At 42.0% G+C, this 72,089-nt stretch overlaps 1 protein-coding gene across 4 annotated transcripts; it reads left to right on the top strand.

Moving 5' to 3' along the window:
- The first annotated feature begins 33,948 nt into the window (after positions 1–33,948).
- KCNJ15 (potassium inwardly rectifying channel subfamily J member 15) lies at positions 33,949–71,024 on the top strand. 4 transcript variants are annotated; one of them, XM_055803072.1, is made up of 2 exons: positions 33,949–34,423; positions 68,924–71,024. In XM_055803072.1, exon 2 carries the CDS (start codon positions 68,940–68,942, stop codon positions 70,068–70,070), a length of 1,131 nt encoding a protein of 376 aa, XP_055659047.1. In that variant the 5' UTR covers positions 33,949–34,423; positions 68,924–68,939; the 3' UTR covers positions 70,071–71,024. The 4 variants fall into 4 exon arrangements, with proteins under 4 accessions (XP_055659047.1, XP_055659044.1, XP_055659046.1 ...); XM_055803069.1 differs by lacking the exon at positions 33,949–34,423 and adding an exon at positions 46,865–47,241; XM_055803071.1 differs by lacking the exon at positions 33,949–34,423 and adding an exon at positions 67,440–68,155.
- Positions 71,025–72,089: the final 1,065 nt, after the last annotated feature.

Genomic DNA, 72,089 nt, shown 5'->3' with positions numbered 1-72,089 from the left:
CCATCAGTGATGCTGGTGGTGCCTCTGTGAAAACAAATTTAATAAAGGGTAAAAAACATGATGTAGTGGTTGTGTGAGAGAGGAGTGAGTTAGAAAAGGTGTGAGAAGCAATCCTGCAGCACAAAGGCAGAGGGAGGGGGGTGGAAGAGCAGCTGGGTGGGCGGCTGGCAGGCGGACAAGGTCAGCCACCACAACAGGTGATGTTCTGCCTGTGAAATACCTTTCCAATGTTCTTGTGTAACTGATAAAATTGGACTCATCTTCTCTCCCAATTGTTACGATTTCCCCTCTTTCATCCCTAGAAGCTATGCAAAGTCTTTAAGACTCCTCCTGCCAAACCTATTTCAGACTGCCAAACAATGAAGAAACTTAATCCCTTAAAACTCCCCTTCTCAGAGTCTGTATATGGTTACACCCCTCTGGAGCTGTGTATGTAAAGATGTTTTTTACTACATTAATCTAGGGATGAAGTCTGATTTTTAACAGAGAAAATCCTTTGTGCTCATAACAAAGTCATGTGTGTGAGAGACAAGAATTCCCTTCTGTAAACTCCTCTTGATTTTATCTTTTTTTCATTCCATACTTAATTGCTGTCAGTCCTTTTTTGGAAATAAAATAATGTAGAAATAATCTCAAGGTCTAGTGAGCCAACTTCAAAGATAGCCTTGCTAATTTATCTTTATTTTTGTTTATTAGTTGCTGAGGTGAGATTTTAAGGCAGGAACCTGAACTGTGAAAGTCTCTGCATGACAGTGAAAAGACAATGGCAAAGTCTGTGTTGTTCCCACCATGTATCTGGATGGACAGTTCTGTTTACCGTTGGCAACCTGAGGCTCAGCGTTGCTTACGGTTTAGCTATGGGTCACCTTTCAGAGCAGCTATGATTTTAGATCAACATGAAAGTGGAGGGAAACAGCAGACTTGTCTGCAGGATTCATAGGTCTGTCCTGAGTAACATTAAACCCATTGCAGAGGAGAGATGGAGTTTCTCAAAGGACTGATGAGGAAAGAAGACAGGAGAGACAGTTTTGGGAGCTGAGGAACAAATGAGAATGATGTTATGAGTAGTGAAGGCTTTCAGTAATCTGCCTGGGATAGCTTTCTTTGCACCTCCCCTGTTGAAATTTGAAGGAAAACCTGCTGGCATTCTAATATGAACATTCCTGCTTCAACTGTACCTTAAACGGCCCCCATGCAGGCACTGCAGTAAGGTGAAAAACTGGAAGAAACACTAATTACCCCCAGTGCAGCGCGCAGTCCCAGTTCTGCAGGCCGCGTTTCAGAGGCAAATTGTGATGTGATGCAGCCTGGACAGAAGCCAGCACGACTCTCCTGATTCAGACTGGGTTCAGATATGCTCTGGGAGCTTCTGCCCCTCCCTTGCTTGCTAGCAGAGATCTGTTGCAGTTGTAGACAGCTTGAACTGGCTTTGAATCCAAAGCTTATGATCCTTTGCTTTTCTCAACTTCCAAAATTTCTGCCCAAGAAAATGACAGGAGTGCATCTTCTCTTCCTCTGCTGCTTCCTTCTGTGCTGTGCAGTCCTGCTCTCTCCTCCATCCCTGCTCCCTTATTCTCTTAAGAAACTTCCAAGAAAAAAGACATATAGTCCCAGTTCTGCTTCTAAAGTGCCTGACTACTGTGATTGTAGGTGATTGCTCTAGGGCAGGACAAGCCCGGAGTGCTCTGGGAGGGTATCCATAGTCTCTGTTATACATCTGATTAAAGCAATTCAGCATCTTGGCAGCAAAGCAGCAAGCTAAGAGAGTGCAAGGGAAGCAGCTGGTCATAAAGGCACAGTTCTCTCCTGTGACGGGACTTAGCTTCAAATCTGAGCAGAGGCAAAGACCTGCTTCCTGCAGATTTAGACAGACTACTGCAACAAAAATGCTCATAGGCCTGATCATCTCTTACTTGGTACTGCTTATTCTTTGCCACATAGGCCAGACCATCAGGCCCCCACTGACGCTTTGGGGTCATCCGATGGGATGTGGTCCGTGCAGACCAGAGGTGGCTGCAGTAACCTTGTCATCCAAACAACCCTTCTCACCTGCTGGCTGGGACGCCTCTCAGCCTCCTTGCTTCTAGGAAGGCTCTAAAGACCTGATTTATGAATTGTGAATTATATAATCTGTGGCAAAATTCCTGATGGATGACAGATGTACACTGATACAAAACTTGATAGAAATCAGAAACAGAGCTGTGAAGAAATCAACACAAAGCATGAAGCACTAGAGAGTTATGAGTGTCTGAAGATTGTTGTCAGAATGGAAATGTTCATGTAGTGATAACCTATAATAACCACCCTGAATCATCCTCAGGCTCTGAAGGCGGTTGGAGCTCAATGGGAGCTTTGTGGAAGAGCAACACATTGCCAGAGCAACCGAGTTGGTGGGAAATGCCACAGGGTGTGTGTGTCCTAGTCTCAGTCCTGCTGTTTACTTGCTGTGTGTTCTAGGGTGAGTTATTTCTCTTCTGTACTGTCTTCATGTATAAAACACTGAGGATTGAATTTGCCTCCTTTGTAAAGCTCAGTGAGATTTTATGAATAGTAAGTGCCATACATGAGTGCTAGCGTTCTTGAGACTCCCAGTGTTGTCTCTGTTTCAGTGTGGGATTTGTGGGTGGGCAGGAATTTGCGTAAGAAATTATTAATCTCTGTTTTATTTTTCTTCTTTTTATTTCCTTTCTGTGTATGTATTTTGGTCTAAATTCAGAATGTGGAAGTAAACAGGGAAGAAATTCAAGCAGAGCTGCTGTGGAATCAATACATTCCTGAAGTTATTTCCTTATTGTCTATAGCTTCGGTAGAGCTGACAGAATCAGAGGAGTGGTCACAACATGCAGTGGTGACATGTGGCTATATTGGGATTGCACGGCAGGGTTTTGGTAGTGTGGGGGCTACAGGGGTGGCTTCTCTGAGAAACTGTTAGAAGCTTCCCCTATGTCCGATGGACCCAATGCCAGCTGTCTCCAAGACAGACAAAGCCAGTCAGCGACAGTGGTAACACCTCTGGAATAATGTATTTAAGAACAGGGAAAGAAGCTGTGCAACAACAATTGCAGCTGGAGAGAGGAGTGAGAATATGTGAGAGAAACAACTCTGCAGACACCGAGGTCAGTGTAGAAGGAGGGGAGGAGGTGCTCCAGGAACCGGAGTAGAGATTCCCTGGCAGCCTGTGGTGAAGCCCATGGTGAGGTGGGCTGTGCCCCTCAGCCCATTGAAGTTAACAGTGGAGCAGATAGCCACCATACCCACACCAGAGCGTGTGGATGCCCAAAGGAAGCTGTGACCCTGTGGGAAGCCCAGGCTGGAGCAGGCTTGCAGGCAGGACTTGTGACCCCCATGGGGGATCCACACTGGAGCAGTCTGTTCCTGAAGTACTGTACCCCATGGAAGGGACCCACGCTGGAGCAATTTGTGAAGAACTGTAGCCCATTGGCAGGACTCACGTTGGATAAGTTCATGGAGGACTGTATTCTGTGGGAGGGACCTCACACTGGAGCAGGGGAAGAGTTTGAGGAGCCCTTTCCCTGAGAAGGAAGGAGCAGCAGAGACAATGTGTGATGAACTGAGAGCAAAATCAGGAGTACAGTTAAGCCCAAGAAGAAAGAAGGGGTGGGGGGGAAGGTGTTTTAAGATTTAGTTTTTATTTCTCATTATCATAATCTGATTTGACTGGCAATAAATTAAATTAATTCTCCCCAAGTCAAGTCTGTTTTGCCCATGATGGTAATCAGTGAATGATCTCTCCCTGTCTTTATCTTGACTCACAAGCCTTTGGTTATTTTTTCTCTCCCTTGTCCAACTGAAGAGGGGAGTGACAGAGCAACTTTGGTGGGCACCTGGCATCCAGCCAGGGTCAACCCACCACCATGGCAAAGCTGAGCATGACTTCTTGTGGTGCAATTATTCCCATGTGTCTTACACTAGGAATGGTGACTGTTCTTCCTAATGAAGCCTCATCTTGAAATGAAATGGTTTTCTAAGTCATTATCCTTAGAAATGGCCTCTGACATCAGAGATATGGTGTTCTGGCATGTTGAAGAAATCAAGAGTGATCCTAAGAATTAACAGGAAGATGTCCATAGGCTTCACTGAATCCAAAATTTCCCACATAATATTTTATAACTTTCGCAGCATGTTGTGTCACTAGGGACAGGACATAAAAAGCCTACCAATGCTTTCCCACACAGAGGTTTATTATTTCAGCTAGGCTGTAATCAAAAGAAGAGGAAAAAAGGGAAAGCACAAAGCCTACTGCACTGAAAAGGAACGACAAGGCAGCAGTTATGAAGAGCTCTGACTTCTTATTTGATCAGAACTTGTTTGTCTCTGCAACTATAGCCATGATTTCGTTGCAAAAGTTCCACCTCAGTTTTACAGCTTCCCTGGGCATAGCAGGCCACACAAATCATCCCACAGCAGGCTGCATACAGACCTTACTGGTATGGGGAAGTGTTCCAGGGGAAGTGTCAGTGTCATGCTAAGAGCTGGGAGTTTCAGACTCCCCATGTTCTGTTTTGCTTTTCCCGATTTATCTGTTTCTTGCTCCACCTGCAGTGCTTTCCTGCTGGCACTGACATCAGCCAGCAGGTGCTGGCAAATGTCTAGAAAAAAGCAAAACGTTTCAAAGCCTTTGACACAGATTTTGTGACTAGTATAATACCAGTTTCATAGTAATTTTTCTTTGTCTTTGGGTCAAAATGAGAAAATACTTTTGGGAATAATATGCATTTTTTAAACATTTCACTCTGTATGCCAGTTTCAGACAGATGGTGACATTTTAATTCATTATACTTCTAATTTTTCTAAGGAATTGACTACCCAAGTAAAAACGTCAAACCAATTACACTGGGCTTGGGGCACATTTTTTCTTCAGAAAAGAACATACCTGAAATCTCCTGACATATTGTTTAGAAGAAGTATACATATGAACGAAGAAGTGCTTATGCTTTTATCTGTATCAAATCGGTATTACCATCACAGTAGAGATAATAGAAACATAGAATCATTTAGTTTGGAAAAGACCTTTAAGATCAAAAAGTCCAACCATTAACCTAGCACTGCCAAATCCACCACTAAACCACATCCCTGAGCGCCATGTCTATGATGACTCAACCACTTCCCTGGGCAGCCTGTTCCAATGCTTGACCACACTTGCAGTGAAGCCATTTGTCCTAACAGACAACATAAACCTCCCCTGGTGCAACTTGAGGCCATTTCCTTCTGTCCTTATCAGTTGTTATCTGGGAGAAGAGACAGACACCCACCTTGCTACAACCTCCTCTCAGGTAGTTGTAGAGAGCAATAAGGTCTCCTTGGAGCCTCCTTTTCTCCAGGCTAAACAATCCCAGTTCCTTCATAAGCCTTGTGCTCCAGACCCTTCACCAGCTCCATTGCCCACCTCTGGACACCCTCAAGCACCTCTACATCCCTCTTGCAGTGAGGCAGTGAGGGGCCCAAACCTGCACACAGTATTAGAGGTACAGTCTCACCAGTGCCCAGTACAGGGGGATGAGGTTCCCTTGTCCTGCTGGCCACACTGTTTCTGATACAAGCCAGGATGCTGTTGGCCTTCTTGGCCACCTGGGCACACTGCTGGCTCGTGTTCAGCTGGCTGTCAGACAGCACCCCCAGGTCCTTTCCCACCAGGCAGATTCCCAGCCACTCTTCCCTACAGAAGAAAGCAATTCTTTAAAGCAAACATTCTTTGAGCAAAGATGTTACCGATACACTAGCACAGAGTTGATTTGCCAGGATTTCTAACTTAGATAGCCCCTCAAGGTTGTAAGCTCAATGGATGTATTTTTCTCTTCATAACAAATCCATTGGATCCCTGTTGGAGGCAGCAGAAGTAATGAAAAATTTTAGCGCTAAGCTGTCAGAATGTTCCTCCTCCCCTCCCAGGGATGTGAGCCTGTGCAAAGGAATGCTAACATTCTCCATACCTGTTGAGGCCTTCAGACTGCAACTGGAAAATTACTTGCTGCTGTGTGAGCTTTGTCCCCTCTGCACTTGATAATGTGGGTGCTTCATGTTCGAGGAAAGTACAGCAGGACATCCTCACTTGTGGGAGAGGTGCCCATCAGGCTAGAGTCACACTTAGGGCACAGGATGTGCTGGACATTCCAGGTGCTCCTGGAAAACCACAGCATGGAGGTATAGGAAGAGATAAGAGATGCCTGAGGGGACAGGATCTGCCAGAGGCACAGGAGAAACAAACATAGGCCCTGAGGCTCCCTGCCTGATGTTTCAGCAGCTCGAGGATGGCATTTCACTAGGCTGTCACCCAGCATCTAGGGTTTGAACAGCATTTGTTCCTTATCACAATGTTTTTGTTGTCACTCTCATTAGGATCTGCCAGAGCAAGGAAGCTGGGGCTACCAGGGCTCTTGCATAGTACACAATCCTTAAATCAATAGACATACCATGATACCAAATGACATTTATCCACTATTTCTGTTCAATAGTTTATAATCTGTGCCCACCCCACCATGACCACAATGTTGTATTTTTGCATCTATATTGTTTCCTTGCCCTTCTAGTCATGCAATAGTCACGAGAACTGTTACAGTTTAAACTCTTTTTTTATTGACGTTAATATGGCTTCTGCACTATTCCTTGTTTTCAGTTTATTAAGGGCAATTGGTCTATGTGAGTCTAACTTAAATACTGTAAAAATAATGTGAATCTCAGTGGGTATGACATATCAACTTGCTATCACCATATCCACCTTAGTGGTATCTTCCATTGGATACCAAACTAATCTAGTCTCTGACACATTTTCCCAATTACAGCAGCTGCCAGTGATTCCAGAAAAGTGCTGCAGAAACAGCTGAATTCCCTAAGCACAAATCTGTCTTTCTTTCGCCAGCTATTGGGTTGGTACCTGGTGTTCCTTCTGGTGCATTTGCCTCAAAAAAAATCAGAAATTTTGTTTGGAAGATTCCACTTAGGAAGTGTCCAAGGAAGGAATCAGGGTGCATAACTTAGGACCTGAAACAAAAGCCATTGAATAGGATGGGATATGTGTGTGTGTGTGTATGTGTCTCACTTTAACATCTGAACCCCTTGACTCTCCCAAGAAGGACTGTTATTGAAGAGTAGTTTTGTGTGGCAGTGCTGGGGTTTTGTTTCTGTATGTGTTATACTACCTTGACAGGTAATTTTAATGAATCTGTTTCAAGTTTCTTTGGATCAGCTTCTCTTCTGTTAGTCTAGCTGTACTTCACTGATACCCAGATTATATAAACAATGTGGTAGAGAAAGGCAGGTACATGGTGCGTTGGATTCCCTTAAAGTGTTCACCAAAACTTTGCCTCCAGGATAGTGCTGTCTATCAGCCACAGCAGAGCTGCAGGTGCTTTGACAAAGCCAGTGAACTAAAGGAAGGCTCCCTAGTCCTCCTGATGCACCAAACAGACTAGCTGTTGCAGAGCCAGTTTCAACGAGCTGCCCTTGTTGCTCTACATGCATCAGTTTGGGCATTTAAGTTTCAGACAGCACACGTTCTGAAAAGGCTGTAGCACAGGAGTCTTCGAGAGGTCTGTTGCAGCTGATATTTTGTTCATGACACTAGTCACAGCCCAGACTAGATAACTTGCAGATGTTATAATACAATTCACAGCCGGATTTTTTCAGTGTCAATAAATACCTTGTTCTGCTGTCATTTTATATGATGGATTAGCCCACAAGTATGACAAATTTCAAAAATTTGCTATCAGCATTGAAAAGATTGCCCTAATCAGGAAGCACACCTGGAAATAAATGTGCTGAAGCACCGAGAGAACAAACTTTGGCACCAGGAGATCGTTTACAGCAGTAACAGTGTTTTGGAAGTGATGTTTGAAAGGAAGATGCTCCAATGCCGCTAGTCTGTGGGACTTTGTTGTGATACCTGGGAGCAGAAATTGATGTAGACTAATGAAATATTTGCCCATCTTTAATTGCTAAATGGTAGAACGACGTTCTATGAGCCGTGTAAATCCAGGAGTTAGGTAACACTACCGGAGCCGGAGATGTTTGCGGGAGGGAGATGCCATCTAGTGGAAACAGCTGCAGGATCGTTGCGGGAGATGGCCCTGGCACCTCGCACAGCGCTGCGGACGGTCACCGTCCCCTTCCCACCACAGTCGGGAGATGCCGACAGCTGCGCCGCAGTGCCACACGCATCCCTGCGATGGGGACATACAGGACTAGGTCCCCGAGTGCCAAAGCCCTCAATAACATGGGAAAAAAGCAATTTGTGTTTTCCCTGGTTCCTGAACTGCTGACAGTTGTACTGGAAACCAGAGGTACTCAGGGGCTGAGAGGGGAATCCTGTTGTGGAAAGTCCTGGGGAATTCCAACCTCAGAGAATCATTCTCTTCCTCCCTTTCCTACATTGTCCCTCTGGGCTGATGACAAGCAAAACAAGTTCAACCAAAGCAAATGAAAGGGTGTCCATCTCACAGTACCCACCTTCTCAGGAAAGGTGATAGGCAATGGACATCTATATCATGAAATGGATTGAAGTATGGAGATGCTAAAGCTGGCTGTGAAGGAGCCACCTAAAGGGTAGGGAGGCATGGGGCTGTTTTCAGCCTTATGTTAGTATCTCAGTGTGGCACCTTTTCTTTATTTTTTCTTTTTTTTTTTTTTATTTTGGCAAAGCATGTTAACAGCTGATGGTGTGATGCCTGCAAGATCCAATTGATCCCCTTATAATACAGTAAGTGCTGAAGATATAGCTCCTTATTGGGCCATGCTGTTCAGGGTACAGGAGGGAATATACCACAGGTACCCCAATGGGTAGCAGAGATATGAGACAGGTGAGGTGAGGTAGCAGGAGGTACTGGATGGGTTTAGAGCTGGGAAAAAGTGCCCTAAAGTTCAGCTCTTACCTCACCATTCCCCTCTCCAGATCAGTCTCTGGGAGGCTGCTTCATCAACTTCAGTTTAAAGCAACACAGGCTTTGCTCTGAATTACTCATAGGGACCTTGCTAGAGCCTGGAGACCCAAGGTGTGAGAGTTGGTCTTGAGGACAGGATCGTTTCCATGTGATTCTTGACCATTGAACAGGATCAATGTTTGCTTCCTACATGAAAATACTATAGCAAGGGTCACTGCACCAGCAGTCACTGAGGGCTTTGAAGATCCAGGAGATCCATGTGCATATATTATGTGTATATTTAGTCTTTATTCTTAACCCACACCTGTGAATGAAGGGAGTATAAAGTCCTTAAAACTTCTTGAAGAAATCAGATGTTTGGAGAACAGAATGTGATTTGCTAGCTCCTGAGATCACTTTGCAGATGTATAATTTAAAAATGAAAAATGTTGCTCACACATTCAGCCACTTTCATTTTTTCCTTCCTTTTCCCTGTTGCTGCTCTTCTTTCATCTATAAATAGCTACTTGAGTGCCTGGTCCCAAAGCAGTACTAGAGCAGCTCTTATTATCAGCAAAGCCTAATCATTTTGTCTGCCAAGAGTTTAAATGTGCTGACTTCAGTTGCAGAAAGACCTGGATGCAGGGGAATGGGGCTGGCTCTGCTGTTCTACACAAGAGACAGATCTTCAGGCTCCTTGTGCTGGGATTGGGGGTCCTGTGTGATTTCTTCTGTGAAGTCATTACACTGGAAAATGTCCATTTCAGCAGGACTCTGACACTCTATGCTCTGTAGGGAGGGCACTGATACCAAAAACGGGGTTATAGATCTCACCTGTGGGAGTCAGACACTAAAAACATTAAATGCATTTTGTGCCTTCAGGATGGCAAAATTTCTTGTAGAATTGGCCTTTATGTTCTCAGGTTGATCAAATCCCTAATTATCTCTGCAGTCAAATAACTTTGAAGATGGAAGAAGTCCCCAACTCAGTGCCACCCATACTAAAGATATTTTGCAAAAGTCATCCATGGCTGCTTACATCAGAACATCTCCAGCACAGCTCCTAAGACAAGTGAACTGCTGCCCCCACGGTTGCAGTAGAGTGTTGGTGTTTCACATGATGCTCCAAACTTCTGCTGAGCATGAATAAGATACCCTGTTGCATGAGATGGTGGTGTCAGCCAAAGGTCAGTTTATTTTATCATCTCCCATAGCTGAGCCTATGTTACCAATGGTACAAGCAAAACTCCAGAAACCAGCTGCACCACAGAGTGACATGTGGCTGACATGGGTTGTCAGCAACTGGCTTCCCCACAGTTGGCATAGAAGAAACGTTTAACTGTTAAGATGAAGGAGACTGAAAAGTATAAAGGGTACTAAGTACTGTTCTGCTAGATGAGTCTTTTGCAATAGTGATGAAAATTATTTCCATCCAATTGACTCAAGCAACCACGTCACTGTCAACACCAGTTGAAAAGAAAATGGTTGGGAGATGTTCAAAGTGGGGAGACTGGAGGGATTTTTGAGGCTGATATCCTTGTCAGTAGCAGGTTGTTTTCCAAGAGCAGATAGACCTAGACCTAGATGATTTTTTTCCAGTTCTGTTAAAAGCTTTGTTTCGCTCAGTGGCTGCTGCAGTTCATTCAGCAGCAGACTCCTGTGTGAAAGGTATTATTTATACTTTGCTGTTTGCCTGGACAGTGGAGACTGCTTCTTTCAGTCTGCTCTGTTTGCTTTTGCAATAGTACAGCTCTTCTTTATTCCTTCTGTGGCTATTTCTTTTGGTCTTTCTTCTTCCTTCTCTGCTGAAAGTGGATCAATCCTTTGCCTGACCATAAACTTGCAAAGGTGTTTTCCAGGTCATTTATTTAAGAACTGATCAATAGCACTTCATGTACAGAGGGGGAAAAAACAGCGAGGCAAAAGAGATGGATGTTGGCTTTTTTTTCTCATTTCTGGAAACTTTGTACTATAAATATAAGGGAGGAATTTTCAGTATTATTATTATTATTGTTGTTGTTGTCGCTCAAGATATATAGCAGTCAAGCCTGAGCTGATGCTGATGGGAAAAAAAAACAACAAACACCTCAGTTTGCAAAATAACTGCAAAGCCAAAATGCTCTGCAGCGTAAGTCATGTGTATGAGTCTGCCCAGTATGTCCAGCTGGGTCAATAACTAGGTAGAAAAGCTGCTATTGAGTCTTAGCTTTGAATCATTAGCAAAAGACCCCAAGAGCAAAGTAGTGGTAATAGTAATAATAACAATACCTGTAAGACACTGGCAAATGCTCTGTCAAAACAGGCTACTTTGAACCAGAAGCTGCACATGGATACTGAAATTTTCATGAATCCAGAGGTTTTCAACAACAGCTGCTTTGCTGTTATTGCAGTGCACTCTATGATAATGCTGACACAGAATAATGCTCTTCACCAACTGGTGCCCCATCCATTTTTACACCCACTGCTGATTAGCTAAAGCTTTGTTTTCCAGTCACTGCAGCTTATATAAACTTCAAAAACTACCAAATTCTTTTTTTGTCTCACAGCTTCCTCTCATAACTTGCCTTTGAAGCTTCCTCCTAGAAGTGAACAGTGCTGTCTAAGCACTCTGCGTAGATTGTCTTACCTTATGGATTTTGCTTTGCTATAAGTAACCTTTCCTCTCTGACAAAAGCTCTGTCAGCGGTTACAACAGCAGTTCAGATGCTGCCAGCCCTGGAGTAGCAAGGAAAACAGCAGCTGGGTGACATGAATAACATTTTCGTCCTCTGTTTCATGTACTTAAATAAGCTGGGAAGAAAACATGGTAAATTGATTTTATTTATCAGATACAAAAGCAGTTTGTAAGGTGCAGGGAATTGAGGGGGAAAAGGAATGTGAGACTTTATTTCAAGCAATTGCAAATTTAGTTTTGTTTGCTTCAGCACTATCAGAGCACTATTGCCAAATGCCACTGGCTTTAAAACTGTGTTCTGTTTCCTTCAATTAAGAAACAAAAGTATTTTTTAAAACTGGACATTGTTGCCTGCATATCAGTGTGTGGCTGATGGAATCTGCTGGCATTTTTATTTCTGCCTCTAGTTAGCCCTTGCTGTCCTTGTTGAGTACAGTGCAACTGCACAGGTGTAATTCCAGGTGGAAAAAATCAGTGGTAGTCCCTTATTTGGGGTATGACAACTTTTCATACCTCTGCTGCATATAGCTGTGTACGAAGTCACTGAACTGTATTGGCGTGGGCTGGTGCTATGTAGGACCGCTTCAGGGCTGTATCCTGACCTCAGTCAATTTGCATTAAGAAATCAGTGTTCTGAGGCTTGCAAATGGTCCTGTTGGCGCTTATGTACCCTTTCTGATCACTGCAGGGTGTATTTGTGCATGAAAGATGTATATTATGTGTATGTCTATGTGTCTATGTGGTTTTTCCATAATAAATTCTTAAGAAGGGATGTAAGAAATAATCTTATCCTCCAGCTACTACTCAATGCTGAAGGAGGGAGTGTTTATGGAAATAGTGGGTTCTTTAGCCTCCTCAGATGATTTGATGAAAAAGGTAAGAAAAAAAAGTGCTCTTACTAAAATATGGATCTTTCAGCTCTCCACAAGATTCCATGGGCTTTTACGCTTGCTATAGAAAAATGGATCAGTAGCTAGCTTTTAGAATAATAGGGATACTTCATTCATCTGATTTGCTCTGATTTCTGCTGAGCCAACAGAGCTAAGGATAAGGACATTGGGATGTCCAGGTGCTGCTTTCATTTCCCTGTTCTGCATAGACTGTGTCATCTTTGGCAGTGTTTACAATGCCAAAAAATGGGCTTTAAGAGCATCTCCTCACAAGAAGTCCTCAGTAGCCTTAGCCCTGTAGCTGTTCAGTAGGAATTTCTCTGGATCTTACACAGTGGTTGAAGGTTTTGATAAAACCTGACGTCTGTGTATGTATTTGCATGCTGTATTGTAAGTATTTTATCATAAAATATGCTACCCTTTTCCTGTGACTGCCTAGGAGTCTGCCCCTGATAGGAGGAGCAGCAGACTCCTAGTTTTGTTTTGCAGGGCTTGTTCCAAATCCCTGTAAACCAATGAAAAATTAAGCTGGGAACCATACATCTAGGAGCACAGCAGACCCAGGTAGTTAATTACTCCTTCAGTGTTGGGTAATGAGGAAGGACAAATACTTTAAACACAATGTAGCTATTACAGCATGGATGTCAGCTAGCCAGGTTTGCAAGTCTCAAAGGGAAATACACTGGTTGCTGCTAAGGTGAATTGAGTATATCTCTTTTTCTTTTTATATTGAAGACTCAATGAGTTTCAGTGTGCCGCAGTATGTAAAATTAATTTCCAGTTACAACAGTCTTGTAGCCAGAATCTCATCTTTCATGTGAAGAAAAAATCATTAAAAGGAAATTACACTAGGTGTTCAAGCTAAAACAGAAGCAGAAAACAATCCCTCAAATCCAGTTTGAGTGTCACTCCTGCTATGTATTTATCTCTTCCTGCAAACCCTACTGTAACATTAAATTTGTGGGGTGTATTTTATTCATATTACTAATCATCTCTTTCTATAGAGGCTACACCTCTACCAGTAAATTAAACAGTGCCTGCAAACATTCTCAGCTACCATAAATTTGTCTCCTGTTCAGTATAACTTTTAGAGCAGTCCCTAATACGGTTTAGTATCAGACAGATAGGACTCGCAAATACCTCTTAGACCCTTCTTTGGGAGTTAGCATGTCCCAGAGGCAGTTCCCAATAAATAGTTTGCATTTAGCTGAGTTGACAGAGAGGCTGAGAGCTCATTAGCATGTGGCTGTCCCTCGCCTTTTAGCACCCATGCCAAGGAACGGTCCTCATCCTTCGAATTTATCAGCAGAAATGTTGCAGGTGTTTTGCATATATATATGTTCACCTTGTGGAAATAAGGGCAGTGTGATTGTTAGCTTAAAATCCCACATTTGCTACCAAATACCAACAATTTTTTTAACAAACTTGCTCTTTGTAGAACACATGAAAATGAAGATTTCTTTGGTAATCAGGGTGGCTTCAAGTTAACGTTGGGTCAGCTTCTCTGTCTTGTGCATTTGCTTAAGCCAGTCCATTTTGATACAAAGCAGGCATCTGACGCTACCAAACTGTATGCCTTGATAGAGACGGTTCCCTGAGGAACAAAGCAATGAGGAACTCGAGTCCAGAGCTGTCTTCCTGCACAACACCCAAACCTTTCCTTCCTGCTAATGCAAGAAACCCCTTCACACCTTTGGGTTTCTTAGAGAAACCTTGTTTGTGGTTTGTGTGTTAACCAGTGGTTGGTTAATGTGACTTTGATCTCTTTGGTTAACCAGATACAAATACAGACCTTTCTATGAGAGGAATCTCTGCTTCTCACTCATCTATATTTCACTTTTTCTCTCTCCCATAGTCCACTAGTGCTCTGGGCATTTTAAGCTAAGAGAAAGAATAAATTGGGTTAAACCTTTATGTAAGCATATATCATGCTTTATTTGGTGGCAGCGCATGTGAAGACATACCTACCTCCTCACAGGATCAAGCCCTTAGCATGGGAACTTGGGCAGGACACGTCATTTTCTGTGTTTAGTCAGCTGTGACCAAACTGATGCCTGCTGCATGGGCCTTAAAAACATGGGTATCTACTGCAGAACATAATGGAGGTAGCTGCACAGCTTTATCGTGTAGACTAAACATAAAAGGGTATTCAGGGGATTATAACACTTGTTGGCAAACCTAGAGCAGATCTATCACAGCTTTCATCCAAAAATCTGTGGGTTCATCATTAATTACTTGAGAAATAATGAATAAGCAGCAAACAAGAGACTGACCCATTACTTAGAAATAATCTGTTAGCAATACAAAGTGGATTTGGGAGCAGCACCATAAATATACTGGACCAGATCATTAGATTCGAGATGGTTCTTTACAGAACAGTACAGAGGGCTGGACATTGAATGGTCCTGTTTACAGTCCTCCTTCCAGAAGTTTATGACTCATTTTGGAATTAAATGGATTAGTCTTATACTTAGACCAACACAAATAATAACGGTGGATTGCTAACTGGGCCTGTTTCATTTTAGGTAAAGACATCACACAATTCAGAGCAGGGGGATTAATGTTCTTTTAAGAGATACAGTCAGCTGGGTTTTATCAAACTTCTGCTATGCCTGTCCCCTTCCCAATTTCTCTCTTGCAGGGCAGAAGGTGGGGGTTCTCCCTCTTCACCTGTCTTTGAGTTCTCCAGACTATTTTGTAAGTGTAATAACTTTATTGGTCTGCATTGATATTCATTCTTTTATTTTCTCAATTTTATCTTCACAAACTATTAAAATCTCTAGGTAAATTTGTACAAGATAAGTCCCATTCCATCTAACTTTTGACAATGACCTGTTAAGCTTCTAGACTAGGTTGGTAAACTCACACTGAAGTACACGTCTAAATTAGGTGGAGTGGATTGCCCCTTGGAGTTCCCTGTCTGCATTGTCTCTGAAGAGAGCAAAGATCAGCAGTTCACACTATTACTTGTACATTTTAGGTAAGATGAATCTCACCCTAGTATGGACTGTGAGGGGAAATTGCTAGCTCTCCTTCCTTGCACTTTACTAGAATGGTCGTACATCCCCAGGCTTCACCCTTCCAAAATGTCCACGAACCTATCTGATCTTCAGATATAGTCAGCAACAGTGCTCTACTTCATAAATGGAGAGCGGGTGCTCAGCCCTTTTGAAAACTACATGTGTGATGTGCTGAATTCCACTTTCCAGTCTAGGTTCCTGGCATGTGAACCCCAAGTTGAACTCTAAAAGTAATGAGACCATAAAAAGAAGCGCATGCTACAGAAATACTGGCCTTAAGCTCTGTCTGCTCTCTCCATCTACAGCATTCAGATAGCTAAATTGGAGTTTGTCAAGTGTTTTAAAATCCTGAATATGTGTGCTATGGCCAGTTTCAACTTCATTCTCACATATCTTTGAATCTGGCTTGTATCAGAAACAGTGTGGCCAGCAGGACAAGAGAAGTGATTGTCCCCTTGCCCTTAGCGCTGGTGAGGCTGCACCTCTAATACTGTTTTGGCCACTCACTGCAAGAGGGATGTAGAGGTGCTTGAGGGTGTCCAGAGGTGGGCAATGGAGCTGGTGAAGGGTCTGGAGCACAAGTCTCATGAGGGAACGGGGGTTGTTTAGCCTGGAGAAAAGGAGGCTCCAAGGAGACCTTATTGCTCTCTACAACTACCTGAGAGGAGGTTGTAGCAAGGTGGGTGTCTGTCTCTTCTCCCAAACAACAGGACCGGAGGAAACAGCCTCAAGTTGCACCAAGGGAGGTTTATGTTGTCTGTTAGGACAAACGACTTCACTGCAAGTGTGGTCAAGCACTGGAACAGGCTGCCCAGGGAAGTGGTGGAATCACGATCCCTGGAGGTGTTTAAAAGACGTGTAGATGTGGTACTTAGGGACAAGGTTTAGTGCCAGGATAACATTTGGACTTGATGATCTTAAAGGTCTTTTCCAACCTACATGATTCTATGGTTCTATGATTCTATGATGTTCCTGTCTGTTAGCTACAAACTGCTGTGGTGTGCAAGTACACTAACTAGGTTATATATGCCAGAGTTTAGCAAGATCTCTTGCTTGTGATGTACCTCACACAAAATACATTGTGCTAGTCATAATACTGTAAGACATAATAAGGAGTTTGTTTTGGATGGATTTAGCATGATTGTAGCTGTGCACATTGGGAATTGCAGCCAGAATATCTGATTTTTTTACTCGTGATTTATCTCACCCTAGCCAATCTCTGTATTAAAAAGAGTAAGTACAATGTGTAAGAGGTCAGCCTGCTGTCAGACTTCTCCTTGGAGAGAAGGTTTGGACTTTTGCTTGAGATAACAGCAAACTTGACAACAGCAGAATCATTTTGAGTGTCCTAAGGCTTGTAGTTGTCCATGCTTGCGCTTGAGATTCAGGACTTGGGCCAGGAATATTTTTATGTCTACATCTTTACCTTCATCTGTGGAGTAGTATAAGTAGGATATACAATTCTGAATCTTTGCAGGTGAACGTGAGCTGGAATATGAATCTTTCTCATTTCTGGAATTTGTTTGACAGGAAAGTGAAACTGAAACACAGGTGTTCAGGGAGAAACCAGTATGAACATGGACGCAGAAGAAGAATCAAATTAATAACCCAGGTTGTGCACATATGGCTTGCCAAGTCCACTCCAGTGGTCTGGATTTTAGTGGTCCCAGAGCTCTGCCTAGGTTCTGCCATCTTTGTGTCAGGATTTCCCTAGGAAGTCAAATGAGATCACACAGCCCTTGTGTTGGTATGTCAGGCTGGTATTTTCCACTCACCACCATTCATGAAGTCAAAAAGATTTCAAAGTTTTTTCTGGCTATGTAAGTCCCTAGCAGTTCAGGAATGTATGGCCTCTGATAAATAGCTGAAATCATTAATCTACAGAAAATTGATGGAATTGTAATGTCTTGATGCTCTCTACTCCCAATAATCTGGGAAAAAGCATAACTCTCATTGAGCAATTTCACCACTGGCCATAATGTGATTCTATGATTGAGTGAAAATGACTTTTTTTCAACTGGTAGTAAGAATCAGCAGTCTATGAAAGTACCATTCAACAGTAAGCTACTGTAATTGATTCCTGGCAATGAAAGCTTAATTTCTTGATATGTTTTCTTTAATATCCTAGATAGCCAACTTTCATAAGAAGTCTCACTTTGTAGTATTTGTGATATTAATATCTAGAAAAAATTGTTTAATGTTTGACTTTGAAATCATGGAATTATTATACAGCAGCACAGCCTCACTGATCAGCCTAGAATTGCCTGGCTAAAAGCAGCACTTAAAATAATGAAATTGCCTACTGTTTTTCTGGTTTTCCTACGAATTATTCACACTTTTTTAGACAATGGAGGAGATTAAGTGGAAAACTTAAGTAATGAGTATTATTCATCATGTCTCTGTCTAAAGCTGAAATTATCTCCCTGAGTCTTTGCTATCCAGGCTGTGATTTAGCAAGTCATTGAAGCATGTTGCTAATGTTTAAATACACAAGACAGAATTAGTTTATTGACTGAAGTCCTCACTAATTCTAAGCTCAATACAAGAGGGACTATTGAAGAATTCTAGCTAATTTTCGTCAAAGAAAACCACAGTAGTATGTTAATTTCAATCTATATATAAATAGTAGCAGGAGAATGATCAGTATCAGGATGTTCCCTCATCATCCAGGGAAATCATAAATTATACGTCATTCAGATACAATTGTTTCTATAACAGTTTAAATAAGGCTAGCTATAGGTCTTGATGAAACAGTGACATAAAACCCAGACATAAGAGGTGAGAAAATACTGGAAAGGAAATTACAACTTAAACATTTTGCAGCAAAGAAGGAAACTTTTAACAGGCATTTAGTACTTGTTTAAAAAAAACCCACAACATTTGATAAATACTTTACTGAGTGAAAGTAACTTCCCTATTAAAGAGGAATTTTTGCTAAATTCAGTAACTATTCTTAGCACAGAAGTGACAGTTCACTTGAGCAACAGAGCAATCACTCTTCCTAGTATACAGACAGTAAACAAAGGAAACACATCTGAAGCTGTGACCCTGGCCCTAAAACCTTGTCCCTCTCCCGATATCATTAATGTGTCCTTTACCAATTTCAGGAAGCTGTAACATTTGTTAAAGAGATTTACACATTAGGCAGAACATGCAACTGCCAGACATGCTCTGGGATAAATATGATTCACTGAACATCCAGAAGATGGCATAGATGTAGCAAGCCTGGTGTGAGAAAGCCTTTAAATGCCATTGGGGTGGGGGTGGGGTGGGGTGCGGGAGCCAAAGAAGAGGGGAAAATTTCACATAACTTCACTTTTACTCAGCAGAACTACCCCGGCAAATATCAATACATAGAGAAAAGGGACAGAATAACCAGTTTGTGAGGAAGTGTAAGGACCCTGACTTGCAGAGCTCTGAGCATTGCCAGGGAGGGAAAGGAGCCTCTTGCATAGGCTGGAGCCCACAAAAAGCAAGAGGCAGTGGCTGCAAGGAGCAGAAGGGTCTGAACCAAAATTTAGGTTGTCTGTAAGGAAAACACAGTGGTAGGAAAACCTGCTTGCCTGTCAATAGCTTCTGACAGAAAAGGTTTTGAAAAGGAAAGCCATTTCTTTGGATATTATTAAGATGTTATGCATGTGGACGATTGTAATTGTGGCTTTATTAGATATTAATAAAGGGAATTATTAAGTTAGTTATTTTTAAGTGTGCTGCTGTTATCTTTTTTGCATTGACAAGGAGATGGAATAGGCATATGTTTTTAGTGTTGCCAAGTCTCCGTTATTCAGAAAAAAAATATTCTATGCAATTCCTCTATTATTATCAATGCAGAACTAGCACAGAGGCAGAATGAAAAGGTAACACCTGACTAAAGGAGCTTTCAGCATAAAATATAGCTATAGACAGTATTCTACTTAGAGCTTAATACTGTAGCCTGTAACTTGTCACACTGTTTTGTCATTACCTCCAAAATGGAGGAAAACATTGCTCATACACAGAGACTGAAAGCAGTGGTGATAACAATTTGCAAAGGGTGAAAGACACTGCTGAATCCTAAGATCTCCTGAAGTCCTTTCAAAGGTGTTGCTTTCTGCCATTGCAATGTCTGTTCTCTCTTCAAAAGGAAACTCATGCTATGACTGGGGTGGGAAGGATCTGGAATTCAAAATTCAGTGAAGAAATTCTGCTTGTTGCAACAGGGTCCATTGGGTGGCTTTTGCACTTGTGAGAAGCATCCCTTTGATAGAGCCATCTTGGACACAGAGCTCTGTGAAGGCACATCAAGAAGCAAATATCTTGAAAGTCACAACAATGTTTAATATGGGTTCAACACAAACCCATGTTTTGCAAACTGTGGTAAGAATTAATCTGTGTCATTAGGGGAAAGATGCTATTTCATCAGGTCCTGCATCTTCTTTTGTATGGGGTCAGGACTGGACACCCACCTCTAGTCCTCAGGTTGGGACATGATTCAGAAAGCTTGGAAAAAAGCAAAGATGGGGTTTTCCCTCTCTAAAAAGTAGAAAATGTTTCTATCCCCCATGCTTTTTACTTATAACCACAAGTATAGCTCTTTGATTTGTGTAATGATGGGAGAAATAAGTGAACAAGAGATGGCTTAGTGGAAAGAGACTGCACTATATATCTCGAAAACTGCTCTCTGCTCTGATGGCAGCATTGTGTAGGAGCAGGGACCAGTCAGCCAGAATTGGAGTCATAAAGCATGACAAGTACCAACAGCCTAGGTTGCTCCCAAAGACTCTCTCCATTGAAGTCTGCTCTTAGAAATGCTGACATTCCTTATAAAAATGTTCCCTGTGTGTTTAAAAGTCCTGCGCAGCTTGACAGGTCTGAGCACCTATCCCATGGCTAAGCCCTGCTGGCATTCACAGGTGGGCTGCTTCCAGACACATCTCACCTGTGATCTGCTTGATCTAACAGGCCTTCCTACTACACCCCTCTTGTATTGGGCTCCAGCCAAAACCTGGCTGCCAGGAAGGTGCTTATTTTGTAGCAAATAGCTCAAGGCCAACCAAAATGAAATATTTAATTTGGGAATTTCATTTGGGATGTTCTGCTAGGAAATCAGAAAATATCAGGAAAATTAAGCTTTCCCCACAGAAATACGATGTTGGTAGAGAATTACTAATTAGCTCTCATATATGGTGTCAAAGACACTTAGACCCCAATCTTTGTTATAACCTGTAGCACTTTCTGTGGTAAATAATTAAAGCTACTGCTTGATGGAAGAGAAGCCAGCCTAGTTCAACTTGAAAACCACAATTCCTTGAGCAGAATTAAAAAAAAAAAAGAAGAAGAAACCAGACCTATTTCTTCTCCTGTCTTTTATGATTTTATTATTTCCTTTGCGATAATTGAGCATCACCTTAAAGTACAATAACATTATCTTCTAAAAAGCACAGCATCATTTTCAAGTTAGGATACCAGTGTCATACTCCCCCTCCAAAATCAAAGTGTGTGATATTCTGCTCTATCATTAATACTGAAGCTTTCAGTATGGGATCAGTCTATTTGTTAGTGATGCTACTTGCTGTTACTGAACAGATTATATAGCTTCTTAGCTAAGAATAAATAACAGCTTATAATTAGGGTTGCAAAACCTTTTTCTATATTCAGGAGGCATAAATGCAGTGTTTGTTTCATGGAAGAGGAAACAAATTTCCACTTCTTTGTCCAAATGGCATAGATCTGGCAAGTCTAGAGATAATTAACCACAAGTAATGAAAAAATCCTTCTAATTCTGACATTACATTGCACTTCTTGCTTTTTTGTTGCTTTTCCAGAATTCATGTTTAAAAGACTCTTCAGTTTACTATCTTGGAGTAAAACTACTAAACATAAAACTAAATGCCAATAAGTTAGTTTAAAGGCATAATTATAAAATAAAACTTAATGGCCATGTTCCAGCAAATCATATAGTTTCTTCCATGTAAATGTAGCTGGCCTTATAAATGTCTTGGGCTGATATATAGCATTCCCCAGCACATTCTGCCTTAAACCAATTGGTGCATGTTCTCTGTGATGTTTACAGCTCAATTGACTGAAAGAGCACGTTTCCCTTTCCTGTCTTTACAACCTTTTTCCTCTAATGTTTGTTGATTGGCTTGTTATATTAAAGTTTCATCATAATTACATGTCAGTTTAGAATTCTCCTTTATCATTCCTTCAACCAACCTATGAATAAATTTCACATGTGCAAAATACCTCCACAAAGCCATTCAAGCTTCTCTGACAGGAGCATGGTAAGACTCATACATCTCCAGGACAAGAACGATGTTTGCTCTGCTCCTCATGGACAATCGTACCACTGACTTGGGTTAGCTTGAAGCAGGCCAGTTTGAAATAACCTGATGAAAAACTACTTATAATCTGAGGCAAAGTCACAATCTCTAGCTCTGCTTGATTCTGTCTTTGAGTAAAGGAATGAGGATGTGTTGAGTAAAAAGAAAAAGAAACCACGAGGAAATATTTAAGGCTAACTTTTTCCACGGCCTCTGAAAGAAGTTACTGAAGTAAGTGCTAAATGCCAGCAAAGCGATGTCAGTACCACTGCTAATACAGTTACCATTGAACTATAAACCATGAAAGCTTTCAGTTTCTGTAATGATTAGAACACTCAGTGAAATAAATGGGAATACAAGGCAACAGGATCCATTTTGGACAGTTGGCTGCCCAGGCCCCTCATGTTCCAGTAAGGTGAAAGGTAATCCAGCCAGCCCCTTTTGCAGCCTCCTGAGAGACAGAGATTTAGCACAAGATGGGGAATCGGGAGTTCCTGAGGCCAGTCCCACTGCCCCCACTGAGACCCCAGACCCTCCACAGTGTCACCGTGTGAGGGCATGTGGCACTAACCAGGAGCTCCAGCAGGTTTGGCTGTCCAGCCATTAACTGCCTATTCCCACGCTGACTGCTGGAGCTGTGAGGGTGAACTTGTTGAAGCTTAGACAGCACTTTGTGCAGTAAATAATTATCCCCGCTATCCAGTAGCTTTGTGAAAATGAAAATAACTGTGCCAACAGATAACTGTTTTGTAACTGCATCTTTTTTTTTTGCTGAGTTCATGTGCCTCAGCGCTCAGTTAGTTAATCACAAATCACCAGTAGACTGATTTTTTTATTTACATTAACAAAGTACTTAGTTTTGGCTTTCTGCCTTTCTGTAGACTTGGCTTTTCCATCTGAAATGTTGCCTTATGAAGCTAAATTCACTTCGTAAGTCTCTTTTCTTTTGGTTTGTGTTTTAAATTCCCCATTGCTTGTAAGACTGACCAGTAAACAGTCTATACAAAATGTTTGATGCTGATTTCTCCTTAAACATAGGATGTGAATTTTAACCTGTCTGTAATTTAAACACAGCACTCTCCTCAAGCAGGCTTGAATATAAAAAAGAATATTAACTTGATGCAGAGTTTTAAAATGCGTGCACCTTTCCAACCAATTCAGAGATGGCTTGATGCATTTTAAACTTTGGCAAAACAAAATAATGTTATGTTTACTGCTTGCCAAAATGTTGCTCATACTCTCCTGATAGCAAGTGGAATGCTGCTCACCCTTTGAAACAATTTACTGTTATAAATCAAACCACTGACTGTCCGTTTCTAAACCATGAAGGAATCACCAAAATTCAACCGTTTCAAGTGGAACAGTTGGAACAGCAAAACAACTTCCCTGGGAGCTTGTGTACACAGCTGAGGAGTCAGTGGCTGGAGAAAGCATGCAGCTGAACAGTTGAGACTGCAACCTCAAAGGCTAACAAGAGGTGGAAAGCCCCAGGAGTAATTTGAAAGGGTAATTTTCTTAGGAAAATGGTCACGGTGGATAAGGACTATTAGAGGGTGCCACCACCTGTATGGGCATTTTAGATTGGCTCAGGAACATGCTGCTGAGGGTGGTGTCCCCAGAACCTACACTTAGCCTGCTTTTGTAGGGGTCAGAATGAACAAACCAGACTGGTTCTGCATGGCGCCTGCCTGGGAGGTGTGCATGGGGTATGCAGTCACTGATGGCGCTCGCTCTGCAGACCCAGGCTAAAGTGAACTCACTGACTGGATAGTCAAGGACAGTGAGGTCCCTGGCATGGACTGTTTAGTGCTATTGATCTGCTCTTGTTGGGCCAGTCTACTTGAACAGCCCACTCTGGTGCAATTTCAGCTGCATGGATGCTGAACTATAGTGAGAAAGAAGAGAATTGGATGGACTATGGCAGGGGTCCTCAAACTACGGCCCGTGGGCCGGATACAGCCCCCCAGGGTCCTCAATCCGGCCCCCGGTATTTACAGAACCCCCCCATCCCGTGTCCCCCCCCCCCCCCCCCGCTGGGGTTTGGGGGGGGAAACCAAGCAGCCGCAGATGACTGCCTGCCACTTCATCCACGCGCCGGCCCCCTGTTTAAAAAGTTTGAGGACCCCTGGACTATGGGAAGGAAAGTTTGATCAAAACAAGTCCCTGTGCATGGGCTCAGCGGAGAGAGGACCTGACCAGTGCTGGAGCTGAACCCTGCCCCATGTCCTATTTATAGCACACACTGTCGGGTCTTTAACCTAATGCTGCATTTAGACCTCTGATAGGGAAAACACTTATCCCCAAGCTTGATCTGAATATGTGTATTTTTATATATATCTGTCCATTTGGTTTACATGAAACTTGAAGTACATGTCTGAATTCATAGATCTCATTCCTCTTGACTTGAGACCTGTGCTGGGAGTAAAAGACTCAGCTGACAAAGCTTCTTTTAAAATCTTGTCTATGGCAAAGGGAAAACACACTTATGTAGCAATAAATCCATGAATTTACTGAAAACTAAAGAATCTAATCACAAGTAGTCCAGATCTAATAGTTACAGAAGAAGAAATAACAAACGTGGATTCAAATTGACTTCTATATAATTCTTAGTTTCTGCCTGTTTTCCTGGTGTTATGCTCACGTCTCCACCATTCCTCTGGGTACTAAAGTTGGCACTTTCCTTGTTGTAGTGGTGGGGTTAGAGAACTGTCAGCATGCAGAGTCCTCTGGAAGGAAAATGAAGTTTGTGCTGGTGGTTTCTTCTTCCTCACTCTAGGATCCACTTGGGATCACTTTTGTGTTTGCTAACATGTTGTTGCACCCTTGTTCTGTCTGTGTTGGTCTGCAGCACCCTGATACATCTGAATATACCATATATAGGGCCTTTTACATATGTTAGATAGTGTTTCTTTGTTTATCCTAAAATTGTGTGTGTCCAGATCCAGGTCTGGCATGTCTTTAACTGACCATTGGTGAGTTGTTTATAGCCAATGCAAAGCCTGTGCCCCATCTCTTGTCGTTTCATGCCTGTACTCCTTCATGCTGCATCCTGTGTCTCCACTTCTCAAGGCCTCTGCTGTCATATAAGGACACTATTTATTTATGGGACATCATCATTTTGGAGTCGTAAATACCTCATTCTGTATAGACAGAAGTAGCAAGCAGTTACTTCACTTAAATCTATGGTTGTACCACACGAAGATGAACAAAAGTAGAACAAATTAGCCGTAGACACCTGGTCAATTACAGTAATTATTGTCACAGTTAAACCAAATAAAAGAAAGCTGCAGGCAAGTGAAACTGCAGTTCAGCCTGAGCAAGGCTCAAAAGCCTCAGTCAAGCTTTGCAGCCTTGGTACCAAGCTTATGGCCTGTGACAAGTAATGGCAATACAGTAGTACCGGTCCACACAGTTACAGTTCAGGGACAGATGGGTTTGCTCAGGGCCTCTTAGAAGAAGTTCAAAGCTGGGAAAGAAAAAATTCCCCAAAGGTGGTAGGTACACAGTCATCTTTCTCATGCAGCAACAGGAAGAGGCAGAGTATGTTATTCACTGACATGTTGAGGTGGTGGTTTCTTTCAACACAAAGGAAATAAAGGGGGTTTGAGGCTTATTGGAGCAGTGTGCTGAAAGCAAGGAAAGAAGGGGCTTCACTAGCCTCTCTCTTGTTAAACCCTACTGGCTTTGGCTTACAAGGATCACCAAGAGCATGTAGAGGTTGTGCTGAGCAGCATCAAGCTCTTGAGACCCAGCACACAGACAAGGTCACTGATGGCACATCTTTACTACAAAGTCTGTTCTTCAATGTCATCAGCCACCTTCCAGCTGTATCTTTTATTTCCCTTTCCTACCACTAGGATCTGAATGCCACAGCTATCTGCCCACAGACTTTTCTTAAATTCCCACATGCACCTCTGAGATATTCAAATTAGTTTGTTTCCTACAGCTTGAGAAGCCTAGATATGGATAAACATGTAATTATACCATCTGTGCTGAAGTCCACACATTTAGCAAAGTACTTAGGCATATATTTCTATGGAATTAATCTCAGTGGAGAGTGTCACAAGCTTCTGTGCCTTGTTGAACAAGGTGATACATTAAGTACAAGTGAAGTACCTGCTCAACTCTGATGCTGAACCAGGATCTTAATTGGTTGAAAATCTACAGCTCAGCCTTGAGTCTTTCTTTCTAGAGGAAACCCTTTTCACTGGACTGAGATGAGTCATTGCTCCCTGAGTGCAACTGTGCTCACTGCCGTCAAATAATATAAAAATCACCAGTCATGAGGGCACAGTTTGCTTCTGGTTAAACCAGTAACAGTTGTAAATCATCATTCATATCTAGAGAGTTACACTAAAATAGAACAGAGTCTAGTTCAAATTCAGCTTCTTTAGGGAAAAATTAAAGGAGAGAGAGGGCTGGGAGCTGAACCTACAGACTACAAGGGCCAGAGGAGGATTCCGGGTAGGAAACTGGCTGCTCATGGCTTGGGCAGGTGTACTCTATGCTGGGTAAAAAGCTGGGTGGACAGCTGAGCCCAAAGAACAGCAGTAAATGGAGTTACACCCAGGTGGCAGTCAGTCACAGGTGCTGCTCCCCAGGGTCAGTATTGGGGCCAGTTCTGTTTATTATATTTATTGATGATCTGGACTAGGAAACTGAATGTACCCTCACTAAGTTTGCAGATGACACCAAGCTGGGTGGGAGTGTTGGTCTGCTTGAGGGCAGGAAGGCTCTGCAGAGGGATCTGGACAGGCCGGACGGATGGGCCAAGGCCAGTTGTATGAGGTTCAACAAGGAGAAGTGCTGGGTCCTGCACCTGGGTCACAACAACCCCATGAAATGCTGCAGGCTGGGGCAGAGTGGCTGGGAAGCTGCCTGGTGGGAAAGGACCTGGGGGTGCTGGCTGACAGCCGGCTGAACATGAGCCAGCAGTGTGCCCAGGTGGCCAAGAAGGCCAACAGCATCCTGGCTTGTATCAGAAACAGGGTGGACACCAGGACTAGGGAAGGGATCGTCCCCCTGTACTTGGCATGGGTGAGGCCGCACCTCGAATGCTGTGTTCAGTGTTGGGCCCCTCACTGCAAGAGGGATGTAGAGGTGCTGGAGCGTGTCCAGAGAAGGGCAGCAAAACTGGTGAAGGGTCTGGAGCACCAGGCTTATAAGAAGTGGTTGAGGGAACTGGGGCTGTTTAGTCTGGAGAAGGGGAGGCTGAGGGGGGATGTTGTTGCTCTCTACAGCTACTGGCAGGAGGCTGTCGGCAGGTGGATGTTGGTCTCTTCTCCCAGATAACTAGCAACAGGACAAGAGGAAAAAGCTTCAAGTTATACCAGAGGAGGTTTAGATTGGATATTAGAGAAAATTTCTTCACTGAAAGGGTGGTCAAGCATTGGAAGAGGCTGTCCAGGGAGGTGGTGGAATCACTGTCCCTCGAGATATTTAAAAATACCTTGATGCAATGCTTAGGGATATGGATTAGTGGTGGACTTGGCAGTCCTGCGTTAACAGTTGGACTTGATGACCTCAAAGGTCTTTTCTAACTTAAATGATTCTATGAAATATGGCTGAAGAGGCACTGCCAAAAGAGCAGTGAGCCTTCATGCACTTCTCCAGTGCCAGACATTAGGATACCCTTCAGAAAAAAAACTCTTGAAAATCCACTTCTTAGCTGTGAAGAAGAAATTGACAAAGACTAAAAGGGGGCTGTAGAATCAATGGCTTCTGAGAACTGAAGTACTTCTGAGTGGAATTCAGGAGCCAAGGTTATTTTACTTTTTTGATATCAAAGCATATTTTGGTACAAGTGTATTTGACAGAATCTAGATTAAGATGTAACTGATCTGAATAGTATTACAATGTTGTAGTATGGAAGATGGGTTAAGTTTTGAAAGGCAAAAGACACTATTTTGTTAGGCCCATATATACCTATATATGCAGTTATAAATACAGAAATGGCATGGATGACAGAAAAAGTAGCAGAAGTCTGTCTTCCAAAGCTTATTTTTAACCTGGCAGTGATGCTTTTCACTTCGTGAGTTATTGCACTGTGTGTGGTTTTCTTATGTTGTTAGAGCAGTGTCCTGTTTCTTCCCAGATTAAACGGTGTATCAGGACTGACTGAAAAAGTGTTGTGTACCTATATAGTATATTATCTGAAGTCTGTTAACTTCTGTGGTCAGGCATGGCATAAGGGCAGTGGGATCCTTGCAGGGCTCTTTCTTCACACTCCTGTTTGGCAATTGCACAGAGAAAAGGGAAATAACTTTCAAGCCCAAACTAAATTTCAGAAAACTTTAAAAACTCCAGTGCAATCAAGTAAAGGAAATCTTTCTGAACGTGCACCACTATTACTTAGGCAAGAAAGCTCCTGAAGCAGTATTGCAGATTGCAGGAAACTCTAAACATCTGTGTAATGTAGACTCTAAGTGGAACTGAAAAGAACACAACCTGGGAAAATGCCTAGTCAAACCACCCAGACAACCTTATCTGAGCTCCCTCTGGTGCTGCCTTAGGCAAGAAAACAGAACCCCCAGGCAACTTTATCCAGCCATCACTAAAAAGTCTTGTTTCATTAGTTACAGTCTAGTGTCATTACTACAGCCTGGGGAAAGCATACCCTGGGGAAAGGCACTGGGCTGTTTTAAGGTTTGCTGGCCTGTGCTTTCACTCTAAGTCTCCAACAACTGCTTCTGCTTCTAAATAGCCTTAGCTTCATTAAATGTAGCTGAAATGTTTATTCCGTCAGGGTCTGCACAGGGCACCTGAGGTTTCTTCATATTGCCTTGGCATACTATATATATATATATATATTTAGTAGCCATACCCTGGGATATAACAGGTTGGAAGGAGCTGAAGTGCAGCTCCTGTCCAACACTCCTTCTTTGGAGGTAGACAACTATTATTGTGAAAGAGGGAAAAGTCATCTTTGCTCCCCAGAGCCCTTACTCCCCGCTTTTCACAGTCGACAGCCTTACTGGCCCTTCCATTTTTTCAATAAGCCAAATTCACTGCTTTCCTATTTAGCTTCGAGATGGGGGTCTCAGTCGGCTGCCTCCTCTCTGTGCTTCCTGCTGCCAGCTTCTTCTCTCTCCAGTGTGCCATAGGCTTAACCTCTCTCAGTTTCTATTACTTTCCATAAAAGAAAAGGCTCGTGAGCTGCATTTGTCCCTCTCACATACTCACAGAGACCAACACTGGCATTAAGATTACAACTCTGCATTGATTGTCCGGCTAAAGAGGACCCAGCAGCCTTGAATTCTTTATGAGTTACCTCTTTGAAAATGGTCCACAATTTAAAATATCCTAAGGGGTTTCTGCATCCCAGGCTCTGAAACCCCACTGTTGATCAGAACTGGAGAACCCTAAAGGATAGGACTTGGGAGGTAAATAAAGCAGGGGAAATTTGTAATCAAAAAGCACAAAATTCTCTTTACTTTCTATATGCTAAGGAGGAAAAAAAGGCAGGGGGGAAATGTTTCCTTCTGCCTTGTTTTAAATGTCCTAGTGCGTGAATGCATCAGTTACTCCAGGCACAAGTTAAAAGAGGGGTTGAAAATATAAAGCCTATAATGGATGTCTAGACTCAGAATCACTCCCAACACCTTAATATTACTGCCCATGTATGGGAACAAGATGCGTATGTCCACATTCATTTAGCAGCACATTCCTCCACATTTTCTATTTATTTTACTCCACACAAATGAAGCTCTCTAGCCACTTTACAGACATATAATTAGACAGTTCCCTTCCCTTTAAAACATTTTATGCCGAGGTGTCTCAAAAGGCATAAGACTCAGGCATGACTTTTATAAAAAGAAAAAAATTTGCTGACCACAAGTAGCAAATTAAAGTAATAGTTAAAAAATGAACTGTTAATTCAACCACATCTTCAATGGAAAATTCATTTTACAATGAAAACACCAGCATATTTCTTTTTCCTTTGTGAGTTTAACTTGGAACATCACCACAGCTTTAAAACTGGATGAAAAGCAAAGGGTTTTGGAGTGAGAATTTCTAGCATCTGTTTTGCTATGGCAGCACTACAAGAAAAAAAGGGTCTTGTGTTAAAAGATAGCTGAGGATGTTTGACTCAGTTTTCTGACCTTGATCTTCATGTTGACACCTAGAAAATCTGATCACTATACCCTAATTTATTTTTTCTCAGTGCAAACTGTACTTTTACACTTTCTAATTATTTCTGGTATTATTTGAGAGACATTTCCAAGACCCTGGTATGACAGTCAAGTCTTGATTTTTTGCAAAAGGTTGCAGGGTGTATAGTTTGAAAGCTGTCAAATAAAATAAAAATTACACTACAGTTTAAACTGGCAATTGCATTCCCATCTCCCTTGCATGCTGCTGATTTATTCTGAGATAAAGGCCCAATTCACTACCTTCTGCCATAGCAGTGCTCACTCACGACTGAATTGAATGGCCTTTCATTCAGTCCCTATGATAACAGGCAGATCATGATGGCTTGATTCATGCAGGTCTGTCAGTGAATGAGCCACTGAACAGGATTTGTCTCCATACATTTGCAAAAAGCTGGTTAGATCCTCAGTTAAACTCTGAACCTCTAATTGCTGAAGAAGGATGTAGGAACAGTGAGGGCAATTGCTTAAGGGTAGGAATTCATCCTATGATTACTTAACAGCTGACTCTGTATATGTTTTCAGGATTTTGCTCACTAAGAATGGTTAAAAAGTAGCCAGAATACAGTTCATACGTAACAGGAATCTTACTGTTGTGTTAAACATTGTGGAAGATTATGTTCTTGAACCAAAGATTTAATACCACAGTGGTTCCTGCTGCATCACAGACAGCTTTTGTACTTGCACATTACAGGTTGTCGGATGAACAAGTGATGAATCTTGGCCCTTGAGATACCAGAAGTGATTTGTCATGTGCTTTCAGTCATAATTTTTACCATTGGCATAATATCTTCCAAAAAACCAAGCATAGATTTTGCTCTTTGGAAAACATAATGTAGTTTAATCAGTAAAAATAATACCAGATTTCAGTTGTCTGCTGCAGCCTCCTTTGGTTTCTTGAGTTTGCCTGCTAGGGTGTCACACTGGCACTGAGTTTTAGTTTTCACAAGAAGCAGAAGGAAGGGACTTTGTAACAGCCACTGCAGTTAATGGATTTGTCAAGAGTGTCTTTATGCTATAGCTATAGTCTCATTAAATGCCGTTTTAGCTGAAAAAAATTGCCCAGTGACTGAGACAAGGAGAATATAAGCAAATAAAAAGTTTTATTTGATAAAGGAGTGGTCTGAGTAATTGATTTTATAACCAAGTGATCTATGGGAAAAACAATTGCTGTTGCTCAAATCCAAACAGGAAAGAATTCATTTCTTCATGTGTAAAACTGAGCCTCACTAACCACTCTCAAGTCAGACCACCACAAAGTAGGTTCCAGGAAATCATTTGCCTGGCAATCCATTTCCCTTCCCCAGTACAGGTGCATTAACAAGTGAAGTTATTTTTGAAGTGACTGGTATGCAACTCAACTAGGCTTGTAATTAGTTTAGAGCAACTCATTAGACACACAGGTCTGCTTCTGCACATAGCCAGCATTTTCCTGCTGTAACCAGCTAAGCCCTGAGTTCCTGCCTAGGCTAACAGAGGACTAGGCAATTTCTTTACCTATACTGTCACAAGGTTAATGTTCAGGTCAGTGTTTAGGTCGGGACACTTATGACACCCTTACAGAATCAGGCCCCCTCACAAGATGTACCTGTGATGCTTCATTTTAGTATATGGCAGTTTTCAACAGCTAGTTTGTGCAGGAGGGAGGAACACACGAGTTCATTGCTCAGCCTGCTTCTGCATGGTCTGGTATTATTCCTGAGGAGAGCCTTCTGTGACTGAGGAGAGCCACTCAGGTATCCCACTTCTTGAGGGAGAATATAAGTCAGCTGACAGCTATATAAACTACAGGCGCCATCTCCAACCACTGCAAAAGCCTGGCCTCATTTGCACAAAAAAAGTGTGTGACTGTGCTCAGAAGAGGTCTGCAAAAGGGTACTTCTGACGGCCTGAGCTCCCAAGGGCTAAATTTTTGATGCCCCCATAAGCACATTCTTTCATGCTGTCCAGTAAACCAGGGGTAAAGCAGCAGGACAGAGTAGAAAGCCCTTATCTCCAACAGGGCTATAGCAATTTCTGAGGCTACTTAGGTTTGACTCCAGAAGGGTTTGGATGACACCAGACTTCCAGATTTTAGGTGATTTCCCCAAGAAGAATGCAAAAGGTCAGGGCTTCCCTTCCTGCTCTCTCCTGGAGAGCATGCAAGGGTGTTCTAATGGGTGCTTTTCCGAACTCCCTAACATCAGTAACAATCTCTGATCTCAGTTTTGGCTATACAAAGAAAACCAGATGCCTATCTGCAAATTAAAACTAGCCAATTGACCTGCTTCAAGCACGTAGCTCCCTTTTACACCTGCTTTCCAAAGAGAACGGTGCAAATCTTGCCCCATCATGTATTGTGAGAAGTGTGAGAGACTTTCCCTTTCACATCTCTGCCCATTCAGACAGTGTTCACAGAATCAGGCAAAACAGTGACTGAGCCATCTAAGTCCTATGCAGAAAACCTAACAAAAGCATCACAAGGATCCATCGTTGGAGCTGCCCTGTGGTGTGAGAATCCACCACCACTCCCTCCCCATATCCCACTGCTACTCCAGCCTGGACCCCCAGATGGACTGATTGCCAGGATATCTGTGGCATCTTGCTTGGATCTGCCTGGGGGAGACACCATGAGTGCCAAAGGAGGTGGAAGGAGATGAAAACATGTATAAACATGTAGTGCATGAAATTCTGCAGTTGCCATGCTTTGACTTTGACCTTAGCTCTTTCTTTCACTTACATGTCCCTAACCATGTCTGAAGCGAGCTTTGCTGCCAGACCATTTTTGTTGTAATTTTTTTTCCTATTACTGAGATGAAAATCAGCATACATCAATGTAGACACCAATATGCTTTCATATACATATTCTGTTTAACGTAACCTGAGGCACAAAATCTAGAAACTTTAACAAATTCCAAATTCTGCTGGCCCTAGCAGACCGCAAACTCCCTGTCTGTCTTTCCTAAGGAAAAGACTGTTTCAATAGATCTAAGAAGCTGCAAAGATCATTCCTTGGTTAACTTCGATATCTGAAAATCACAGGCATTTCTCATTTGACTTTTCAAGGTTATTGTAGCATGTACATTGTTCTATTTCCATAGAACTGTAAACACTGATCAGGTGTTTCCAACAAAAAGATCAGTTTTTATCTCAGAGTCTGTAGGGTCAGCTTTGACTATTGCACTGTAGTAAAACAAAGGTAAGTGTTTGTCCCAGTTCTGCTAACAAGATGGCAAAATGCTGTTGCTGTTTGCTGGAGAGTCAGCAAACTCTGAGAAAGAGTATGCTGGAACAGCTTTAATCCAGCCTCTCTGCATGGAGCTGTATTCCTCTGTGTGTGTATGCAGGTCTGTCTTGGGAGTGTGTGGTTTAGTTCAATGAATTAAAGTTATACATGTTGGATATAGAAAGAAATTGCATAGAAATGTAAATGACAGTGGAGAAATGTGGACTAGAAAAGCTGCATATGTTCTACAGGAGTAAAAGCAGTTCTCAGGGGTTTTTCTCCTTACTATCATCTCTGTGGTAAATTTTTAGTCCATTTAATTTACAGTACTCATAAGAAATGCCAACGGGCTATTTCCCTAATCCAGATGGATCAAAACTAAAGTGATACAATGTACTTGGAATTTTAATATCAAGGATAGAAACACTAAAACTTTACAAAGAATCAACATTGTAAACAACCCATGTTTTATGTATTCAATTTATCTGCTTAGTACAGAGGCAGCATCTGTTTTCAGTGAGATGCTGCTTTTTTTCTTTTTCCTCCTAACTCGGCAGCTGGGATAAATGAAATAGTAGTCAAAGACCAAATTAACAGTTTGAGGGCCACAATTCTGCTGGAATGAGGGGAAGGGAGGACAGTTGAGGAGGACAATGACAAGAGGAATTGTAACCTCCAGATGTCCCGATAATAACTTCCAGGCACACAATCTCATAATGTGGTATGTATTATGCTCCACACTAGACCGCTCTATCTCAGGCAAGTTTCTTGCAGTGCTGCTAATTCTCCTATTATCCCTTTCCTCCCACAGTGCTGCAGAAAACAGATGAGTGAAGGAGAGGTTCCTCTGAAGCCACCACGCATCACCAGTGCTGGCAGCTCTCAACAAGACATGGGCCACAGTGTTGCGATAGGAATAAACCTGTCTCGCTCTGCTCTGTAACTGGAGAGCCAAGCATTTTGGCCTCAAGTCACGTTCTTAAGCTTCTCCCTGGATTCCAGCTTCCAAAATACCAAAGTATAAATTCTCTTCTTTCTTCTTTGCTCTCCAGCTCTCCGGCTCACCACCTCAACCTTCTCCAGCAGCCGAGAGCAAGGAAGCTGCAGGAGCAGTCAGGAACGGGTCCAGCTAGAAGAAACGACCGAGCTTCAGTAACCAGTAGGGCAGAAGGAAGGTGGGACGAGCTTCTCAGTCCTCAGCAACTGACTGCTGACACACTCAGGAGATGCCATTGGGAAGAAGAGCCCCTGTCTGCTGAGAAAAGCAAGGAGGAGGAGTGACCAGGAATAAATGGACTGGTGTGGAAAGGTATTTATTTGTGGGTGCATGGCTGAGAGGAGAGAGTGAGGGGCTGGCATGACTGACAGTAAGGAATAGTGTAATGAGTTTAAATTACCTTCATTGTAATGAAGAAAATTAATCAGATTTTTAACCATCCCAATTGAAGTATTCAACCTTTTACCACACCAGATTTTCCTGACAAGAATTAGGGCTCTATCACAGCTTGAATAACCAAGTCTCTCTGTTTAAGTACCCTTTGTAGCCCTGCATTTTCTGTTAGAGGGTCTGAACCTTTCTTGCTCTTAGATGTCTCCATACTGCCAGAGAGGTGTAAAAAAACGTGAGTGGAATTAAGAATAAGACCTGGAATATTCTTGATTTCCTTCTCTCAATAGCTGTGCAGCACTTCAGAGCACTTGTTGCTGGTTTTCACCTTAGGAAGGGTTATTTGCTTTAAGAGTAGCACACTGAAATGAGTTAAAGTGTATAATTCCACCTGACATTGTTGGGGAATTTGCAATACTTAATACAGCACCTACAGTATGAGTCTGCCCCTGAAAAGTGCAGCCTAGTCCCCAACAGGAGGATCACCCTGCAAGGAGCTAGAACATTTTGGATGAGAAGTCCTGCACAAATGCAAGATGATAGTGCTGATAGTATTAACTACCTTGTACTCACACATTGCAGGGGTCGGAGATGACTGAATGATCTCAGAGACAGTATTGCAGTAACAGCTTTGCACAAAGAGGTCACTTAGAGATAAAGTGGCAGTTAATTCAAACCAGAATTTCAGACTTAGCTTTGCCTTTTTCCCCCTCTTTGAAGGAAATGAGAGGTGACACAATTGGACTAGATACACATTTTAGGCTTTTTCAGAAACCAGGATATTATTTACTGAAAAGATTGTAATAGTTCCAAGCTGATAAATGTAGTGTATTGTTTTTGGCATGTATATCAATTCTTAAAACAAATACTATTTACCAGAAATTTTGTAGAAGCTCCTTTGGACTCTCAACAGTCCATTAGGTAAATATAGGCTTTGTAGCACTATAGGAAAATGTACATTTTTACAGAAGCTTTTCAAAGCTTGGCAACACCATCCAGCCCAACCTTCTTTATTGTATATCAAAGCTCTTAAGATTCATTTTTCAAGACTCATTTGCCAAAGTCCACAACACTCAGCCTACTCTTAACATGACAATAGGAGAGTGAGGGAGATAGAGATGTACTTTGATGAGCAAGTGTGTCAGGAACAGATATATAAAAATGAGAAATAGTCTGTAGTGAAGTAGTTCCAGAAACCAAGTAGAAGAAAGGACTCATTCCTTCTCCGACACCATGGTATCTGGATCACAGGAGGTGAAAGTGATCTGGTCTGCCAAGGAAAGTAGGAAAAGTTCACTTCTGGAAACTACACATGCACACAAAACACATGCACACAGAACACATGGCACCTAGTACAAATGAATGTATAGAGATTCACATTTTATGTACATATAGGTACCTATCTCAATGCAGATATAGATGTAGACTACACTTATTTTAATGTAATTTGCTTTCATTTCAGAAACTTCTGGCAACAGGTACAGTAGCTCTTTTAGATGGACCACTTCTCTCAGCCCTCTCTTTCTAGCAGCCAGCTCGTTTCATCTTTGCTAGAGCTCTGTGAAACACTTTACTTGCTGTGGAACTACAAATAAGGAAGGATTCACCTGCTTCAGAGTGTGTGCCCAAAACCAGAACTGGCAGGACATCTTGTAATGTGTTGCATCCAAATACTGTCTTGCCAATGCTGGAATTAAATTGTCTCACTCAGTTCTGATAGTTCCAGATTCCTGGAGGTTCAACTTATTGGAAATCCAGAGCCCTTTCCATGGCCTAAGCCTGATGGCTAAGCTCCAGAAAAAAAGTCAGTGTGGCTCACTGCATTCTTCTGGACAGAGAGGGTGTCTTTTTGGTCAGCTTATTTTGTCCAGCAGGAAGGAGAGCCACGTCAGAGCCCACTGTGTGGCCAGGGCCAGATGTTGCACTCTTGCTGTCCAAAGCAAGCCAGACTCCATCACCCAGGTGGGAACTCAGGCTGTCCTCTGACACAAAGTCACCTGTGTAGCTCTGTGAGCTGCCTGCATGGAGTCTGTGTGTCCCCCACACCTGGCTCAATACCATCTTATCCATGTTATTCAGTGGAAACCTTATGGCTTCAGTCAAGGTACAGGGCTTCCCTGCATCTGTTCTCCTGGGGAAAGCACCTCGAACCGCCTGTGTCCAAGTACAGGACTGTGTTAAAGATTAGCTCTTGGAGGCAGTCCTCTAAGGTGGGTTTTGGTGACTTTTCAGGCCACTGAATTGCAAGGATGAGGAAATCTCACCACAGATCAGCTGTGATATATACTCAACAAAGTGACAAAAAACAAAGTGAAGGAAGTTAATGGAAAGTACGCATAGTTAACAACTGTCTAGCGGAGCAATAAAACAAGGCAATATGGGGAAAATGTAAACAAGCCAAGGCTGAAGTGAAACAAAAGAAGTAAAAGTATCCTGCAGAAAATTGAGCTCTGAGGCTAGACAAGCAGGGAGAGATCTGAGGGAAGATCAAGAAAGCAAGGCACAAGGGCAGTGTGCTAAAGGTTAATTTCTGTGGAAATGCAGTTGAGCCAATAACACCAACAATTAGAGTGGGGAAAGAGTGGTGAACCACATACCACAAAGGTGAAGTAAATATCAAGGATGTATTTTGAAGCCTGCCTTAGCCAGCCTTAGAAGCTTGCAATCCACCCTGCAATGCAAACATAGTAGACACTCCTGAATGGGCTCAGTTCCTTCATCAGAAAACTATGCTCCAAGAAAGAGTTAAAAGCAGATGTCCTCCAAGAAGAGATAAATATCACAGTTGGCCTTTTAGGGACAAACTCTGCCAAAGCAGAAAATAAAAAAATATCTGAAAAGGTATATTGGAGCAAGTGGAAGTTCAAGGTAGCTGAATAGAGAAAATAGTTGAATGAACCCCTGATGAAAAGAGTTGCTTTCATTCCAAGCAATCCAGAGGTATGAGTTGATTGTCCTGGTGAAATCAATTGTCAACATGCTGCGGTTAGCTGCAGAGTAGGGGGAAGAGACAGTGTGACTTCAAATCAGGGTATGTTGCAGTAGTCAAGGTATCAATACTCCAGCAGTACATGGAAAAGTACGGAGGGTGGAGACACTCCACTGTGACTCCAGTCACTGTTTCTGCTGGATTCATCACAGCATTCAGCTGAGATATATTGTGGGAAGCAGGAGAAATATAGGGTGCTCCGCATAAATGCACTGATAAAAGCTGTGTGTGAGCTCCTACACAACAGTGTCATAAGGCTTTATGGGCATTAAGAAATTGCTTCATATGAAACTTTAGTGAATGACAAAACAGTATGAATTCACCATCGTTCTTTTTGCTTTTAATCAGGTATTACAAATACTAGATGTATTAGAGAACAAAGCCACAGATGGTCTGATGTTAAGGTCCATGTGCAGGTGTAATTGAATATCTGACACACATTCCTAGATAGCATACAAAACTGGAGGAATTATTTAATAATAATTGTCATGTAGATTAATTGTTGCAGCTAGGAAAAGGAAGTTATAAAACAAGCAGATTATTTTGTGTTCCTTGTAAACTTCATCTTTGCTAGTCATTCTGTTGTGTTTGAGATTAAAAGTATTGCATTAAAGCATTATATTTAATGTCAAATACTACTGTATCAAGACAGCCTGTGAACAGTATGTTTTTGTGGACTGAAAAATACAGTCAAGGCAAGCAGATAATCAGGCACTCAAAGGCTGAAGTTGGAACAATAGTAGACGTAAAGTGCAATCATTTGAAGACAAATGAGGAAAGTGAAAGGAGGATAAGAGGTGAAATCAAGGCATGGGAACGACTGAATCTGAAAAGATTATGATGGTGGGAATACTGCAGAAATCAAACAGATAACAGAACACCAGAGATAGTCATGCAAATTCAGCCAAGGTCAGTTCAACAAGAAACAGACTGAAAGGGTTGGTCTGAATGGTTCCAGCTAAGCAGGCTGACGCACTATGCAGGGATGTAGCCAAACTGGACTCAGTGGAGGAACAAGTCCCCAGACAGGGACAAGCAGCAGTGCTGCTCTCTTCCCCATATCTGCTGATAGCCTGGGAGATGCAGAGAAAGAAGGAATTTAAAGAATCATTCATGATTGCCTGCAAAAGTTTTGATGCATAAATTAAGGCTTCACTGTAACTTGTTTGGTCTTCTGTACACTGGTTGTGATGTTTTACTGAAGCCATCCTATCTGTTTCCAGAAAGCCTATCCCAGATTTTCAGGCAGCTTGTACCTTAAAATCTGTGACTGAAATCCCTATAAGACTAAATCATGTGAGATGAACATAGAACTGAATATTAACCAACTGTTCAGCAGTATTAAAGGAAGATCATATGGCAACCAGATTTTCTCTACCAGCAACTTGGCACCAAATTAAGCTGTAACCTGGAGGGTGTGTATCCTCATAGAGTAGACCTACTGAAACAAATACATTTGCACTCCCAGAGACCTTTGGGCAGCTCTAGTCTTTATTGCGGCCTGTAAGGAGACTGGCTTTTCCTGTCTGTACAGTACCTTTCATACATATTTTCCATGAATGATAAAATCATGAGAATGCGGGGGGGTATATGAGGCCACCTGGGCACTATGGCTAAATAGTAGACATTCTTTTGTTTTGGGATTGGTTTTGGCTTTAAGAGCTGCCCATCATTTCTATCCTAATGCATAGTCTGTGGTCTTTAAAGCCCTGAGACTGCATTTTCGAGCATGGGTACCTGTAGTTCAGCATCTATGCCCATCTTTTAAGGCTCCTTCAAGTGTCCTACTTTTGAAAAATCTAGAGCATCTAGTGCCCTTGGCTCTGACTTACCCAGCCTTTTAGGAAACCAGCTAACATGGCAGTGCATGGGAACATGCACCCTTTTACTTCTTAATGAACTGCTTGAGAAAAGCAAGTGTCTCATCTAACAGACACCCGAAGGGACAAAATACAGTTTCCTGTCACAGGTTTGTCACGTTGCCATGTTTTGAAGACTGTATTTAACATCATTTGTCAATAGCTGTTTCTGTAACCCAAGTGTTCCTGATGTGAATATGGTAGTCAGCAATTATCTTTAGAGAAGAATTTTGCTCGGTTCAGTACCTCCCAGTTAAATCTCTCTTCTCTTTACCTGCTGCCATTTGCAAGCTTAAACAGTCCTTGCAAAAGTTGAAATCAGGAGAGCTCTGATTTGTTTTTCATGCTTTTCATTTTCTGCTTTACATGATGGATGGTAGGATTTATTATAGCTCAGAGGAACAAAGAAGTTGCTATACAATCTGCCCCAGGGAAGCCATGCTGGCAACAGCCAAAACATAACAGCCACGGTCCCTGAAAAGATTTTGCTCAGACTTTCCGAAAGAATTCACCTTTGGGGCACGGAGCAAGCATGGAAAAATGCAGCCCCAAAGGTCAGCATTTTGCAATGCTTATGGTATATGAAAACAGGAGGTTGCGATGGAAACTGTGGTGCAATCACAGTGACAATGGGTGCAGCCAGCACCCCTGTGCCATCATCTTCTCACAAAACAATCATTTTCTTCCCCTGTAATATCATGGATTATATTTTACTTCCTCTCAGAGTTGAGTTCAGTAGATTAAATGATGGCAACTCTGCTTTCTACAACATTTAATCTTAAAGTTGAGGCTTTTTAGCACTGTCTGGACAAATGTTTGCCCTTTGCTTTTGGAAGACCGCTTTCCTAACCTTTTCGTAGTAGGGATGCCATGATCTATGTTGGTGATAGTAAGCCTGGGGGTAGTCTTTGTACATACACTGTGTACTGAAAATTCTTTACCCTTCCCTTTATTACCTTCTTTTCATGCACTTTAGTAGTGTCATACGCTCTGCCAACAACCTCAGTAGTTGTTTGTAGGTTCGCTTCATAATCTTCTTTGATAAAGTATGGAAAAAGTCTATGCTTCCTTTCATTCAAGCCAGCAGTTATTTTCCATGAAGACATTTAAAATACACAGTTACTTGCTTAATTTGTTCTGCCTTTTTAGTACTGCTTCCTGAGAGGCCATCTAGTCTTGGCATCTGAAACTGGTAATAGTAATGCCACGTTTTTATCCCAAAGAATCACAGGTTTGTACAGCTCAAAGAAATTCGGTGAAGAAAGTACATAATGTGTATTTTCAAAAGGCTTTTATTGCTGCCCATTCCAAGTACTTCTCAAATCACTCCAAAGCAGAGCTCCATTAAAATATCACTGAGTTTTAAAGGTAAGGAAAAAGACTAACCTACCTGCTGTGGACTGCTATGAAATGTGTTTCAGAACTAGAGATTGAGGCCCCATGGTGGAAAATTCAGAGCGGACTCTGCAGGTTCAGTGACCCTAAGAAACTGAAATCTGACTAGGAGAGATTTCCCTTTCCCTTGCTGTCCTTCAAAGTGTGCTACTGAAGATATGTGACAGGATATAGCTAGGAGGTATTGCATATGCAGGTTTTTCTTTGACTGAGGAATGTTCTTTGTGCCGGAGAAAACACATCAATAGAAGAAGGGATGCAACAACTGAGAAGCTGGGGCTTTCCAGCATTTTCCAGAAAGATTTCTGGTCATCAGGACAACTCTAACTAGGGAAATTCACACTTGAGGAGAAGCCACAGGCACACCAGGGGGACCAACCATCATGGGTCAAGTGGAGGAAAGTGCTAGGTAAGAGAAAATTGTCTCCCTTTTTTTTGAGTCAGTGGTTCTCACAGCTGACTGCTTTCAGCCCTGTTTCTCCCAACATCCCCTGGAGCAGCTCTTCTGGACCATAACCCTGGGCCATTTCTTAGGCCAGATATACTGCTTGTAGCTAAGAGCAATTTTCAGGATTGGGTCTTGCAGAGCATAGCTCTCCATGACTGTGGATCTGATCCTATTGCAATAAAACCAATGTCATGTTAAAGCTACAACCTGAGTGACCTGGAAAGCTGTCTGATCTTGCTTTCGTAAGAATGAGCATAGAAGCGCTACAGGAAGCATCTTTGCCTGCTGGGGTGTTACCAGCAATGTGAGCAGATCATCCGTATGGATAGCTTTATGCATCCTGCTGTCTCATGATGTGGCAAACTGAGCATGCACCCACCACAGTGTTTCAGAAAGTGAAGTCATGTGGCCCAGTTCCAGGAATCTGAGCTGAATTTTGACTGCTTCGGACATTTTGGCCAGATTCATGGGGGAGGGGAAATTAAAATCCCTCTTGGATCTGAAGCCTATTGTAATTTTCACTCTAGTGTAGAAAGTCAGCTTGGATTTGAATTCCTGCTTGTGCATCTGCCCTGACTCTGGGCTAGAACCAAAACCGGAGGATGTTCATTTCCGCAGCTGGGGAGAAGGCAGCCAAACATGCCTGGGAATGAGTGTCTTTTCTCAGGGGGCTGCTTTTTCTCCAGAGCTTTCTGCTACCTGGTAATCCTTTTGACATCTTGGGCAATAACTTGTCAGTACTTTTGTCATGAAGAAGCAACACCCCTAGGCAGGAGCTTAAATTTGGAAGCTGAGGTTTGCTGTCAAAGTCCTTCCATCCCCAGCAGGACAGCAGTTTTGCTGAGGCTTTGAAACCCCAAGCCAGTTGGATGAAGAACAACCACCTTCCCTAATGTGAACAGATAAAACACATCTCAGCAACTACAGTCCTCTCAGATCCAAATTACTTGGGGTGAAGTTGAAGCTTTTGAAAGCATTAACTGCTGCAGTAACAGGGTTTCCACAAAGGTCACTGCTTGCTTCATTGAGAACAGAGCTGGGACCTCCTCAGCCAGATCCTTCCGTGTGAAGCTCATCAAGTGGAATAAAACCCCATTCCAATTATATGTTTTTCATGTGCACGAATCTTCCTTTGGAACGACAGTCTCAGCCACAACCTCTCATAATGCAAAGAACACATGTCGGAGTGCTTGTACGCAAACCACCACTTTAAACCGTAGCAGCCTAGGTAATGTGCTATGAATTCCTTGGTGCAGATGCTGTTGCAATGTCAACAAAGAGGCAACAAAAGAAAGAAGATGGAAAAATGTGTATTGACTGTCCTAAGAGCACACAATGCTGTGAGAGCATGGTTTCTGATTTTGCTGGAGTGTGAAGATTCATGTGCCCCTTAGCATTCATGTGCTTGGAGAATTGCATTTCCTACAGCACCTTCAGGTCCTATGTTTTCCTAAACTCATGGGAATTTGTGTAATGAACTTTAGCCCTTTCAATTCTTTTTTTTTTTTTATCAAGAACCTGATCAATAAGAAGCAGATGAATGGTTTGATTTACAGTTTAGATGAATAGTTCAATGCACAGGGCAAAAAACCAAAAAATAGGAGAATATCTTAAAGCAATTCAAGAAAACAGACAGTAAAGAGAGCGCAAAGTCACAGGAGAGCTTCTTTGTGTTTAACAAGAACCAGTTTTGGATTAAATACTTTGAATGTCTCTTATTCAATCTTCTGGTTTGAAAAGTATGTATTTCTATTTCCACGCAAGAAAGTCACCGAAACCTTAGCTGCAGGGTGTCTTCTAGTAAGTTCATGAACAGGAAAATAATTTTAAAGTTAGTTTCTTACTTTTAAAATCAAATTCTTTCATGTGCATAACAATGTGTGGCTTTTTTACCCTTTTTAGTGAATGTACTTTTAATCCTGGACATGTCACATACTGAATGACAAGGTGTAATTCAAGTAATTCTTGACAAAATGGTATTTGGGATTAGTTCTGCATTGTGTGTTATACTTTGTTATTGTTAATATGAAGTGGACAGTTTCTGTTGCATTGGTTTTACAGTACTTGCTTTCAAATGAAGACACATTTTGAAGTAATAAGCCCATGGACAACTTAGGCAGGACTCCTGCCAGCTTTTCACTCACCCTTCTGCTTACTGAAAGCCTTGCTATTATTGATGCAGTTTTTCAAAAGCCTACAATAAAAATAGAAAAAAATAACTTGTGTAGATGAAGGTAGAAAGCCAGCTGGTACATGCAGAAAACATTAAGTTCTATCAGTTTAGTACTGAAATATAAAAGCAGTGTTTGGGCTGCAGGACTGAAATGGCTGCAGAATGCAGAGCACCACGAATCATGGCAGAACAGTTCTGGCCTCCAGCCAGCAGAACTGAACACTTTATGAAATTGTTTTGACTTGGAGGGTGCACTAAAAATAAATGCGCTATTACAAGAGATAATTTTTTGTGCTTTTCCTTCCCATCTTTTTTGCATTTGTTCTAAGGTTTGGCTGTACTATTATCCCAGTGTTACAGAGGGAGTCTGAGTCCTGAGAGATCATGTATGCAACAGTGTCCAGTCACCAGTGTGATTCCTCTGGGAGCTGTGCTCCTCAGTACTTCTAAGAATCTGCGCAGGAGTAGACAAGGCTCAGCTTTACACAGATATGTACATAAAGTACAAATAGGTGTTCAGCGGTTCTCAGGTGACATCTCTGCTCAGGACATTTTAACCTTACTTTGTGCAAGGTCCATTTCTAGTCTTGTGTCTGGTTTTATATACCAATCCCAATTGCTTTATATCCTGTGTCTAATTTTTAAGTCATGAATTTGGGGCTCACAGAAACAAAGGAGAAGAGAGAGTGCCAGCGTCACTATTGCTGTGGCTTTTCCCCATTCTCACTGCAGACATCCTCATGAGCTCCCCACACAGGTCACACTCCACATGAAAAGCCCAAAGAACTTTTTCAGTAAAAGAACTAACTTTCTGATGGAGGTTAAGTTGGAGGTGCAGATCTGATGTGTAGGACTAACTTTACTACCAGGGATTCTAGTTTTATTGTCTCTTTTCCTAACTTAAATTTAACCAGAGCCAACATAAGAACTGAAAATGCCCTGAGCAAGCCCCTTATCATCATGGGATTTCCTGCTCAGCTTTATTGATTGAAGAATTTTGGATAAGTATTTCAACTTATCTTGGCCAAACTTTTGAACTCTTACCTGTTGTTGCTGTAAGGAGGCAGATTCTTGAGTTTCGGTACTGAGGTAAAGCTGAAGAAAGAACACATGAGTTTACATGTTTTGGAGGGCATGAACTAACAAATTAGTTTCTTCTTTTGGCCCACCTCAGCAGCAGTGTGGGAACCATCCTGGAGCATGTGGTCACCTGCCAGTAAACACTTGACTGAGATAGTTTGCTGGTAATAAAGGAGGAGTCAGAGCTGAGCAGAGACAGCTATTGGCAGGCTGCTCACTTGGGGTAACCCATGTCCTGCTTTTCCTCTGCTGGCCATGCACTCCTCTCACTCCTTTTGTAGGAGCTCCCAAACTCAGGTGGCCTCTAGATGGGGTGTCTCAGATTGTTAGACTGGCAGAAAAGTAACCCTGCAGAAAGGAACAGACACATGACACTTTCTGTCTGGTTTAGCAGCCTGACGGGATTCACTGACAGGTTTGTACAAACAACCAGAGACGGTGCAAAGTTGGGGAAGAAGCAGCACAATTAAAGCAGAGAGAAAATGGGGGGATGAGAAATTTGAAGACCGTTTTACATGTCCATAAGCAGTGTAGCCAACTCAGTCATCTTCTGGAGCCTCTTCACAGCTTCCTGGGAGACAGGTTTTGTAGTCATCATTTCGTCCTCAGAGCCCTGATCACCTGTGAGCTCTCTGCTGAATGGATGAATGGAAAATCATGTTCAAAGAAAGGTATTTACATTTTCAAGTCAAGCGTGCAAAGCTGGGAAATGCTCATACAACTTAAATTCTACCCTCTGCTCTGCTGGTCTGTCTTCTGGAATGGGATAAGAATCCACAGGGTATTAGCAAAACAGTACAAAAATTTAAAACTGAACTGTAGTGTGGTTGCACAAAATGTGAAATGCATCGTTCAGAGCATATCCTCATATTACGCTCTCCCAACCACCCTTCACACTGCAGATGATTTCACAAGCACCATGTTGCCATGGATGCTGATTTGGGGGATGTATGGGACTAGCACATGAGAATATTCATATTCAGTTATGATTTGGGCAGTTTCCCAAACTTTGTCCAAAGAAAGAAGAGGAAAGGTGTAATTGGGGGGGTTTAATAATGTATAATTCAGTTACAGCTAAACATAATTTAATCAGATAGCGAAAAAGAGTTTCTAGTATAGGTGCTTTATCCCATGACACTGCAGAGGGCTCTGCAAACAAAGGAGCTTCTCTGAAAGGAGAAGAAGACATCCACAAGCATTTTATATATATATATCTATATATATACAATGAAAACTGATAGGAGCTGTTGCCGTCTCCCTCATAGTAAATATAGAGAAAGAGATACCAGTGCAACAGGTTCATGGATCTGGGGAAGAATTCAAGTCGTGTGAAATTCTTTAGTCTCTGGCAAAGGGAAAAAAAATCACATCTAACTGTTATCCTTTTAAATATAAAACAGCTGCTGCCTGCTGGCACTGCCTGAATGCCTACACAGCTGACCACTTGACGGCAGAATTCCAGCCTCTAGTTTCCTATGGTTGCATATCATGATATTATTAATGTCTGTTAATGGCATTTAAATGTCTGTTTACCAACACTGCTGAGGAAAGGAGAGATTTTGTTTTTGATAATGCGTTCTCTGTGAATTTGAGGTGGTCAGAATTTTTTTAGTAAACAATTCATCGTGTGTTGATCTCCTCTTTCCCACAAGTGAGAAGGAATGAAGTTAACCTGGCATCGGTTGGACCATGGGATGTCCCTGCAGGTGATGCTGAGCTACAGGTGTATTGGACTAGCTTAATGAGCTATGTAATTCCTGGAAGCAGTATTCCTGGGAACATGGACACAGAAGAATGATATGCAAGGGCTATCACATTAACCTTTCTAGTACTGCAGTGACCTCTCTTTCACTGCTGCTGTTTGCATTCAGTTCAGGGAGTCCCGTCAAATACCAAGTGGTACAAACTGCAGTGTACAAGCTTTACAGATGGCAAACATCCACATGTCTTCTTCGATGTGTTCAGGGTGCTGAACCTTCCCCAATTCAAATCATCACTCTCTGTGCTTTCTGCATCTAGGAAACGAGCAGAAAGGCACTGAAGCAAACCCAGAGTAAGTCATCAAAGGAAAAGAGTGTTGTGGCGAAACAGATTGGAAACTTTGGTGGTCAGGGATTTCAGCTGCGTCCGTGGCTGTTACAGCTCAGTGTGTTACAACCATAGTATGAATTTGCTTCAGATGAGTTTCAGCCTCCCTTTTGCCAACAGGAAAGGGGTAATCAATAATGTTGACTTTTTGTTCTTACTCTTTTCTTAGCATTATACAGCCACTTGTAACCTTATTTATTTAGGCAATAAGGCCTTTGAGGGACTTTGATCAACCTGGCTAAAGTTCCGTCAAAGATTAACTGACGTTCTTTAAAAGTACATCAGTTTCCTCTTAAGCAGGTATTTGCTTACCACGTAACTAGGTGTTGAGTGCAACGTAGTTATAAAATTTGCCGGGCTCAGCTGTAGGTTTCCTTAAGACATACTGCTGACATCACTGAGTCTCCTCTCAGACTATTTTTTTTTTCTTCTCTCTCTCTCTCTCTCTCTCTTTCCCCCTCCCTCCCTCTCCTCCCTCCCTCTCTCCAGTTTCTTTATTCAGGTAATTCCAACTCAGACTTATTCCAACTTGCTTTTGACTGACAGTGAGGGAAGAGAGACTCTCTGAGGGTTGTGTTTTGTTTTGGTTTTTTTTTAACCATGCACACATGCTTTGTTGAAAAGACATCCAACCTTTTATAAAAAAGATTGTTTGACTTGTCATGACGATAACATCTAGTAAGGAATCTGAACATTGCTCTTTTACAGGTAAGAGGTATTTGTCAGAAATGCATACATGCTTAACAGTGCTTTGGAGACTGTGCGGAACTGAAAGCTAATGAGTAGGTTCTTTTCCTATTTTCCTCTTATATTAGTAATTTAAGGATTTAGAAACTGTCTGTAAAAGAAAAATGTATATAAGATTATGCCTTCTTGTGAACTTTGAGATACAGGCATTTTAGCAATGATAAAGCAAAAGCTGTCATGGTTTGGTCTTTCCACTGATGCAAGCTACTGAATGTGAGGTTTGTAATGTATGTGGCTGATATTTTTATATGTTGGGGAGGGTGGCAGATGCTGAACCTATCTCTGTAAATGTTTGACTGCCAGAGGTTTTTTCTTATAGAAATCTGTAGTGCTTTTTAGGGTCTTAGAAGCATACCTTTCAGTCAGCTCTGGTTCTTTTTTTCAATGCAAAAATAAGTTTTCATTGACATAGTGGGAAAGCTTGCCTAGAACTTTATCCAGTCCCTGTTACCTATCTGAATAAGAAAAGATTATGTAAGTTTTCTATGGTAGGTATAAAGAATGTAAACATGTCTGAGTTGGAGAACATTATTCATTTTCTTCCAACTTTTGCATGTGTCTTCAAACTACTTGTTTACAACAGGTTTGGCTTATCCTCAGTAATCACAGCCTGAGCCTGTGGTGCAAATTCCCCTCTACTTCAATGTAGCTTAGTTTTGCCTCACTTTTTGTTTTCACACAGGGATCAGGCTGTAAAGAGATTTACAGATAAGTTCCTTTTTTCTCCCTGCTGATCATAAAAAGGAACAAAGCTGGCTTTCCTTTGTGAACCAGGAGTATCTGCATTACTTTTTAACTAAGCTCACTTCCTCGCTTGCCTTTGGCTGTATTTAGAGGCATTTCTAGGGTCTTTCTGATCAAGTGCCTGCCTACCTACCTGTCTGTGTTCTCCTGTATTACCTGTGATTTCTTTTTTTAAAATTGAGGGGGAAAGGGGGCAATTTGCTATTACAGAAATGTCTTCTTTATATCCTTGGTTGTAAAATGTCACTATGCTCTCTGCACTCTCTAATAATCAGCTTATAGGAGGGGGGAAACAAGCCTGGAATGTAACATAGTGTTGGTTGTACAGTACAAACTGGCATCGTTTTTGAAAAGCAGAGTGTAGACGAGACCAAAAACTTCCCCAAGAATTTCATCCCAGTAAATGAGGCATGGCCTAGAGACAAAAACAGCAGCAGATGACTTGGGCTTCAGTCTTCCAACATACATACAATACTTCAGTCCTGTTACTTTTTATAGAATTTCAAATGAAAACAAACAGTTCTTTTTTATCCTGGCTCCTCATGCAATGAAACAAACAAGCCATCGACCCACAGCCCTGATGGGAGCTGAAATTTTTGTTTGTCCAGGATATATTAAAGCAGTTTGGACTATTATTCCCTCCTGCTCTCCTGTTTCTCTCTCCTAAGACACACAGTTCACACAGACAGGCTGTGTTCTTTGGGAACAGGTAGATACCAAAGCTGTGAAGTACCAAGCAGTACTCTTGTGAGGGGCCAAGAAAAACAGAAACTTAACTGTTTTGCATGCTGAACCTCAGAACATTTTGAAATAAATTCTGATTCACTCTGTTTCCAGGAAAAACAAAGCAGATTATGGCACAGTTGTTTTGGGCTTTTCTTATGTTGTTTTTGGGGGAGTTGCGTTTGGTTTGTTGTTGGTTTTGTTTTGGGGGGGGGGGGCGGTGTTGTTGTTGTGGTGGTTTTTTTTTAATGGAGGAAAAAGTCTTTACCTTGTTGGCTACACTGTGTATATGGAAATTACATAAAATACTGGTTAGAGCATCAAATAGTTAAAATCAACATTTTCAGCCCAAACAAATTCACTAAGTATTAACTATTCAAAGCCTCCTTCCTGCTGAGCTATCCTTGACCCCTTGGGATGAGACAACATTCATGACTTACTTGAATGAGTTACTACAGGTTTGAGGATCATTTTAACACTCAATGTGTTTGTAACATTAATATGGTAAATAGCTTGGTGTTCAGCATGTGCATGCTCTTGGAGTAAACAGGGCACAGCTGAAAAAAGTAGCTGCCTTGTATTGGGGGTGCATGAATTGAAATGCCTGCTCATTCTATACCTGTTGAGCCTGAATGGTGTGAAAAACACATGGAGAGCAGCCAAAAGCAGCGGATACATTACTAATTGGGCAGGAGAAAGGAAGGAAAATGGCAAGAGCCACAGCATCTTTTCCTCCTCCTAAGCGTATGAAATTATCTTTGTATGACTAGCACCATCTGAAGTTCACAGCAAGTTAGAGGTCATGGTCAGGCAGAGAGAGAGCAAGCAATGACATGAATGCTCTAAGTATTATCATACTTTACTGGACAAAGTAAATGTTTGGACATAGTGAGGGTTGGCATATTTTTGACATAACACATCTGTGGTCATTTTTACCCACTGTGGAGAAATGTGTCTGGCAAATTCCACCTTCCAGCAGAGCCTTTTGCAAACCTCAGGCTGTCTTTGGTGAAAGGTTGAAACCAAACTGCTGGGACAAAAGTTGGACCCGGCATGTATCTCAGGGAAGTACCACAGCGTTGTGCAGATTCCCTGTGTCTTCAGGACACCCTTGGGGATACTGGGAAGCCCTGCAAGCTTTTGCTGACCAAGGCTTGAGAATCTCCTTGGAGTCCTTGCTGAGGAGATCTGGCTCACTTTGTGGGTGTCAGTGGTAAGCATCTGGTCACTTTGATCTAGGCATTTCGTTACTTGCAAAGCCCCTTCCCTCCCTGCACTGTGTCTGCTGAGGTATGAGAGCCAGCTGCCTTTCTGTTGCCTCCCAGGAGGGCTTCTTGATTAAGAAATGTCTTTCTTCCACGTGGTTCAAAGTAGCCTGTGCAATCTGACCTTCAGGGCATAATGCATTTTACCTGGGTTTTAAGGTGGAGGGGAAGTCTAAACCTTGGGAACTGCAGTCTGGTGCCTTTAGAACCACACTTGACTCCTTTCTGGTTTGTTTTTCTCATGGAGAGTGTCACCTAGAGTTGTCCATGCTTACAGAGCCTGGGTAAGCCACCGTCTCTATCAAAAGTGATAAAGTAAAACAAGTTTTGACTGGAAGAAAATTATCACCTGCTTAGATTAATTTAATCTCTGTTGCTTTAACTGAAGTGATTCACTCTTGGTTAGATTGGAGCTTGCAGGATACTTCTCTGGGTTTACATTATGAACTTTTCCTTATCTACAATTCACACTTTTGCATAGAGGCTATATGATAAAAATGTTTATTTGTTGAACAAATTGCCGTAATCTGTAATGAAGCAATATATATAACAGTACACCTACTTAGATGACTTAAAAGGTATATTCTTAGCATGAACTGATGAAAAGGGAAAAAATATATTATGATCAAATTTTCCCCTTCTCACTAGAATTACATAGCCTGATAAAAATATACAATAATATAGACTTTCACCAGTAAATAAATTCTTCCTGCTTAAATGATTTTTATTTCAGTCAACATTTTCCAAGGAAAATGTCAACTGGAAAAAGTGTTTCTGAATTTTTCTGACCTTGTCTGTAAAGATCCCCCTAAGCACTCCCTTGTTTTCTGCTCAGTGATGATCTCACTCAAAGCTGCCTATACTTACTCCTGGAAACTTCCATGCCACCTATTTTCTTCTGAACCCCCTCCAGCCTCTCGGCCAAGCAAACAGGCTTCAGTTTCCTGCTGCTTTATCCAGAAATAATGTTTCCTAAACGTTTCTTTCCTCAAACACTTCAACACCAAATCTATCAACAGTCCCTTCTCTCCATAGTAGACTGTGTACTGCACCAATGAATAAAGGGACTAAGGGAAGGTAAGCAAAGATGTGCTTTCTGTGATTTTCACAGCATTTGAGCAAGGCTGGGCTTCATTCACACACCAAAGGTATACCAGCATGTGGGAGGAGGTGTCTGAGTGATACAGAGCACTTGCAATTCTGATTCATTTTTTTAGGCAAATGTCAAAACATTCTCACAACAATGCAAAAGCTTAGGATGAAAAAAAAAAAGAAAAACTTCTAAGGCAATATTTTATTTTATTACCATATTGAGTTTCATTAACTGTCATACTTGGTGGCCTCTACCATACATGGCAGCTGGTCCTTTGACTCTTCCCAGCTTACTGTTTTTAGATCACAGCTCCTCTTCCCCTAAGATTAGGCAGGAAGTCAATTGTTATAAGGGATTCTGTTTATGAATCATAAATTAACATAGCAAATGTCAGCTCATGGGTGCTAGTTTTCAGTGTCCATTACCTGTCATGAAATGAGCTACATAAATGGTGCTGAAAGCTTTTATCACATCACAGTAAAGAGTCAAAAACTGAAATAGCCTGCTGTGTAAAAATGCTTCCACAAGAGTAGTGAATACAACTCAGGCAGGTGTGGGAAAGCTAACAATGATATTTTTATCTATATATAATGGACAAACAAAAGGCTTCAGGTCTGGTTCTCATTCACACTGTGGCCCTTTTATACTCTAATGGGAAATGTAGAGGCCAGAAAGGTTTCTTCAGCTGGCAGCATCACACCGTGAGCTCTAAGTTGAGGTCTGTTTGGTTTTATCTGTGCAAACAGATTCCAACAAGTAAAATTTGTAGTATTATGCCATAATTCAGCTAGCTTTGCAGAGGTCTAAAGGTCTGTCATACTGCCAGAAATATATCTAATTTTTCCTCATACTCTTGCTTTTCTTGAGATAATTATGCCAACACAATTAAGGCTACAAGCCTCACTCCCTGTCTTCAATACAGGTAAAAACATTATTGGTGCTTCAGCCCAAGTCTTGAGAAGTGCTTGGTCCTTGAAGTTTGTTCATACTCTGCTCTATTCTTGCAGTTTTTAAAAAAACAAACCAACCAACAAACTAACAAAAAAATCCATAAGAGATGTCCTGAACCTTAAATATACATTTTAGGAACAAAAAGCTCTAAAATTTAGTGTTGAGGTCTTTTCCTGTCAGTGTAAAATGACCAAAGCTGTGACTTGATCATGACCCGGAATAATATTTATTGGTAGTTAAATCTCCCTCCCTTTTGCAAGGTCTCAGGTGATAGGGAACATAAAATCTTAATTTAAGACAATTTCTTAGTTTTTATGTACAGAAATCCAAGAAATCATTTCAGTGGAGCAATTCCAGTGATATATTCCACTACTGTACCGTAGTGCGGAGTTCTGCCTTTGCAGATACAGCTCTGATTGGTAAACTGTGAAAATGTAAGACTGGGGCACTATGCCTTTAATTACTGCGTTACTTCTTTGGGTCTTACAAATATGATTACATATTCAAGGAAAAGCTTCTATTTCTGATTGCTTTATACGATCTTAAGAAACCCAAGCTGTCACATAAAGACTGACAGTGTCACAGAAGTCAATAACCTTTGTGTTCTCACTAGAAACTTTGATTTAAGCATAATACATACTATATGAGCTCAAACATTAACACTGAAATCCACAAAAAAGTTGGGAAGAAGGACCAGATCCTCATTTCCCAGCCTCAGAAGAAAACAGTGGTCAAAGATTCAGAATTTGTCGAGTTCCTAAAACTTTCAGGTGCTATGAACAGAAACTACTTTTATCTTACTTTGATCAGCTTAAGACAATATGTGCCACTGAATGGCTCTGGTTTAGTTATCTTTTTCTATTGATTACTAGCTCCATCTTGCTGAATGGCAGGTTAGGCATGCTGAAAAGCAGAGGCAGATTTGAGCCACACTGTGAAGAGGGGATCATTCGAAATAAGCAGTGGTGACAAAGGTGTAGGATGCAGGTTGTTCACAGGCAGGCCCTGATGACATTTTTTGAAGGTCCATAAGTAAAAACAACATGGATGAGGAAGCATTTCACAGTATAAGCATGATGCATCCGTACTCTGGTAAAGACGTGGTGGCAGTGTATATGTTGATGACATAGACAAGCAAGCTGACCTGTGGTAGGGAATGTCATAGTCAAAGCCCTATAAAACAGAGCAGACATCTCCCTTATCTTGTTTTAGATTCCTAGATAGCATGTTTTTTATAAAAGAACCTTGTTCATCTGCTTCAGTGTGTAATTTACATTCTTTAACAATAACTGAACTGTATGTGTGATGGAAAGAGTACATCATGTTGTGTAATCTTGCATTGGATTCCACACTGCACAGCATCTTCTATGGGATTTAACCCAAAAGGCTTCATCAGTACGAGTCAGGCTGGCATGTATTTATTTAGGATATTCCAACTTGAAATATACACATGTACTATATAATATATGTACATAAGCCTCATGCTTCCCAGAAGAGTGGGGGTACTATCACATACCCTGGAATAGTTGATTTCTATAGAAGCAATAAACTTGGCACCCCTCAGGAACACTAGCCTTGCTATACAGATGCAAGGATAAGATAATTTCAGCTGTCTAAAAGTTAAAGATCTAGTTTCAGCTTATCAGGCACTGCAAGGAGTTGGGCACCTCCAGGCATTAGAGGAAGAAGAGGCAGACTCACTGTGTGGAGGTACCCAGCTCTCTCCGCTGACTCTGGTGCCTTAGCAAACTAGCTCAGGCTAGACAGAAACCTTTCAGAGGACTAACATGAACAAAGAAGAAATTTCAGCCTACAGAATCCAACAATTGGTCTTGCAGTGGATATACTTTAGAAATGTCTCAATTTGGTAGATGCTTGGCAGCCAGGTCTGAACTAACATCTCATAGTGAGGTTTCGAGATGTCTGGTATTCACAGGCAAATTTTTAAAAAGTGTATCTCCAAGTTTCTTTCAGAGAAAACTCACTATTAGATAAAGAAGCATTGTTCAAGGTATCCCAGGTGTGCAGTAGGTAGAGCCATCCTGGAAAAGAATTCCTCCAAAAAAGAAATCACTTGTTATCAATGCTGATGCTGAACATAGCCTGTAAGCAGAACAAGTTAATTCTCACCATGCTGTAGGTCCTCAACACGCTTTGCAGTCAGATGAACAAAGAAGAGGAAAACTTTAGATCTGCTCTAAATGATTACAGATCTAACAGCAAGTGAGACATGATACAACACAAAGGAGGAACTTGCTAGGTGAACATAAAGATGAGCAGATGTTTGTTGAAATTGTAATGTGTCTCAAAACAGGTGTGTTTTCAGGATTTGGTTGGAATCTGGTGAAAGGGGGAATTTCATGTATGTCGAATAGGAATGGCATAAGAGAAGTATAAACCATGAAGGGGGCAAAAAGTCACAAAAAACAGGCATTGCTGAGAAAGAGGAATGAGATACCAACAAAGAGTAAAAGAAAGAAGAGCTATGGGGGGCAGGGCAGTAGCTGTGGAAAGGTTAGGCTGTGAGCTTTATGGGTATGAAGTAATGAAAAGGTGTTTGCATTAATGAAGGGGAAATTATGGTCAAAATAGCAGAAAGGAAATAAGATCTTTACCCTAGAAGTATGAGTGATTTGGTCATGGAACAGATAAGAAGGACTGTGAACAAGAGGCACATTGGGAAATAATTAATAAACTGAAATTCTGGACTTGAAAAGGTGGATCTTGCAGATGCTGTGGCATCAAGCTGCCTGCAGACAAGAAGTCAAGCATACAGCAGTGGAGCAGAGGAAGTGCTTTCAGAAACGGCATGTCCTTTTGGGAAAGATTGTGTTTGACAGCGTGTCACTAGAGCAGTGAATGAAGGACTTTTCTGCATTGCCATTAAGCTGTCATCTGACTGCTGGAGTCATGGTCTGTACGACTTCCAGCAATAGCACTATCTTAACCCCATTTGAAATACGCTGCTGCAATTTGATATATTCATGGTCCTGCTTAGCTACTTTTTGCAACCACTTATCTTTAGCAATTGTCTACAAAATATGAATTCTGTTCAACAGCACTAAAACAACATATAAACAGCACTAAAATAACATAAATGTCTACTAGGTCTAGTTACATGTTTCCCATCAAGTGTGTTTTTCAATGAAAATGGAGGCTTTATTAAATTAAATATTACAGGAAAAGCACAGTGTTAGGGATCAAAAAGTTTGATTTTTCCACTGAAAGAATGATCTCTTGTGGGAGATGTAGTTGATTTCCTCATACCCCAGTTATTCTTTATGCCTGGCCTCCTCAGCCAGACAATATTTCCATTGATGTATCAAGCCTTATAACAAGGCGACAGAAAGTAATTGGGGAATGGTGGTATTTTTTGTTCTCATAAATCAGGCTGCTTGGAAAACATCAAAGTGACTTCTGAAATTCACAGCATCTGTAAAACTTACAAAAACCAAGGTAGAAGTTGCTGAATATTGTAGAATTTTAAAAATAAGTTTGTGGTATTCTGAACGTAGTTGGAAACTATTCTCAGCAGAACATGAACAATGTTCTATTCAGTCTAATCACTTCAGTGATCAAAGCTAGACCTTCCCAAGTTCCCAACTGTAAAACATTGCGGAGCTTTTGAGATGACATGGGTTCATAAAGGAACCGTCATAAAGATAAGGTATGTGTAAATAAACAAGCAAAATAGCCTCCTTTGAGTATAAGGAAATGTAGTAACTTTGAAAAACAGCAGGAAGTTTTTTTCTTGTTTGGGCACATCATCGCTGCTGGGTTTTTTTCACCCTGTTGTAACATAGCACCACAAAGCTTTTATGGAGGTTCCCAAGAAACTATAGGACAAAGGAAAACGACAAGTGAATCACACAGTTATGTCCCCGGATCACAACAACAGGGACAGGCATTGCTTCTGCTGTGTTCTCCTAGAGGAACAGTTCATTGCACAAGTTTCACTTGCTCCCAAACCAGCCAGGAAACTCATGTGGTCTTTACAGCTACAGAAGGCTGAGATTTTCCAGCCAAAAGTCTTAACGGCTGCAAATGTTGATTTAGGTCAGATGAAAGATCTAATGAATTCATGTGAACAAGATAGAGCACCTTAGACTGAAGAAGTCTGAAAATAATTTTGAAAAGTAAAAACTTTTGTTTTGACTTTGTGAAAGTAAGATGTTGCAACCTGTCACTTCAAGCAATGTTTTGTTCCTCACCTGATTTACATTACACACACACACACACACACACACACACATATCTCTACAAACGTCAAAGCAAAATTAAAGGTTTAGTTTTGGTTTGAACAAACAGCATCTTCAGTCCAGAATGATTTTTTTATTACTATTTTTTTAAAAAATCGAAACCTTTTTCATATTTTTTTTTGTTTGTTTTGGTATTTTTGGTTTGGCGAGAAAATAAAAAAACATTGATGTGCACCAGTACATTCATGCTATTTCCTCCCTTTCAGAAGCCACAGTCTCTGCAGCAGACTGAGGGGTCTGTGTCATGGAAATTGGCAGGGATCGAGTAATTTGGGAAAGCAATGAGGAAAACAAATATTCTCTTCCCTCTGATTCCTTGGGAGTTTATCTGGAAGACATACAAACCTGGACTGTGTAACCTCCCAGTCAACAAACTCAGGAAACAGCTTTTTCTTAAACACTATGTATTTTTTATTCCAGTTTTTGCAATATTAGTGATAATAAGATTCTGTATAACGATAAAATTTTGTGGATGGAAAGGATAAATAATTAACCTAGCATATTCCTTCACAACAAAGGGATAAAAAACAGCCCGCATACTTAAATCCACAGGCTAATTTCAGCTTAACTTGGCAGGTGAACAGAGGCTTCAGAAACTATGTTCCAACAAGCTTCATGAAACTAGGTGGCTCTGTAAGTCAGAGAGATGTCATTAATCCCTTCACTGAGAAGAGGAAATCAAGGGGGACCTGCTTTGACCAGACATCAGAGAATCCCCATGGAAGTGAGTGCAATGAAATAGACTGCATGGAGCTTGCGTGTTGTTACAGCCCTGGGGTTCACCCTGGAGATGCAGCAGCAGGAGGGGACAGGGCTTTGCTGGCTCCTTCCCCATGGTCTGGGGTCTCCTGCCACCCCATGAACTACAATGGAAGTTCTTGTAGGAAGGCAGGCATGGGCAGGGGTGGAAAGGTTCTAGCCCTGCAGCCTTCTCTCTGCCAGGCCGCTGTGGCCAACAAGAGAAGCCCTTTGCAGCCAGTCCACCACCTTTCACCAGGATGCTCATGGCTTGAAATACCCTATTAAAGGGAGCTCAGGATGACGCAGCTGAAAACTATCACTTCCATTTTAAACTCCCCAACATTTCTCATCATTAAGCTTTGATTTTTTTTTCATCCCTCTCATAAAATATTGATGTGTTCAAGAGTGTTACTAACGTACTTTATAAGAACAGAATGGAAACATATCAGCTAGCAGCTTATGCTACTTTTACTTTATAATTATTAATTTTAAAATCTCCTTAGCACTCCACAAATACAGCTCAGAGTCCCAACCAAGCAACCAGGCTTGGACCCCATGCACCTCCACAGGTGGGCAGAAACAGTGTTCCCATGGACAACCCTGGGACTCTTCTCTGTTTCTTCTCTGAAATAACAGGTATAACTGAACTCCTCTGGAGGCCTTTCTTCCCTCTCCTCTACACATGCTCCCCCTCCTTCCCCCAAAATGTGCAGAAGTGGAAAAAAGGGCATTTTTCCATTCATTGCATGGTGAGTATGAAAGCTTGGCACACAAGTGAGCTATGTACTGGAATTTGGGTGGGTCTAGGAAAAAGCACAGACTTCAGTGGAAAACATATATGGGTGTGTGTGTGTATGTGTGAGAAAAAGCCTTTTAAACCTTAAATTAACCACATCCATGGATTGGTGAGGGGAAAAAAACAAGAAAGCTGCCCTGAAATTAGACTTTGGGCAGTACTGAGAATAAGTAACCCTGCAACATGAAACTGTCATTGGTATTTCGAGACCACTTCAAAGAGGCAGGTGAGAGCCCCCAGTTTATACACCAGTGCAGCATTTTAATGCTTTATAGGACCCTCGTGACCATTTCTGTCCATCTGGGAGCTGTGGCTATCTCCTGCGGGGCCAGTGAGGAGGAAATGCTTGGCTGGGGCAGTAGCAGGACCAGACTGTGAATGGGGCCAGGGATGGAGATGGGGATGGGGATGGGGACACCCTGCATGAACCCCAGGATGGCTTGAGCAAAGCTCAAGGGGAGACTTGATAGTGTAAGGACTTTGCTCCAAGACCATAGCTATGGGCTGCGGCTACTGGTCAGTGTGGATGTGGCCCAGACTTGCCATTTGAGAAAATTATTTTGTGTTGACTTTATTAAGGGTAATAATGGCATAAAGGGAAACATATGTAGAAGATACATTCACGACTTAACTCGAGATCACCAAAATCTCCCACATTGATACTCTGTATTTGCAACTGCTTGTGCTTTACAGAATAGGCAATGCATCATCTATATTTATAAGTTTTATTATTATTATTTAATTTTTATTATAGATAAAAAATTATTATTATTATTATTATTATAAGAACACACATATCATGAAGCAATATTTTAGATAGTAAAAATGAACCTATGTTTTCTATGTAAGTGCATATAGATTTTTGCCTGTGAAATACCACGTCCTGATTTTATTGGACACTATTGAATTTTCTTTCCAGCATTTAAAAGTTTTAACATTTTGGTTTTGTTAATAGCTACCAAATATTTGTTTGAGATCAAGTAGAACTTGATCTCTGTTTATCAGACCTGGACAATCAAGGGAAATGGGTGCTTGGTGCAATCTGACATCTTTGTAGTGCAGAGAAAATGGAGTAGGAATGAACAGGTTTGAAGCTGTTGTGTCCCTCAGAGAGAACACTGACCACACAACAATACAGTATAAAGAAAATTCAAGTAATCTGTATGTGTCTCTGTTATGCTGGTAGCACCGTCTGTGTTTTGCCGAAGAGAGAAAGACATGCAATTTAAAAGTCATTAGGTTTGGGTGAGGGAAATGGATACTTTGTCTCACAGGCTGCATTTTGCTAGCATGAAAGACCAGTCACTTTCTGAAAACATTTTCCACCGTATGAACTTGTTCCCACAGGTAGAGCAATTCTTCATAACCAAATAACTTCCTGAGAAAATCAGCTTGTAACAAGTTTTAAGATGAAACCAAGACAAACCCATCCTCCTTTCTTGTGCTTTGTTAGTATTGCAAAAATCACAAGGCCAAATTCACTAGTGTGCCCTGGCCATGAAGAGAAGCCATAAATTTGGCTTAATTAGCAGGTTATTCTGCCCTTCTTGTTACTCTGCCTTGATGAAACAGTACAAAACAGCTGCACCATACAAGTAAGAGACCCAGAAACTGTCACAGAGGGAAAGCTTTATTAGTGTTACAAGGTCCCTCTTCCTGCTGAGTCAAGGTGTGCTGTTTCCCCAGTTAGATTTGATTCTATCTGCGTTAGGTATTAGATGAACAAAAGGATATACAGACCTTTAAATAAAAAGCTTTTTCCCTTGCCAGTTTCCTTGCCTTTTGCAGCACTACCTTTATTTTAAGTACTATTGAGGCTTTTACATATTTAATTTTTTTTTTTTTTGGTGGAAAATTCTTTTCACAGACTGGTATTTCAGTTCTGAGATTTAGTGACTGCATAGCAACAGAGAATTATAAGCATGCCTATTTCGGCAGTGTTTGCAAATGTGTACATACAGTGGGATATTTGTGGGCTACTAAGGTCATTCCTCTGCCAGTGTAATATCTTGTGGTATGGGCTAAAGGAGTGCTGTGATTTACGGGAAAAGTAGCTTTCATCTGCCACAGCAGAAGCCTGACACCCTGCAGGGAGCCTCACCTCACAGCCACACCTACGCTGAGCTATGAGAGCCCTGGTGTGCAATGACTAATTAAAAAACAAAACCCAACTTGACTGGCATACAGTGCATACATCATGCAATGAATTGGCATCACAAAATGGTAATTAAAAAGAGAGCTGCTGAGCCACTGGATATATTAATATTGTGGGGTTGACATACAGGTAGGAACTGATGTCTCTGCCCACCAGAGTGAGATGCGGCTGGTGCTGGGACCTGGTGTCCAAGGCTGGGTTTGATGTTCCAGGTACTTGTAGCCCACAAAAGGGAAGAGGCACAAACCACTCTAAATGATTTGAAATATCTCACTGATGCCTGATAAATATTTTTCATGTACCACCCATGGTAGCTGAGAAACAGGGAGAAGTGGCCCTGGGAAAGGCAGGCTGCAGATGTTTTAGCCAGCTTTCACGGACTATCAGCAAAGGGCTATTTTTTCTCCCTGCCTCTTGCATAAACATGACTAGGCACATTACTATTCATTTTCAGCTACCTGCTGACAATTTCAATTAAAAATATAGGAAGTGTCTGGTTTTCATTTTGTTTACTTGTTTGCTTTCAAATGAAACCAGATTTTTATTTGACCAAGAAATTAATTTGGAGAAAAAAGTGAACAAACAAAAAAAGAGACCAGACAAGCTTTCTGTCCCACTAACCCTTCTTCAGGTCTGAAACAAAAGCAGCAAATTTCGAAACAACTGCAAATTGGCAAATCAGTTACTATGAATTTAACTTTATTATTATCACCATTATTCAGTGGTAAAGTAGGTCTCTGCCAGTTTGTGAAGTGATGGGTGGGCACTGTGGAGGTTAAAAACAAGGTGCTGTCCTTTACCTGCTGTGAAAGAAGGGAAGACAAGGACACTGCCAACCTACGGTGAGCAAGGAATGACGGTCCCAGTGAACTTAATTAGCAGTCCAGTCTGGGACGTTTGTGCTCCACACTGACTTGGGAGGAAACTCCATTCCCTACAAACTTTGTCGAACTTAATACCTGAGCAGTAGATGGGCTCACACTCATTATTTTCTATACTGCTATAAAAGCTGCCAGAATGTGACTAAAATACTAGAAGGAAACAGTCATCCCTCAGCTGTGTACAGAAACATGAAACTGCCTTGGCACATGAGCTTGTGCAGTCAGATTATAGCCAGGTGATTTATACCAGGCAGTATATAAATAAGCATAAAGAGAGGTAAACCGACCCAACCACCTTGAGTCCCAGCCCTGAAAACAGAGAAAAGAGCAGCACAGCCCCTCTGGCTGCCTCTGCCTGGCTGGTTCTCCCCCAAGAGCTGTGCTCCAGCAAGGTGGCCCGTCCCCACGCCAGGACGTGAAAGGTAGTGGGAGATGTGTGGAAGCATGCTCTCACAGCAGCTGGAGCAGCTGGCTGGCAAAGGGCCCGTTCCCAAAAAAGGAATAAAGCATTTAAGTAGGACTTAGGTAGGTCTTAGTTGACTAAGTGAAAAACTATTTTGCAGAAAATCCCTGCCCAGCTTCTGTTTCTGTTTTGTGCTGGAAGTGCTTGACATGTACAGGTGTTTCCATTTCTGACCCTCATTTTGCTGGGCACCCAACAGCTCTGCATTTCAGCATAACACAAAGCACCCTGTAAGATACCAAATGGATTAGTTGATCTTGTGTCTAAGCAAGAAAAGCCAGAAACAAGACATTCCTTGGCTTGTCTTCAGCCTTCTCCCAACATACCCCCTTTTCTTCTCCACCTTCCTCCTGCATAGCAAGACTTCCTGAAGTGTGGGGCTGCTTCCACTTGTGTTCTCAAATCTGACCATCGAAGGAGGTGGAGGTGAGACTCTTCTCTGTGTCTGAGGTGATTTGTTCCCACATTTCCACCCTTGCAGTGGAGTTCACTGGTAAGAAACTGGGGAGATGGGGAGGGGAGATGCACTTCCTAATGAAGCTGCATCACTGTATGGATGAGGCCAGAAAGCAAGGAGGCATCATCATTACTCTATGGCCAAGCTGTTAGGATGCTCATCTGGCCACAAAGAGTGTGAGTTTCAGTTTCTGCACCAAGAATTGTTTGTGTTTACACTCTGACTTCCTGAAAGAAAAGACACCAAAACTGTCTTAACATGGGTGCAGAATATTCCCAAAACATATTTTCTTGGCTTTGATTTTGGAAACACTCATTTTGTTTTGACTGACACATTAAGCAAACGAATAAAAAAGTGTGTTCGCTTGTGACCAGTCTTGAGGAAAACCTCAGCCCAAAGGCTTGAAGCCTTGCAAAATTTGAAACCACTGAAAACATTCATATAATGGAAAGATCAGGAATAGGTGCTGCGAACCTACCGTAAGATACTTGCAGAACATAAAATAGTATTCAGTTTTTTGAGAAACAGCTCTGCTGCCACAGCTACACACTTGTCTGGTAGTGGTGTAAGCACAATAGGGTTGGATCTTCTGATTCACAGACAGGGGCAAAGAAGAGAGGAATGGGATACTAAACAAAATGGGGGAAACCAGGAAAATGAGAGATACCCTCGTGGGAAAGAAATACTTCAAGGAGAAAGAAGGGTAAGATATAGCTACTGAAAACCCCCAAAGGCATCCTAGAAAGAAAGAGTGAAGAAATAGTGGCAGGGACTACAAAACAGGACAACAGTAGGTGTTAAGCTCTCTGAAGGTCCAGTCCTGGCTTTAGTATTGACTGCTAACGTTGATTGGGACAGGACATTGCTCCCATCATCCCTTAGCTCAGTTCCATCTCCGTGGTGGTGTTGAGATGGTTGCCTGTGCCAGACACCTGCGGTGGGGGGTCACTAATGTTCCTACAGCAGGTCAAAGATGTAAATGAAAGTGGAAGTACAGGTTGTGAGCTTGATAAGCCTAATGCAACAATAACGTCCCTTTCAGCCTTGCAGAGTAGTTCTGGCACCCAGCTCCCCAGAAACAGAAAGGACAGGCTCTTGAGAGTCTGTTTAGACTTGCCCATGTAGAAAGAGCCAGGTAAGGTTTGAACAGCAAGAACGAGCAAGGGCTTAGTGGGTGGGAAAAGCATCACATCAGAGGTAAGTTTTAAATGCTTAACTGTGCTCATGAAGTGTTTGAAACTTGAAAGAGTTTGAAGCAACAATACGCCGGAAAGGGAGACATTCAAAAGTATTGAATGTTACACTACTGCAGGAAAGCCATTTGTAAATACAAAAGGGCAGAACAGGTTTGTGGGGAACCTTTCTCTCTTTTCCAGCAGTGTTGTATAAACCATATTACCAAACGAAAAAATGAAAGTTTTGGAAACTGGTCAATTTATACACTTCTTTCTGAATGGAGACTTTGGTGTTCTTGAAGGTTCCCAGACTGAAGACTCTGCATGACCACGTCCCTGTTTACCCTCAGAGCCCACGGCAGAGGCTGGAGGGCAGGTTTTTGGAAGGGTGGGTGGCTCACTTGCAGTGTGTTAGCTGTTCAGCATGTGCTTTTTCTCCACTTGGAGGCCCGACCCAGACACCTGTGACATCACTGGAAGCTTCTCCATTAACCTCAATAAGATTTTAATCGTCTTTTGCCTTCTCTCTGCCTGCTTGGTTGTTTTCCTATTTGCTTCCATCCCTTTAGATTCCAAGGCTCATTTACATAAAGCAAGAGTTAGTGCAAAGCCTTGCATCCTGTCCTTAGAAAGAACAAGATGCCTGTACAAATATTCCTCAGAAACAGTGTATCATGAGACTTCTCCAGCTTTAATTCATCTTCCATGGCCAGATGTCAGGCAGCAGCCTGGGAGACATCAAGATGGATTTGAGTTTTTAATTCATTAACAGTGGTCTGAAAATTGTTGTTGCCTTGGCTCTGCCGAGTGGCGAAAAACATGCTGCTAAATGCCCCACGGCACTACTTGCCCCCGCCTCTGGTGCAGCCAGTTCTCAGCCCCTGGATGCTACCCTGCTGGTAGGCTCGGCTGTGCCTCTGTTTTCATCCGCTCCTGGGTGCCCAGGCCTGGGATGTGTCACCATTCACAGAGCTGCCCACAGCGATGGGCAGCTGTGGAGGGGTGGGGGAGCTAAAGGCGCAGCTTTGGGAATGGATTTTGACATAAGGAGATATTTACAGTTCTCTCAGTTCAGTCCTTTTGTGAAAGAAAATAAAAAAGTGTTAATTTAGTTTTTTAAGTCAGTATCTTTCACAATGTGACTGCCTGTCAGCCTGCCTACCTATCACCACTCTCAGTGATGATCAGTCCTGTCAGAGAAGGGCTCTTTTAGGAAGTCCGGGGTAGCGATGTCCAACTGTGTGTCTGCAGCTGGTGGTGGAGGCCAAGCACCCTTCTGCAGCCACTGCTTCCCTCCCTCTGCCTCTGCCCTCCCTTTCATATTCCATAGCTCAGCTGCAGAGGATGACTTTGCTGGCTGACAACTGTGCAGCACAGCCTGGTGCATAGCCCAGAGGGAGGAGGGTGTTCATGCTAGGCAGAGCACTGGGAATTCAGGAGGCAGGAGGGACTTTTATAACCTACTGAACCACATCAGATGTAGGAAAGATTTAAAGATTATGTAGTTCTTTTCAATATTCAATTATTTTCTTTCCTCACCCCTGATATTTTTTTTTTTTAATGCCAAGTCTGCTAATGCTTTACGCTGGTTGAAAAAATAGTTCAAGATTTGCCCCTGAATCAGAGTGGCAGCGAAGCATGCGTGAGGTTTTGCTCAAGTGGCAAATCATATCTGATTTGAAAAAAAGCAAACAGCTGAGGCCATTTGAACAAGCCATGCTTCTGTACACTTTTAATCAGTTGTGTCTGCCAAGAGATCTTGCACAAGCAAATCTGGCTTCATGAAACAGGAACATTTTTGCATGTATGCAAGCTGGCTTCGACTTCTTCATAATGTGGTCTCTGGAAGCAGTGTTAATGTGCTTGTTATATCCCTGGCTGCTGGAATTGCCTTAATATCAAGGTATTCATGGCTGGTGGTTTGGTATGTAGCTCTACATTTTATTGACTTTGTCTGCACTAAGCTTCCTTACCAGCATGTGCTCTGATGGGGAGTCTCCTTTGGTGTTCCAGAGGGCTGGTGAGAAGAGGAGGTAGTTCACAGGACATTAGAGTGCTAGACAAGTCTGAGACAATTTGGTTTTCTTCCCTCTTGAAGTATCTGTTTCCTTAACAGTACTTCAGTTCACTTTTCTTTGCAGCTACAGTTTGAGTAAGGTTTTCTTTTGCATTAATAAAAAATACTTTATCAGAGTAAATTCAGTTAGAGAATGGGCAGTAGAGGTTCTTTTGATTTAAAAATGTATACTGTTACTATTATTCAGGATTGTTTGCTTATGTTAACTTAGTGTGGTTAGACATGCTTTCAGATTTAGAGGGAAAGGAATAGAAACCAAACAAACCAAAACCTTTTGGCTGGGGTTCTGAGGATGGTCATCAGGGTGTGGAGTACCTGAGGTGCCTATGTAAGGTATAAGAAGGGAAACAGTAATGGAGGTGTTATAAAACGGGTTTTATACACATAAATACTCACTGATCACTCATGGTGGGATATTGTAGTGGTCATTTCACTCAGGAAGCAGTGGGGAAGTGGAGGGCAGGGAAGAACCTCTTCTAAAACCCAGTTTTGTCCCACTGTTGGTTTCATCAGAGTTTCTTCCCCCATATTACTCCTGCTGGCTGCCGCTAGTGATAAGGGAGGGGAATAAAACCAGCGCTTCCCTAAGGCAGTGTGACAGATCCTCTCTCCCCATATCAGCGTGGCAGAGAAGAAGGCAAGTATTTCTGCAGGGAAAGGAAACCAAGATGAATTTCCCTGGAGAAGAAAAGAGCACGAGAGGAATTCAGGATCATGCAGGAAAAAGTGATGTAAGAGAAGAAAAAAAGGAAGCAAATCAACACAAAAATATCCTACCACCAAAAAAAGGACCAGAAATTGGCTGGGATCCATTTCAGGAAATCACTGTAAAGCTGACTAACTTTGTCATATGCAGAAATACAAATCAAGAGAGGACATAAAAGATGACAGTGGAGCTCCGATACAGCCTCTTTCATCTATGGTGGAGTCCAAACATCTCTGCCATGCTGACCTCACAAGTGGAGATCAAACTTCACACATTTGGGACAGTAGAGAGGTACAGTGAAAAACAGCTTTGGTTGTGAGTTGAAACAGTCTGGAGTGTGCCAGACATTGCCTAGGGCTGCAGCAAAGCTTTACTTCACAGGTTAAGCCTGAAATGGCAAATTTTTAATCTGTACTCTCCGTTGACGTAGCTCAGGGATGACATTGTGCTGTGCAATTGTCTCCCTATCTTGTGGATGGAACTCTTCTACTATGGCATTTCGGTACATCTGTGATGTTAGGTGTTCTCCACCAGTTTTGGAAATTTGGCAGGCTGCGGTGTCAGAATTTTCTCTGTTCCGGGCTCCCAGCCAGGGAACAATGTATTTCAGGGCACAGCAGAGGCAATGGCAAGAACTCTTACCAGATCCTTGCGCAGGTTGAAACCATGGACCCAGCTGGTGTTGCAGATGAACAGTGCAGTGCATACACACCAAGTCTGGCATATGAAGGAAGTGTCAGGGCCACAGCAAGTGTGAGGCAGAGCTGCTGTGCACTGCAGGCTCGCTGCATCCCAAACATGCCAGATTTATTACATATATGCCAACCACTTGTGCAGAAGCCAGTGTTTCTGGGGCATGGTGGAGCCATGATGAGCGTGGTGTACTGAGTGTCCACGTGCCCCTTGCCCTGAGACACCTCTGATCTTGACCAGGTAAGTCTGCTCATGAGCCCTTTCCCTGCCCCACCAGCTCAAGCCCACCAGATGGAGCACCAAGGAGGGAAGGTGGAGCCTTGGCTGTCTCCATCCTCTTGGCCTCCAGAGGAGGAGGAGCCGACAGTCCTGGGGAGCTGCTCCCAGGAGCAGGCATCCAGGTAGGCTGAGCAGAGGGATGGGATGGGGACATGTCCCCAGTGCTGAATTGGAAAGGCCAGTTATCTCCTGGCCTAGCAATCTGTGGCAGGGAAATTTGCTCTGACAATGTAATGTTTGTGCCTGGAAGTAATGGCTAAGGGAAAATGTGTTTGAGAGCAAGAACAGTTATTTCAGGACAGATTTTTGCGCACATTTTATATCCATGGCTTATCCAGGGTGAGGCTCAGTGTGGGGAATGGAGCCTTATCACTAAGTGGTATGCATTTTCCTAAAAGGTTCCCTGTTAGAGGTTGCATGTATTTACCACACCCTGACAGTAGCGCTTGATTTTGAGTTTTCTTAAAGAGCAGTTGCATGTACACTCCTTCCAACCCTACCCTCCCCATCCCATCCCCCCACCCCCACCCCCCACCCACCCCCCCCCGCCATTTCCTCCTGTTGTTCTTTTTCAGATCACTTGAAGGTTTTTTCCTGTTTATTATCCGGACATGCTGTGCACTGTGTGTTGATTTGACTGTCACATAAGGAATCTCCTACTGGGATCATTGATGCATTCCTTTGTGTGTGTGTGTGTGCGTGTGTGTGTGTGTGTATTTATGTGTGGCAATGGCTCCTAGGCTATTAAAAAGAAATGTTGGTGATTAAACAAAAATTAGAATGAGCTACAGGTGTTAATGTGAGTAAAGTTTAATTACCCTTTACCAGAAAACCTACAACAGTGTGATGGGTATAGTCATAAACAAAAATTCTCCTTAATTGACATAACAGGAAGGGTACTTCAGTGAGCAATTATGCTGATGTCCTGGACTGGCACATGTGTGTGCCACAAATATATCTTGTACTTCCTGCAAAATTCTTTTAAGTAGCTATAAGGAAGACGGGTTGGGTTTTTTTGGGGTCTTTTTTTTTTTCCAGTGGTTCACGAAAGCGAATCACTTACTTACTTAAGGCTCTTTTTGAGGAAAACAATGGAACAAAACAATGCTTTTTGTATGACCTGCCAAAGCACAAAGGATGCATGGGATGTTATTTTTCTTTGTTGTTTTTGTCAGCAGGAAGTTTTGTTGTTGGGAACGACTATAACATGCACTGTCCTTGCTCTACGTAATCACTGTCTGGTCCTGCAAGCCGGGTCTTGTTACTTGCCTCATCAAACTGGCACAGGCACCGTTCTGCTTCACTCTGTGGGCTTTGTTCAGCCCTGAGTGTCCGCACACTTACTCTTCATTCGGACTGATGCACAGTAAACAAACTTCAGGAGTCGGGTGGTCCAATGATTGCTGGGTTTGCACAGGTCAGGGCCCATGGCTAGAATGCTGACTTTGTGAATTACCTCCTTTTTTTTCCTTAGACAGCTTAAAATTGGAGTGTGTACAGTGCAAACAGCTTCAAAGTGTTTTCAGGTGTAAATATTCCTTCCAAAACTCGACTTCGATGTGTTCAGGTCTGCTTTGTTTACCTCTAGGTTAGTTGTAGGTTTGTAACAAAGAGCCAGATCCGACTGAGTAAATCACTTGTGGAAGTTAATTGTTCACAGTGAAAGCTGGTCTGGCTCATTTTGCCTCCGTCGCAGGAAGAGACAGAAGTGGCGTGCTGGATCTGCGTTCTAAACCAAGCATTGACGCGACTTTAATTTTGATCAGATGTCTCTCTTCAGGGCATTAAAGAAAACCTGCTCAGTAATCAAAAAGAGCCTCTTCTCTAGAGAAACGTAAGGAAAAAAGCAATTTAATTCATTTTACAGAAATAAAGTACTAATATAAAATTTCAGCTTTGTCAAATCTCTTTTGCAGGCTATCATAAAAGAAACCTACTTCTCCATATTCGGCAGTCACCAGAATCAAAGAATGGTTATTTTTTTCCTGAGAAAAAGAAATTCAAATTATTTGTAATGTGATATATTGTGTGATGGTAACTTTATATTCCAGCTGCTTTTATTCACTGCTGCTGTGTTTAGATGATGTTTGTACCTTCTCTCCAATGACATTTTCAAATGGTTTTCAGAATCAGCTATGTGCTTTGATTTCATTTAAGTAACTGTCTTGTTTTATTCTCTCCTTAGGACTGAAGCAGTGAGAATGGAAACCACGAAGATTAATATGTCGCGCATCCCACTGGTTAACGGTGGCATCGACACTGCCATGCTCAAGGCACACAAGCCCCGTGTGATGTCCAAAAGTGGTCACAGCAACGTGCGGATAGACAAAGTTGATGGCATTTACCTACTCTACCTTCAAGATTTGTGGACTACAGTTATAGACATGAAGTGGAGGTACAAACTCACCTTATTTGCTGCTACTTTTGTTATGACCTGGTTCCTTTTTGGAGTTATCTACTATGCCATTGCATTTCTTCATGGTGATTTAGAAATAAACAAGTTCACTCCAAAGCGCGAGCCATGCGTCAAGAATGTAGACTCTCTGACGGGGGCATTCCTGTTCTCCCTGGAGTCACAAACAACCATTGGCTATGGATTTCGTTTCATTACAGAGGAGTGTCCTCACGCCATTTTCTTACTTGTGGCCCAGCTGGTCATCACCACCTTGATTGAAATCTTCATCACAGGTACCTTTCTGGCCAAAATTGCAAGACCTAAAAAAAGGGCAGAGACTATTAAATTCAGCCACTGTGCCGTCATCACTAAACATAACGGAGAACTTTGCCTGGTGATCAGAGTAGCAAATATGAGGAAGAGCCTTTTGATACAGTGTCAACTCTCTGGGAAGCTTCTCCAGACATATGAAACAAAAGAAGGGGAGCGGATCCTGCTGAATCAAGCCAGTGTCAAGTTCAATGTTGACTCCTCTTCAGAGAGTCCATTTCTCATTTTGCCCTTAACCTTCTACCACATTTTGGATGAAAGCAGCCCTTTGAGAGATCTCACACCTCAAAATCTCAAGGAGAAAGACTTTGAGCTTGTGGTGCTCCTGAATGCCACGGTGGAGTCCACCAGTGCTGTCTGCCAAAGCAGGACTTCCTACATCCCTGAGGAGATCCACTGGGGCTACGAGTTCGTGCCTGTGGTTTCTCTGTCTCCAAATGGAAAGTACGTTGCAGATTTCAGTCAGTTTGAGAAGATTAGGAGAAGCACAGATTCTACTTTTTATAGTATGGACTCTGAGAAACAAAAACTAGAGGAGAAATACAGGCAGGAGGATCAAAGAGAGAGGGAACTGAGAACGATGTTGTTACAGCAGAGCAATGTTTGACTGAATGGACAAACTATTCTGATTAATCCTTTTTGCAAATTGAAAAATCATACTGTCTGTGCTGTATGTCTGCTATGAAACCAGCAGTGAAGTCCTTTTCAGCAGATAGCTTTGGTGTATAGTAAAACTGTCCCTTTGACTGAGTTGTTAAGTATTTTGTAATTAGGCAGGATTTATTTGTTCATGATCGTGATTTAGCAAAGTTGGATTTGTATTAAGTCTCTGCCTTATACGACCACTAAAAGCAGACACATCACTTTCTGTATGGAAAGTGAAACTGGATGCACTGTGCTGATTCCTTCAAATATTTATTTGACATGGCTTTACTGTGAGCATGCATTCACAGAGGCAGCACACAGTACTGCTAGAAGAAAATATGCTCCTTTAAAATATGTATATTTAAAATGCATATTCTCGCACCAGGTATTGCCTTTGTGGGGATCCCTGGCACTGAAAGTAAGTTTATTTGAGATACAAGTGGTTAGATAGGGGAAGAGCCTGCAGGGAGGTGATAAACTTCTTAAATCTTGAAGGAGGGTGACAAAGTAGTTGTGATGGGTGGTGAGGAAGGGAGCGTGCTCTCTGCTACTCAGAGCTTGTTTTGTGATCACTCATTTTTTTTAACCTTGTTAAATGCCTGATTTATATATACTAGCAAAAAGGGGAGATGAGGGCAAGATACACAGAATCATAACAGTAATCAATTATGATTAAAGCTGGCTTTAAGGCACCTGTTTTTTATCCAATGTAAATAGTTTGTAATAGCAGCATGACGATACATTTCTACAGATTGCTTGCTTTGCTAAGGACCATATTTAATTTTGGTTAAAAGAAAGCTGTATAATGTCTGTAGACAATATTTACTTTTTCTGGCAACCATAAAGGACAAGCATTCCTTTCATTCATTTCATTTTTGGTCTATTAAAACCATTCCATTAATAAAGGATTTAATTTGAGCAGCTCCTGATCTCTTTATGGCATGGGGAGAGGGTGTGGTACCTTGGAGATGTTTAAAGAGCCAAGTGCTTGGCATAGGCAGTTGCATCCAGCACACAACCCAGGGACTCAGCAGATCACTAAAGCCATCAGATTACAGGTAGCACACCAGGTAGCAGTGGTGTGCGTGTAGCATGCCTGTTATATATAGGTCGGCTTTGTTAATGGGACTTAGAAATTATTTCCGACTCATACAACTTAAGCAGCTTTCTGAGTTCTAGAGATTTTTCTCCTCTAAAGCTTTGCCAAGGAAAAGCTGTATTAAATATGATTTTGGGTCTGTGGACCAGGTCTTGGTCTGAGAGCCACCAGGGTTAGCAGTGATGAAAGGACTTTTGGCATCATTGCATTTACTATTACCATGCTTAGCTTCCTGGCACCAGTGGAATGCAGCTCTGCAGTCTGCCATACAATATTTTGCACAGTAAATATTGTGTAAAATCCTGGCTTGGTGCCTAAAGAGGCATGCAGCAAGTTGAGCATGAAGATGCCTGTGGCACCAAGAAGGTGGTCAAGAAAGAAGTACATACTGAAGGTGTGTGGTGGTGGTGATAAGGGGGAGCATGAGAGGCTTGAAACTGCTCATGTGTGCAAATTGTTCTCTCTCCTGCGTGAGAAGTCAGAAATCCAGGTACTTGTCTGAAGAGAGAGACCGAACTTAATCCAAGAAGGTTCCCTACCCATTACAACGTGAGCAAGTTTTCTAAAACAGTCGTACTTGCAGGTCCCGCCTAGCATTTTTGGAAAGAATTCCCAGGTGGTATTATGCTGTGTTGTCACACAAGTTTTCGTTTGTAATCACATATAGAGGATGTTAAAGTTTACATTACTGATTGCTCATTTTCAATTTTCCTTCACTTTGATCACTTGTTTCATTGCAAGGAAGCGTGTGTGCTCCATGAAATTTTGCAGTCACTATGTATAGACCTGAGGTTCATGTCCTACAGCTCAAAGAACACTGCTTTGGGATGCTGAGGGGAGAGTGCAGGTGTCTTAACCCTTCTGCTAAGCCTTTAGCCTCCA

The sequence above is a fragment of the Falco peregrinus genome, chromosome 4 (assembly GCF_023634155.1).
Source record: "Falco peregrinus isolate bFalPer1 chromosome 4, bFalPer1.pri, whole genome shotgun sequence".
Lineage (NCBI taxonomy): Eukaryota > Metazoa > Chordata > Aves > Falconiformes > Falconidae > Falco > Falco peregrinus.
Note: the sequence above shows the minus strand (reverse complement) of the source record. Positions and strands in the feature narration are given on the sequence as shown.

Coding starts and splice junctions, on each gene's coding strand:
- KCNJ15 (XM_055803068.1), top strand. CDS start 68,505: ATGTCTCTCTTCAGGGCATTAAAGAAAACCTGCTCAGTAATCAAAAAG. Junction 68,573..68,923: donor AGCCTCTTCTCTAGAGAAAC/GTAAGGAAAAAA, acceptor TTCTCTCCTTAG/GACTGAAGCAGTGAGAATGG.